Source organism: Myxine glutinosa, chromosome 1 (genome assembly GCF_964187855.1).
Source record: "Myxine glutinosa chromosome 1, kmMyxGlut1.1, whole genome shotgun sequence".
Taxonomy (NCBI): Eukaryota; Metazoa; Chordata; class Myxini; order Myxiniformes; family Myxinidae; genus Myxine; species Myxine glutinosa.
In genome coordinates this window covers 180174274-180246362 of record NC_136261.1, presented here as the reverse complement: position 1 = coordinate 180246362, position 72089 = coordinate 180174274, and the positions used below count along the sequence as shown (strand labels likewise).

Below are 72089 nucleotides of genomic sequence, written 5' to 3'. Positions count from 1 at the left end.
GAGGTGACAGGTACTCCACACCATGCCATGTTTTGATTATTTTTTATGATGCAAATGTTTGGATTGTGAGACGCATCATGACGTGGGTGTGACATTGTGCTTTGTTGTTCCATCTCTTCCTCCTTATGAGGATTGATGAGGAATTGGGTGATGGCAAATTTTGAAGTAGAGGGATTGTGGAGACGAATTTGGTATAGGGGAAATATGGGGAAGACGTGACAGTAGTGACGAATTTGTAAATGTGTAGATTTTTGTACATATGGGGTAAGGGCAAGGGTAGGGTAGGTGACAGGGGGGTGACGTACGGTAGGGACGAGCTTTCTCACTTCGCCCTCCGTACGCATTTTGCCTTGCATTGCCTTATTGATGTGTACCCTTGTGACCTTACCCCTCGCTCAATTGTCTTTCCCCTTTTGTCTCCCACATGACCTGTGCGCCATTGGGTGCCGAGGGGAGCGTGCGTGGGTCGGCCATTGTGCGCCCGAAATTCCCAGAACCAGCTGTCTGCATCAATGCATCACATTATGGACCACATGTCTGTGGCCGAGCACCACTTATGGACCCCATGGGTTGGGGCATGGCCCCTCTGCTGGAACCGGCCATGAGGGCCCGAAATCTTGCTGGCGGACCTTGGCCACAGGGCACCGATGCCCCACAGGTGAACCACACTAGTCGGCCCTGTGGGCCATAAATAAAATAAATAAAAAGGACACATTGGGTGCAAGTTTTAATACAAATAGGCCGCCAGTAAGCAAAGCAAAAGAATGACAACATCTGGAAGACCAAATAATAATAACCAGCAGAGGGAGCCGAAGAGCAAGAGACCACCTGCAGGGTTAGGGGTTGTTGAATTTATTTTTGTTGAACACTCTTGAACAATGGTGACTGCACCGATTGGTGCTTGGGTGCTTGTATTGGTGCGTTTTTGGGTGCGTTCATGGTGCGTCGATGCAGAGCAGACTGTCTCCCCCCCCCCCCAGAAAGAACAATCACAGGTCCTGGGTTAGTTTTGTAAATAAAAATAGCGTCATTGTAAATAATGCTTCCCACCGTCAGTGTATAGTTTGAAGACCATTCCGCAATTCGGTTAACTGTGGGCGTAAGTCTGTTAGGCAGGGTGCAATGGAGCAGCGGGACACATTTATTTATGTTTTAAAACTGTCGCACTCAGGGTCAGGTTAAAAATAGAGGGAACTACACCTACGTGTCACACTAAAAATAAAAGTTGTAGGCCCGGGCCGTGCCTAAGAGGAGGAGGGTGCAGTGTTGCGGAGATGAGGACTGTATTTTTTTGATTGTGTGCTGTATTATTATTATTGTTGTTTATTCTGCGCCCCCCTACCTCCGGAGCTGTGTAAAGGTGAAAGGGCATCCCATAATTAGTCCACAAGCATACACGTCAGCCAAAGAATAGAATATCCCTGTTTGATAGTTATCTCTTATTCTGTGTTTTAGGGTAAGGCTGTGTCTCCCATTAATTGAAGTACTCCATTGCACCAGTGAAAGAGAATAGATCCCCTTTCATTCCCATCCCCAAAACCTCCATTTCCTATCACATCCCCTTTCGTCATTGCTGAGCCCTCGATTCCCAATTACCTCCCCTCCAATAACCGCCATTGACCACGAGGCAGGGTCGGAGAAGAAAGGCGTGTCTCCACCTCGTCATAGAGGGGAGGAGGGGCGTACCCGCCCGTCGTCATCAAGGGCGGAGCCAGAGGGTCGCGCGACCAACCAGGGCCGAGGTGAGCACCCCGATGGGCGTGTCCTGAAGGCCGGCGGCTTAATCGCCGGAGGCGCTATAAAAGGCGCGCACGCGAGTCAGTAGTGAGTTGGTCTTGGTGAGAGAGAGCTGAGTTGGTCGTCAAGAAAGAGAGTCGTGAAGAGTCAGTCAGTCGAGTCAGTGGTCAGTTGGTTGCGTTGGTTGCGGTGAGGAGTCGGTGGTGGTGGTCAGTTGGTTGCGTTGGTTGCGGTGAGGAGTCGGTGGTAAAGAGTGAGTGGACCAAGAACGAGTTGAGGGTTTGGACCAGACGAGTCGGACAAGGCCTGGCAAAGCACGCGACGTCCACAGCAGCCACAACAGCAGCTTGGGGGCCTGAACGGCGGTTTGGAGCAGGGCCGTAAAGGAACGGCGGCTGCTAAACACGCCGGTTGAGCTGCAGGACCCCCTTGGACCTCCCTCTCCCTCCAGCCATCCACCTCCTGCCTTTCCACCCTTCTTGTGTACGTGAGTTTGTTCTGTTTGTTCTGTCCTGGGTTAATTAAGCTTGTGTAGGTAAGCTAAAGATTTCACTGTGTCACCTGCGTCTTATGTGCTTGTAAATAAACGTGACTGCTTTCTTTTTGCTTATGGGTGTAAATAGTCAATAAATTCAGTAGTATTTCCAAACCTTTCTTTGCCTTCGTTTTCCTCTTTGCATTCGTCGTTTTAGTCTTTTCCCTCATTGAGCAGCTGCGGTGCGATCCGGCCAACGTTTGGGTGGAATCGGGTGAGTCGGGGATCCTGTAACGGTCGCGGTCGGACCATCCGCTCGGCCCATCATAACATCTAAACCGCGATCAGTAACAATATATATATATATATATATATATATATATATATATATATATATATATATATATATATATATATATTGTTGGGGTTTTGAGAACCCTGCACTTAGTAAATTGTTGTAAATATACCCTTTGTAAATAATTCTCTGTGTAAATACATCCATTTCATTGTTAAGGTCAAAGGTCGTCCCCTAGTTAGTCCATGAGCAACACGTAGCGAACCATAGGCCATCTTCGTAGTTATTTCATTATTATGTGTTTCAGGTAAGGCTGAGTTTCCAATAGTTGAATCTACGTTGCATTAATCAAATAAGATAGGTCCCTTTCGTTCCCTTCAACACCAGTGCGAATTGTTTTCTACAACACCAGTGCGAATGGTTTTCTACAACACCAGTGCGAATGGTTTTCTATCCTCGATGGCAGTAAGTGTTCTTTTACCAGCAAGCCAGAACTCCATTACGCACTTGGCCAAGGACAGGAAAAAGGGGGCGGAACGCAGAGGAAGAGGCGTGGCCCTGTCATCAACCCGCCAGGGGCGTGGTCGGTAAGCTCTAACCAGCCAACCAGCACCGCGGTGAGCGAACCGGTAGGTGTGCCATCGGAGCCCGCGGCTTGATACGGCCTCGAGTAATAAAAGCAACTGCGAGGGACTGCTTACGCAGATGAGTGAGGGAGCACGAAGAGCAGATGAGAGAAGAGACTCGGTGGGAACAGATACGAGAGAGCAGATACGGCAGTGCAAAACGAGGACAAAGAGGGGAGTGATCCAGCCGAACCGAGAGAGAGGGACGTGAGGGGGTGTTCGCATTACGGCAATAGGCCGAGACCCTCTAGGCCCTATTGCCGGTCGGTGAGACGCGAAGCTGTTTGCCGGGTTTCGCCTCGAGCCCGGAGCGTGAACCGCGAGCGTGGACCTCAACGCCTGAACCATCTGCCCCGGACCTTCCTCCGGAACCATCTGCCTGGACTCTTCTCCTCCTGACATCTTTACCATTGCCATTTCTCCCATTTGTGTAAGTGTGTTCGTTCTGTCTGTATTGTCCTGGGGATAAGTTAAGCCTGTATAGTTAAGAATTGCCCTGTGTCCTGCTGCTTCTTCTTCTTCTGTATAATCTCGCCCTTTCGTTTTCCTCGTGTAGATAGAAATAAACCTGTGTTCCTGCTTTACCTTTGGTTTCTTTCTCATTCGATCGTTTTCGTCCCTTCTTTCATTTGAATATACGTGGCACGATTTGGTCAACCGCTTTATAATCGGGTTTAGTCTGCTGATAACGGCTCGAACCGCGGATTGCTAAACCGTTCGGCAAATACCATCTTGTCCGTGGTTCGAGCGTTACTTGTCTCCCTGTTTTGCGGAGGGATTGATAAAGGTATTCGGGATAACCCCTGGACCAATAACCCTGATCAATCCCACCCCGCAAAAGAGCGTTACAAGTACCAGGACCGGTCGGTCGGCCAGCTTAACAGGACAAGGGGATTAACCCCCTCTTGCTAACGGGAGTGCCGTCCCCCGGATCCGTAACAATATATATATATATATATATATATACATATATATATATATATATATATATATATATATATATATATATATATATATATTGTTGCGGATATGAGGACTGTATTTTTTTTGATTGTGTTGTATTGTGGTAAATTGGTGATGAATATTGCTTGAGTCTGCACCTCCTGCCTCCGGAGCTGTGTAAAGGTCAAAAGGGCGTCCCATAATTAGTCCACAAGCATACACGTCAGCCAATCATAGAATACCCCTGTTCGATAGTTATATCTTATTCTGTGTTTTAGGGTAAGGCTGTGTCTCCCATTAATAGAAGTACTCCATTGCACCAAGTGAAAGAGATAGATTCCCTTCATTCCCATTCCCAAAACCTCCATTCCCCCTTTTCGTCAATTGCCAACTGCATTTTGGGCGGTTTTCCCTTCATCCGCCATTGACCACGAGGCAGGGTTGGGGAAGAAAGGCGGGTCCCCACCTCGTCATAGAGGGGAGGAGTGAACCAGCCCTTGCCGACCAACCCAGAACGAGGGGTTGGCTTTAGAGGGCGGAGAGAGAACGTTTTGGGGAGGTTCACAAAAGGGTCAAGGGTGGGGCTTATATAACCCGAGGCAGAGGCCCCCAGAGAGAGTCGAGGAGGGAGGAGATCAGAAGACAGAAAGGCCTTGAGTTGGACTAAGCAAGAGAGGAAGTTGTTGGACTGGGTGGGACTAAGAAAGAGAGAGAAAGAGTCCTGAAGCTTGTGAGGGAAGGAGAGAGAACCCGTCACACCAACCCCCCACCAGCCGCGTTGGCTCCACCAAGCGTTCACCTCCACCAAGGCTCCACCAAGCTCCACGTTGGCTCCACCAAGCGTTCACCTCCACCAAGCTCCGCGTTGGCTCCACCAAGCGTTCACCTCCACCAAAGCTCCGCGTTGGCTCCACCAAGCGTTCACCTCCACCAAAGCTCCACCAAGCTCCGCGTTGGCTCCACCAAGCGTTCACCTCCAGCCATCCACCTCCTGCCATTCCTGTCATTCCCCGCGTGAGTCTGTCTTTTGTTTGTTCTGTCCTGGGTTAATTAAGACTGTAGGTAAGCTAGTATTTTCACTGTGTCACCTGCGTCTTATGTGCTGTAAATAAACGTGACTGCTTTCTATTTGCTTATGTGTGTAAATAGTAAATAAATTTAGTAGTATTTCCAAACCTTTCTTTGCCTTCGTCTTCCCCTTTGCATTCGTCGTTTTAGTCTTTTCCCTCATTGAGCAGCCGCGGTGCGATCCGGCCAACGTTTGGGTGGAATCGGGTTCTAATCGGGGAATAACTGTTCGGTCGCGGTAATACCAACCGCTCGGTAAAATAACATCTTTAACCGCGTCCGTAACAATATATATATATATATATATATATATATATATATATATATATATATATATATATATATATATATATATATATATATATACACACAGACGGCATTTAATATGGAATTTTTTTTGTTTCTTGACGGGTTTACTTTCTGAACTCAGAATATCAATCTGGTGAGTTTCTTTTACGCTTCGGTGATTTCTTTGTTAAAAGAACCATGTCACTGATTGTCTGTCGCAGCAAGAAGTCAATAATAGGATTATATCACAGGTGGCGTGGCAAAATGTACGGACAGGTACATTTGACGATTGGCTTCACAATCGGGTATATAAGGGTTGTTGCGTTCTGTATTAGTGGAAAACAACTGCTGCACATCTACAAAAGTTATTGCCGCTTCCTCTGGAGATGGTCCGTCAACTCGACAATGCTGTTTGTCATGGAGTGGTGGCTTTACGAAATTCCGGCATGAAACAGTGTGCTATTGCTCGGCAGTATGGCATCACTCAAGGTCAGGTGTCAAAGATCCCGAAATGAAATGCTCAGAGGGGTGTCCCTCCTCCAATATCGAGGCCAGGACGTCCCCGCAGAACCACAAGGAGGGATGATCGTCAGCTGCACCGGTTAGTCCGCAATGGCTGTACCAAGTCAGCTAATCGGCTTAGGGCTGAGTGGCAGCAACTGACAAATGTGCCTGTATCCAGAAGGCTAGTCAACCAACGACTGGTTCAAGCAGGCTATCGTGCCAGGCGTCCCCTGAGAAAGCGACGCCTGACAAGACAACACCGCCAGCGCCGATTGCAGTGGGCCAGAGAGCACCGTCAATGGCAGCCAGGACACTGGAATCACGTGATCTTCAGTGACGAGTCTTGATTTCTGGTCTATCGTCAAGATGGCCATGTCCGAGTGTGCAGACAAGTGCATGAAGCCTACAATGAAGATTGTATAGTGCCAAGAGTCCAAGCTGGAGGTGGTGGGGTTCATGCAGGGGGCAAAACTGACCTGGTTGTTCTGAATGGAAACCTGAACCAGTTCAAGTACAGGGCCATTCTGGAAGAAACATTGCTTCCATTTGCTCATGTAGCCTTTCGGGGAAACTTTGTCTTCCAAGATGACAATGCATGGCCTCATCGTGCTCGCATGATCCAACACTTTCTTGCTGACCGTGGTGTAGAGCATATGGAGTGGCCTGCCATGTCCCCGGATATGAATCCGATAGAGAACTTGTGGACAACTTGGACCAGCAGCCGACCTCTGTGCGTGAATTGCAGCAGGCTATTGTCACTGCATGGCAATCGATTCTTGTCCAAACTTTGGCAAATCTCGTGAACAGCATGCCTCGACGTGTACGTTCTCTCCTGAATGCTCGTGGGGGTTACACGAAGTAGTGAACTGTAATTTTACTGTCCGTAATCCCAGTTGTAATTTAACTTTTGTTTTTGTTTAAAAAAAATTTGGCTAATGTGCGAAATAAAGAAATACTTCTGGAAAACGTACAGAAGTTTAACACAGTACTGTCCGCGAATTGAGGTCAATATCAGTTTAAATCACTTTCAAGGATCAATTTATTTGCTTCGAAATGTCAAATGTGGTTTTTGTTTCTTTTAAAGGTCACATTAACAAAATCTAGAATAATTTCAACATAATTCCAATGAACTTTTGGTTCTAAGTCAACTTGAAAATTAAGTTCACCCCCACAAAAAAATATTCCATATTAAATGCCAAGTCTGTATATATATATATATATATACAGTCATCCCTCGTTTATCGTGGGGGTTACGTTCCAGAACCCCCCGTGATAGGTGAAAATCCGCGAAGTAGAAACCATATATTTATTTTATTATTTTTATATATTTTAAGCCTTTAAAAACCCTCCCCATACTCTTATAAACCTTTCCCACGCTCTTATAAACCCTTTCTACACTCTTAAACACACTTTTGAGACCCATCCTTACGTATTAGAAAAATATTTGTACGTGTATATATAGCTGTACAGTATATTTGAAAATACTGTAATAGATACTGGGTAAGTATATCAATAATAGTTTTTACTGTACTGCACAGCAAAGAAGACCATTACAGCTCTTCTGAAGGCGCCACTTCAGCAGGCGCCTCGTCAGGTGGTGCAGTATCTTCGTCGTCGTCCGGAACTTATTTTCGTGCTGAAGACGTAGGCGTGTCTTCTTTCGTTTTTTGGGTGAGGAACATAGTGATGGGCAGTTGCTGGCGCTGCCTTTTCTTCTGGGTGAGGAGGTTTTTATAGACTTCAATGCCTCCGTCGATTACATTTCTGAACTTCAACGAACGAATCATCTGGGGGTCCCATTCTTCAGCCCTTTTCTTAAGTTATTTTGCCATTCTCACTAGGGTTGCGAGGCGTTCCAGTGATGGGCCTTCTTCTTCTTCATCCCCTGGACCCTCTTCTTCCTCTTCTTCTTCCTCACTTGCTGACTTCGTCATCTCCGCCAGGTCTTCGTCCGTTAACGGATCTGAGTGGGTCTCGAGCAGCTCCTCAACGTCATCGGGAGTCATATCGTTGAAGCGATCTCCTAGTAATTTTGCCAGCTTCACTGCCTTATCTACTGCAGAGTGGTGGACTTCGTCAGGAGAGAAACCCTTGTACACGTAATCGTGGACTACTTCTGGCCACAATTTTTTCCAGCAGGCATTCAAAGTTTCTGTCTTCATCTCCTTTATGGCCATCTGAATATTTTGCAGACACGTTGCAATGGTGTACTCACGCCAGTACGCCTTCAGCGAGAAGTTTTCGTCCGAGTCCATAGCCTCGACCAGGTGCTGCAGGGTGTTTCGCATATAAAGTGCCTTAAATGCGCTAATGGCGCCTTGATCCATGGGCTGTATCAGCGATGTGGTGTTTGGCGGTAAGAACTCTATTTGTACGCCATCATACGACAGGTCGAGCGCGTGACCTCCTGCATTATCCATGAGCAACAGCACTTTGAACTCGAGTCCTTTTTCTGCGAGATAAAGCTTGACCTCGGGAATGAAGCACTGGTGGAACCAATCCGATGTGAGGAGTTTCGTAATCCAGGACTTCTGGTTGTGCATCCAATACACTGGCAGCAGGTTCTTATTTTTGTTTTTGAGGACCCTTGGGTTTTTGGACTTATAAATAAGACCAGGCTTTATCATAAAGCCCGCAGCATTCCCACACATTACTAAAGTCACCCGATCTTTGTGGGCCTTAAATCCAGGGGCTCTGGCTTCCTCGATCATGATGAAAGTGCGAGACGGCATCCGTTTCCAAAATAAGGCTGTCTCATCCATATTAAAAACTTGTTCAGGCTTATAACCCCCTATAACGAAATCATCTGGGCAAACTAGCGCAAGCAACCCAAGCTTGGTTTTCCATACGCATGGAAGTCTGATACCTTGTCCATTAGGCCACCAAGCCAGCACATTAAATTTGGGTAATAACATTTTGAAGAGTTATAAAGCATGTATATATTTTTTATATTTACGTATATATATTTATTTATATTTCATTTTAAAGCAAAAAATATAGCACTTAGGTGGAATTTGTTTCGAAAGCCATTAACTAGACCTATTGGCCGATGTATATGCCAAGTTTCAGCTATTTTCAATGGATTGTCCTTGATATGAGCGCCAACACATTTTGGACAGACGGATGGACGGACAGACACCAACGTGATTTTGAGGATTTTCTAAATAAAACCCAAGAATGTGGAAACTGACGTTGCTGAAATTTGGGACGTATTACCTCAACGTACAAAGCATTTACTTCTGAAATTTGCAGCCAATTTCGTCCCGTTGAAACCGAGAAACGTATTTTCAGTCCCCATGTTAAAGCTGCATACAGAGAAACGATCCCATATAAAGGGAGGGGCGCTTTGCGCCTCCCTTTGATTTCGATATATGCACATCATAACGTTGAGTGAGGATGTAATTTATTATTATTACACACCTTTATTTAACTTCATCTGAACTTTGTTTGTCCCGTTTCAAATCTTTGAGCCATTCGTTTTGTAGGTTCCATACGTCCTAGAGAGCTGAAATTTGGCCCACGGTCCACTTTTCTGGTACATTTTCATCGATCAAAATTGAAATTTTTTTTTTTTTTTTTTTACCGATTCAAAACTTTTTAAAAAAGTGTGTAGCCCTAAAACATGTTTTTTCGTTTACTTGTTTTTATTCTCACTCTCTCTCTTTCCCTCTCACTCTCTCTCTCTCTCTCACACCTTGCATATGTTCTTCTGCCCTAACGATACCCATAGCACCTTGTCGTTTGTCCATCCCAAGCGCCACTCAAACCCAAGTCCTGTTGTACTCCGAACCGAAGAGGAGACAGCTACTCTCATGCCTTCGCCATCAGCATCTGAGGTGTCTGGTTTCTCCAGCATTTTCTCACCCCACATGTACGGTGGACCTCCTCCTGTCAGGCCAGGCCAATCCAATGCCCTCACTCGTAACCCAATGCAGAATGATTAGCTTGATTTGAAGATTGCTTTTTTTCACTTACATACCCTCATTTTGTGTTTGAGTTGATACGTCTGTGTACAAGTTGTATATGTTCAAAGGGTGTCAAAAAGTTTTTTGCCCATTCCAAAAAATTACAGATCCTAATACAGGATATTAAACATAGACAGCATGGCATGTATAAACTAATGATGCATTACACGGTAAAGCATGGCATGTATAAACTAATGTCATTTGCTAAATGTTAACTGCTTCCTGGTCATTTAAAAATGACTGTCAAAATAAGTAAATCAATTGCCACTTAAAAGTGCAGGTGTCCTCCTCCAATTGTGATAAATAGGTTAATCACAAATAATTGTTTATCGTACGCAGTAAAAGTATTTTATCAGTACTACCATTTCTCTTCCACGTGTCATTTTATCATCATTCAATTTTGTTTGTTCTATGATTTATGCTTTTTGTTTGTTCTGTGCCTCTTTTACTATGCATAACCCATGACAGTGACTTCCCTTCCATCAATCTGTTTGTTGATGTTGCTTGCTTCTTCACCGTTATAATTCATTCATACCACGTTGGTCTTAAACTCTTTGCTAAACGAGGAAAGCAAATTACTCCGTTTCACATATCATTTACAACCTTGATTTTGGATTTGGTTGACAAGTACTGTGTTTCAGTTTATATCATGATCTTGAACATTTTTCATATTTTTCTGATCATATTCCCTTAATTTCAAGTGCAATGCCCTTTATGTGTCTAGCTGGTTAAAAAAAAAGTAATAAAATTTTTTCCTCGTCATGTTTTGTGTCTTCCATTGTGTCCATGCTACCATTCTTTTATTGTTCTTCAATCACAGCATGTGGTCTCATTCTCAACATATCTCATTCGACTAAAATTGTCATATGAGGACTAAAATAATGTCATATGAGGACTAAAATTCTGACATCTGAGGACTAAAATAGTCATCTGAGAACTAAAATTGACATTTGAGGACTAAAATAGTCATCTGAGAACTAAAATTATGTCATCTGAGGACTAAAATTATGACATCTGAGGACTACAATTATGACATCTGAGGACTAAAATAGTCATCTGAGAACTAAAATTGACATTTGAGGACTAAAATTATGACATCTGAGGACTAAAATGATGTCATCTGAGAACTAAAATTATGTCATTTGAGGACAAATTATGTCATCTGAGGACTAAAATGATGTCATCTGAGGACTAAAATTATGTCATTTGAGGACAAATTATGTCATCTGGGGACTAAAATTATGTTATTTGAGGACAATTTATGTCATCTGAGGACTAAAATTATGTCATTATTTGATGTCAAAATTTGTAATTATATGGAAGAAACATAGCATTAGCATGGCAAGGCTATTCCTAACTATTCCAGTGCAGAAACATGTGGTTCATCAACAAGTGTGTATTAAGCATACCTGCAGCAAAACAACACACATTACACAAGTAACCTTATTTTGTGCACATTTTTTGTTGAAAGTCACAACTCTAGTGCAGAAATCTGTGTTTCATTAAATGGAGTGTACTATAGCTTGTATACAGCAAAACAACACATATTCCACAAGAAACATTATTCGTGCAAAAACATCCAGTTTGCTGCCCAGAAGCGTTTTTGATGCAAAAGCTTCTTGTGCATCAAAAAGTTACGAATCACTTACAAAAGTTACAAAAGGTTACTCAATCACGTTCCAATACAGAAACGTATGGTTCATCAAATACAGTGGAACCTTGACTTACGAGTGCCCCAACTTACGAGTTTTTTGAGATACGAGCCGTCGCTCGGGCGGTTTATTGCTTTGAGATGCGAGCCGAGATCTGAGTTACGAGCTTTCGCCACCCGGTCACGTGGTTATCTTGCCGTGCAAGTACAGTATCTCTGCCGTATAGCGCTGCATTTTTGTTTTCGCATGTTGGTTATTTTGAGTTTATGCCGCCAGGTGGGTTCCGGTCACGTGGTTATCTTGCCGTGCACGTACAGTATCTCTGTCGTATAGCGCTGCATTTTTGTTTTCGCATGTTGGTTATTTTGAGTTTACGCCGCCAGGTGGGTTCCGGTCACGTGGTTATCTTGCCGTGCACGTACAGTATCTCTGTCGTATAGCGCTGCATTTTTGTTTTCGCATTTTGGTTATTTTGGAAAATTTCATGTTCATGTCGAACATTTCATGTTCATGTTCATGTTTTCATGTTCATGCCATGCCAGGCCACAACTTGTTCAGAGTGCCGGCGATAGCTCGCCTTCTCTTTGTGGAAAACACGGTGAGATCCTTAACATCCAACAACTAATGGGACGCAAACGGGGCGCCCAGTTTAGCGGTACACACATTGATGAATCACCCTGCCTGTGATTCACCCATGACAGGTTATAGCTGGGTCGGGATTCAAACCCAGGCTGGACAGTTTAGAGTCAAGTGTGCGTACCTCCAGTCCAGGCCATCCTGCCAACTTGTATGCTGCATACAGGTGAAATATAAAGCGCGAGATATTTTTATATATACTGTATATTTAAAAAAAAATTGGTGTGGTTTTTGGCGGGCTGGAACGGATTAATAGCATTTCAATGCATTTTAATGGGGAAATTTGATTTGAGAAACGAGCAATTTGAGTTACGAGCTCGGTCACAGAACGAATTAAACTCGTAAGTCAAGGTTCCACTGTAGTGTGTATTAAGTGAATACACAGTAAAACAACACATATTACACAAGAAACCTTATTCTTGCTAAAACAGACTTGTTTTCCCCTAGGATGCATGGCCCAAAAGACCCTCAACCCTAGGATGTATGGCCCGAGGGCATTCTATGAGCAGCTGGGTCCATTGGACCTGAGCCAGGTATCCTAGGGTATTAGAAGCGTTTTGACACAAAAGCTTGTTGTTTGTGCACGTTTTCTGTTGCAAGTCACTCTTGTGCAGAAAAGTGTGTCTCATCAAATATTGTGTATTTAGCATATACACAGAAAAACAACACATATTGGTATAGTATTGGTATAGTATTAATGGTATAGTATTGTCGTGCGGCCGCCTTTGATTAAAATCAGACGGTCACGGAAGCCGATTGCGAAAGCCTTAGCCCCTGAGGCGAAAACTCAATGGCGGACTCCGGAAACAAAAAGCTACACCAAAGTGCGCAGGATGGAGGGGGGCGGCGCAAGAGCCCTGCAGTCGTACCTATTAAATCAACCACACGGAAACTGCGTTCAGATATATACAGTCACGTGAAAAAGTAAGTACACCCCATGTAAAATTTTGACTTTTTCAACATATTTCAACATACACCTATTTGATCTTCATTTCAACAATATTGATAGATAAAGATGATATATTACAACAAATATCATGAAACATTTACATTTTGTAGTCCATTGTATAATTTAAATAAACATAAATGCAAATTTCGCATGTGGAAAAAGTAAGTACACCCTTGGCTCTAATAGGTGGTATTGCCCCCTTTGGCAGAAACAACCTCAAGTAGGCGTTTCTTATAACTGTCTACCAGTCTCTGACATCGACTGGGAGAAATTTTTGCCCACTCCTCCATGCATAATTATTTCAGCTGTGCGATGTTTGAGGGGTTTCTTGCATGCACAGCTCGTTTCAAATCCCCCCACAACATCTCGATGGGATTTCAATCCGGGCTTTGACTTGGCCATTCTAGAACCCTCCATTTCTTTCTTTTCAGCCATTCCTTGGTGGATTTACTGGTATGTTTAGGGTCATTATCATGTTGCAAGGTCCACCTTCGGTTGAGCTTCAACTCTCCGACAGATGGCCACACGTTATCCTCAAGCACCCTCTGGTACAATGAAGAATTCATAGTGGATTATATGATGGTGAGCTGCCCATGCCCTGATGCAGCAAAGCTGCCCCAAACCATATTTCCACCACCATGCTTTACAGTTGGTATCAGGTTCTGTGGTTAAATGCTGTCTTTGGTTTTCGCCAAACATGTCTTCTGGTACTGTGGCCAAATAGCTCTACCTTTGACTCATCTGTCCAGAGCACATTGTTCCAGAAGTGCTGGTCTTTACCAAGGTGTTAATTGGCAAACTTTAGTCTTGCCCTGATGTTCTTTCTGGACAGCGAAGGTTTCCTCCTGGCACACCTCCCATGTAGATCAAATTTGTGCAGCCTCTTTCTAATGGTAGACTCGTGCACTTTGACATCAACAGTGGCAAGAGCTACCTGTAGGTCCCATGATGACATTCTGGGGTTCTTAGAGACTTCTTTCAGTATCTTGCGGTCTGCTCTCGGGCTGAACTTGCTGGGGCAGCCTGGCCTGAACTTGCTGGGGCAGCCTGGCCTGAACAAGTTGGCAGTTGTTGAAATCTTCTCCACTTGTAGATGATCTTCTGGAGAGTCGAATGATTGATTTCAAATTGTTTGGAGATCTTTTTAAATCCTTTCCCAGACTCGTAGGCATCCAAAACCTTCTTTCTGAAGGCCTCAGAGAGCTCTTTTGATATAGGCATGGTGATGCCGCACACTTCAACAACAAAGAGCAAACCAAACTAAATGTCTGAGGTTTAAATAAGACAGGTTCCTCCAAGATCCTCTCTAATGATGTTCTAATCATTTGCACCTGAGCTGGTGCACCTGAGCTGGTGCACCTGATTCAAATTTTAGGTATTTGAAGTAGTGATAAATGTAGGGGTGTACTTACTTTTTCCACATGTGAAATTTGCATTTTTGTCTATTTAAATTATACAATGGACTACAAAATGTAAATGTTTCATGATATTTGTTATATTATATCACCTTTATCTATCAATATTGTTGAAATGAAGATCAAATAGCTGTATGTTGAAATATATTGGAAAAAGTCAAACCTTTACATGGGGTGTACTTACTTTTTCACTTGACTGTATATACAGAAAATAATATAAAGGTTTATTCGCAAGGATGGTGGGACAGGAAAAGCACGCGCCGGTAATAAATATCCTAATCGGGACCTCCCCACACACACATTTCAGATACGAGACGAGGGAATACGAATTAAGGAAAAGAAAACGTTCGTTATGGTGTGTAAGTGGTGTGCGGTCTTATCTGTCCGTCGTCTTGTCCCCACGCGGCTCCATGCTCCGATGCACCCACGCTCTGCTAGGCCCGAGCCAACGCCCTCTCCGTTCGCACACGAGGTCCCGCCAGTTCACAGCACCGAAAGCACCAAGCACCGCTCCAAGCACCACACAGATGGTGAACCAACAACCACCAGGACCTCTCAAGACCAAGAAGGGAAGCGCAGAGAGCACAAGACGTTGTGCAGCATCAAGACAGCCAGGGAGGGACGTGCAGCACAAGAGGCAGCGAAGAACCCAAAAAACTAGGGCTGCTGAAGATGTCGTGCAGCCCCTTTTATCACCTTACGTCCACTCTCCTCCAATGTTCCCTCTTGCTGGTGCCCTCTCATTGGCCGAGTCCCTCCCACCTGGTATTGCTCGCCCTGATTGGCTGGAGGTTTGCGCCTTCCGCACCAACCAATCACTCTTTCTCTGTAGCGTGGTGATAGCTCATGTCACTCTATGTTGCTAGGCCTGCCGGAGGTGTAGCTGGCTGTGGCCCATGCGGCGGTGCCCCAAACTGACCTCTTGTCTGTTTTCTTCCGAAGTCATTGTCAGGGAAGGGAATTTAATTACTGTGTGCACTACAGGGCCTGTCTAAGTGTCTATATGGGTATGCATTGCCATACGGGACAAAGGTTTGATTACCAGGTGTGACACACAGGAACTGTTATCTTTAATCCCTAACTATCTAACACTCGAACATCCTGGTATGTTCACAGGTATACTCTTACCCGACAAACCGGACTACACACACAAAACTTATTACAGGTAGATTCCCTATCACGACAGACGAAGCATGTTACCTATTCAGATCTACCAGACTAGATACCAGTTCACTGGTAATTCCCTGTGTGTCGCAAGAGGCGACTAACAGGGTTGGCGGCAGGAAGGGCATCCGGCCGTAAAACATTGCTTCAAAAAGAGGACCATGGTGCCCGAAAAAGGCCAACCCCTGCTCTGCGGGGAAAAATGGCCTCCAAAGGTGGTTCTACCGACATAACAGTGTTCATTTTTTGATTGGAATGATGCTGTTTGGAATTAAAATATAGAGAGATTGAGATTGTGACAAAACTTGGTGGAGGAGTTGAGTTGGTGACAAGAACAAGCCAATTCGATTTTCGTTAAGGTCCGGATGCAGATCCAGCCCATCAGTGGGATACAAAACGTAAACTGTTCATATTTCCTGTTTTTACTTTCATAACCTCTTGGTTTTTTTGATGCCTCGGCCGATTAAGTCACCGGAGGCATTATGTTTTCAGGTTGTTCTTCCGGCTGTCTGTCCATAATAGGTTTTCGTTACCACGACAACTTAAGAATGGCTGAAGGGATCTAAGTCAATATTTGTACATGTATATATAATAATGCAAGGATTATGGGGTAAAGGGGTCAGAGGTTCTGTGAGGTCAAAATTATGTTACCGAGCTAAGTTGGGGGTGAACAAGATGGATACAGTCGCAAATTCTCAATCACAGAAGTGGAAGAAAAAACTGGAACCCCGGAAAAGATGGGGCTTGGGGAGGTATAATGGGGGTAGAAAATGGTTCTTAAAGCTCCAGAGTCTAGAGGGAATAATGACATTGCTACTGTCCAGGATCACTATAATTTGTTAAATTTAATAGTGTAATGAATTTAATTGTATCAAATTCATTGTGTATCGTGATTTTATCGCCAGAAGAATTGTCTGTGTACCTAATGTATTTAATTGTGTAATATATTTATGTAATAAATTTCCATTTTACTTAAATAAGGAAGAATAGAAACTACAAAAAAAAAATACGAGGCACTACAGCAGGTGGAACAAAGGGAGAACAATTGTATGAAAGTCAAAAAGGAGACATAGTGGGGGGGCCAATGTAGCAGATTGAAATGCCCGGTGAAATTGCTTGTTAATTTTTGGACACTGGTTGGGCTGTCTTTAGGGATGATATAAGTTCTAGAAAAAATATGTCTCCAATTGTTTCAAGTTCTTTATGGCGGCCATTTTGGATTTTCAAAATGGCGGATGTCGAAAACGTAAAATTCCATTATCTTGGCTTCTAAATGACCTAGAGTTTCGATTCTGGTGTCCAGTTGTACATTTTTGGGGATAGAGAATTGAATGAAACCTTCTTTAATAACCTACAAGGGATAAAAATAGGTTTTTATGGCACAGCCGAACCAGTGTCCAAAATCTAACTTAATGCACATCTATCTTAATTGTTATTTGTTATTTGTATGTTCCAGATTCGTGACCCTGAGCTATGATGGAGCCAAAAAGCAAGAAAACCAAGAAAGAAACTGATTTCACACTTTGCATTCAGTGCCAGGATCCCCAAGGTGCACTAGTGACTGAGCCAGCACTGGGCTCATATGCAAAGTTTCTCCAGTTCATCCAGGAGAGGGCACGATATGGTGATGCCGACTTCAAACAGATCAGCGAACGATTAAGCTGTTTCACTGCCACTGACTTGAGGAACAATAAAGCAAAGTGGCACCGGGCATGTTATGGATCTACATGCAACACTGCTCACCTGGAGCGTGCTAGAGTTCGCCACCAGAAAGCCTGCGAACATGGCGACACCCAGCATCTTCATAAGAGGTGTGGACGTCCTTCTTCTGCACCTGCCGCTGCAAGTACCTCAGGTTCTACGCAAGACGAGACTCTTCGCTTCACACGTTCATCATCAACTCCATTCAACAGAGACCTTTGTTTCTTCTGTCAAGAGGTCACTAAGGAAAGTGTACATGTTGTATGCACGTTCAACGCAGGTAAACAGCTGAAGAAAGCTGTTGAAGAAGGCAGCAACCACAAGTGGAAAGTTCAGCTGAGTGCTGCCATCAGTGCACATGATCCTCATGCGATCGACGTCAAGTATCATCTCCCATGCTGGGTGCAGAATGTCCAACGTGCTCCCAAGAGTGGGACATCAAGTGATGACAAAGAACACATACTGCAAGAAACTAATGTTATCAAAATAGCCGCAGACATTGAGTTTGTCAGCCTTGTTCGCTCTCTACTCCAAGCTGGTGAAATTCTCAACATGTCTGACCTGAAGTCGGTTTACTCCAGGATTCTTGACAATAATGGTGTGCACAATGTCCCATCACCTACTACCCAAGGCATGAAGGAGAAAATCAACTCTCACATTGATGACGTTCACTTCATGAAACCAAAACGTCGAAACGAGTCAGACTGTGTATTCTCCACTGCCGTGCGTGATGCAGCTGTCGAAGATGCAATGACGAAGACAAATGAAAAAAACATCGAACAACTGTTTGAGAGTGCCTCTGTTCTCCGCAGTGCCATTGCTTGTCAGAACAAGCACCCATGGCAATTTGAAGGAGAAATGAACACTGATGATGCTGAAAAGCATGTACCCAAAGTACTCTATGGTTTCCTCCGCTGGCTACTGGAAGGACCAGCCACGAGCATTGAGCCAGAGACTATGCGCTCAGCCACTATTCATCGAGATGTTATAACCATCAGTCAGAACATCATGTATGGCTACAAGTCAAAACGCCAAGTCACGTACAAGCCCAAAGAGCCAGATGCACCATTCCGCCATCGCTTAGAATGGCCACAGCAGCTTGCCGTTGCCATTGTAGTCCATCAGTCCACCAGAAACAAGAAGCTTCTGGATTTCCTGCATGGGTTCGGTCTGTCTGTTGATTATAGTCGGATCTTGCGGTTGGAGACACAGCTGGCCAACTCAGTCATAGAGTCTACGACAGAACAGGGTGTATACTTTCCAAGAACCATGCGCATAGGGACGTTTGTCTTCTTTGCAGTGGACAACAGTGACTTCAATGAAGACACACCTGATGGGAAGCGGACACTCCATGCTACAGCCTGGGCACTCTACCAACGACGGGAACATGCACCCTCCACAGATGAACATAGAACACTGACACTACATGACCGAAAGGCCAGACACCGCTCACTCAAGGTTCTGACTGCTCCAGACTTTGTTCCTTGCCAAGCACCAAACAAACAATCTGCCACAGGTACCACGTATAGCTTCAAGACACGGTCAAACCCAGATGTCACCAAGCCGTACTCTGCGACGGACACAGTGTGGCTACTTTCACGCACAATCATGCGAACAGCTGAAGCTGAGGACGTACAAGACGACATCATCCCACCAGATGACCAGCTGCAAGCTGCAGAACCCCAGCATGCTGACCCTGTTGGGTCACTCGTCCACGATCCAAAACAACCACCTGGCAGTAGGATCAAGCATCACGATATCCCAACTTGGACAGCCTACAACTCACTGCTCTCCTCTTCGAAGCCTCTGACAGAGGTCAACGCCCTGCCATTGGTAGCAGCACCAGCCCATGAATGGCAAACACTGATAACAGTCTTGAAACAGACACAGCAAATCAACTGCATGGTCATGGGTCCCGATAGGAAGACAGTGATCACCTTAGACATGGCCCTGTATGAGCGAGCCAAACAGCTGGAGATGACCAGAGATGACTGCAAAGGCAAGTGGGTACTGCGACTAGGGGAGATGCACACTGTGATGGCTGCACTGAGGGCTGCTGGGAATGCCATAGAGGACAGTGGTCTTGACGAGGCTTGGTCTGAGGCTGATATCTATGGCCCAACAACGACCAGACAAATACTGGAAGCCAAGCACATGAAGAGGGCTTTGGAGGCCCACATCACCACTGTCCAAGCCCTCTTCGACCTCTATGTGGACGAATTCTTCCAAGAGCATCCCCATCTGAGGGGCCCATGTACCCAGTCAGCACAACAGGTTGCCCAGAGCTGTCATCTACACAACCGAGAGGAGATGACAAGCGCGCAGAACAACATGCTAGCTGTCCTCGAGTCAAACGAAGTCCTGGAGGCCATGGCAAAGTTTGATGAGAGGAAAGAAGCCAAGAGTCCACTGTTCAAGTTTGTGCGACGCTACATGCGGATGATAATGCTGATATACACATTCATCCGTGCCACCCGTGATGGACAATTTGAGCTTCACCTGTCTTCACTGGATGAGATGTGCATATACTTCTTTGCACATGACAAACAGAAATATGCCAGGCTGACTCCCCAGTACCTTGCAGAGATGAAGGCCCTGAAGATGACAGATCCAGGGATCTACCAAGAGTTCATGGATGGGAACTTCAGTGTCCATAAGAATGAAATCCCCTTCTGTGCTGTAGGTGTGGACCATGCACTGGAGCACATCAACAGGATCATGAAGGTGACAGGGGGTATTGTGGGCATTACCCAGAATGCCAGTGCCCGCGAAAGGTTCTTTCTGACAGCACCAGAGCTGAGTAGGCTTGCTGAAGAAGTCCGTCAGATGGCTGGCTCACAATCAGCTACACGCAAGGAGCACCACGACCTATCAACCACAGTCTGGGCTCGGCAGGAAGACAGCATTCGTCGACTGAAGAATGTGATCAGAGAGTCCATGAATCCCATGACGCATGAGGGTGAAGACCTGACGACTATCATCACCAAGGTGGTGATGCCAGCTGAAGTACAGAAGGATGTCTGCAACCAAGATGAGATTGGTCAGAAAGTGTATAACACGTTTGTTGCAGAGCGCATCAACACAAATGAAATCAACCTTTGGGCCAGAATGGGAAAGGTCAAACTGAAGATGTGGAAGAGTGCCAGGAAAGCTGTGAAGCACAAACTGGCAGACAAGGTTGTAGAGCTGAAAGACGACAGGTCACTGTTTGCGCGCATGCTGATCGTGGCCCGCTCACGACCAGAGATCAACTTGAAGGATGCCATAGGTCAATATGAATTCACCGCGCTTCCACGAACCCTCTTTGCAATGGCTGGGACACTACTACCATGCACAGACAAAAGCAAGCTCATGGGCATCCTAGAAGATCTACCCAAGAAGTCAACTGGCACTGGTCAGCAGCCAGACGACGACAATCCTGAACATACTCCACCCCCTCCCAAGAAGGTGACTGTCATAGACGGCATGGCATTAGTGCAAGCAATGGGTAAGCCACAATGGGTCAAAACATGTGCCCAGTGGGCTGGCCATTTCAATGCAACACTGGACTGCAAGACCAACGGGTATGATGAAGTCCACCTCGTGTTTGACCGATATGATCTGCCAAATTCACTGAAAGAGGCCACACGGGAGAGGCGCCAAGGTGGCAAGCCGCCCACTGCTTACCACGTTCAAGACAGCACCCCGATTGGGAAACTGACAGCAAAACAGTTCCTGTCGCACACCAACACCAAAGATGAGCTAACTGTCTATCTGGCAAAGAAAGCTCTGTGTCACTTTGAGGGGACTACCAAGGTCTTCATCGTCACTTCAAGGCAGGATGTCTTCTCCAACTGCATGGATGTACAGCATCTCCGTAGCTCCCAGGAGGAGGCTGATACGAGGATCTTTCTTCACAGTCTAGATGCCGTCCGAAGAGGTGCAACACAGCTGTACATTCAGTCACCTGATACTGATGTATTCATCCTAGCACTCCACCGGTACCATGAACTATGCAAAGACACATACTTCATCACGGGTGTGGGGAACAAGAAGAGGCAAATCTCACTGGAACCAATAGTACATGAACTTGGTGTCAGGAAGGCTGCAGCCCTACCAGGATTCCATGCATTCACGGGAGCAGACCAGACTGGTCGGTTTGCTGGCAAGGGAAAGCTCACATGTTGGCAAGCCCTCAATAGGTGCTCTGTTGAGGTGGTATCTGCGTTTCATGACCTTGGGGCCTCTGAGGAGCTGAGAGCTGACACAGAAAGTGACATTGAGGCATTTGTATGCCAGCTGTATGAGCCTCGTACTACAGTTGTGGATGTGGGCAAGCTGAGGTGGAGACTGTTTACCAAGAAACAGCTAGAGGCACAGAAGCTGCCACCAACACGGGGAGCTTTACATGAAGCCATTGCTCGTGCACATTTCCAGGCCATGGTGTGGCATCAGGCTGATGTACCGGACCCCCAGCTTCCACAACCAACAGAACATGGATGGAGAGCAGAAGGAGATCAGCTGGTGCCCATCACAACCAAGGACCCTCCAGCCCCAGCTGCCATCACACATCTAATCAAATGTAACTGCAAGAAGACCCAATGCATGTCTCACTGCTCATGCAGGTCTCAGCATCTCAACTGTTCTGAGATGTGTATGGGTGGGGCAGATGAAGAGGTGTGTGGTAACACGGGTCAGGAGCGCCCCATGGGAATCGATAACACTGATGATGAGGAGGATGGAGATCCTTCAATGTAACAATGAACACTGCCAACTAAAAATATTGCACAAAGACATTATAAGTGTACATTTGAACACTAAAGTCCAGCCTTTATGTGATTTAGAAGTGAAAATGATGGAAAAAAAAATATATATGTGTTGGCATAAGTGCGTGAAAATCCAAGATGGCTGCCATAAGAACCCTTTTGATCATATGTAGGTGTATAAATGTGTGTTTATTGGATTAAGTATCCGCAAATATGTACATTTGGACACCAAAATTAACACTCTAGGTCATTTAGAAGCCAAGATAATGACAATTTCGGTTTTCAACAAACGCCATTTTGATAATCCAAAATGGCCGCTATAAAGAACTTGAAAAAAATGGAGACATATTTTTTCTACAACTTCTATCATCCCTAAAGACAACCCAACCAGTGTCCACAAATTAACATTTGAATTCAACGGGAAAACATTGGCCCCCCCACTAACAGAACAACAAAAGGAGAGTCTTAGGAGGATCATTGAAGAAAATGTCACCCAGAAGAAAGGACTTCTGGAATGATGTATGAATGCTAAATGAGGCCTTTTGTGCATTTTGACGTTTTCCATCTCAATACCACAACAAATAAAATGCACAATTACCATAACTCGCACAACAAATCTACAACTCCTTCATTCCTCTTTTCTCCCACCTCTGGAACAAACTCCCTCACTCTCTTCAATCCCACTCCACCCTCCAGGTCTTTAAAACAGCTGTTCACCACCATCTCTTATCTTCCCCCATCCAAAACCTTAATCTTTTCTACCCCCACTAATTTCGGTCCCCTTGTGTTTTATACCTCTCCCCCCCCCCCCCCCCCCCACCCCCTTCCCACGCCTCCTCCCCCCAAGCCCTCTCCCTCCCACACTTCTCCCTGCTCTCAAATGTTGTGTTTGTGTGCTTCCCCTTCTCTCCCCATCTTGTCTTCCGCTCCCTCTTTTTATATAATTTGTTTGTCTGGTTGATTTGTTTGTGAAATAAATGTTAGCTTTTACGAGCCTCGATTCAGTATACAAAAAAAACAAAAAAACTACCTCTAACATAGATATCTTTATACAATTGTTGCCTGCCCTGACATTGTGTTGTCATTCCTGCCATGGTGCTATGGCAATGTGTAAAGGGATTGCGGTGTTGTATTGTGGTACCTTTCAAGTCATTCCTTCCTACTGTTTATTTTTTTTATTCCATCCTGAAATGTTTTTTTTCACCCCTCTACACTGTCTGTGCGCAGGATATCTCCAAAGGTTATGGACAGATTTGGGTGAAATGTGGTGGACAGGTTGTGTGTGTGACAAGGACATCCACCATTCCACTGTTTGCTCCACTCCCCCACCTACCCTCGTGTGAGCCCTTATTATGATTATAGTTTCCCCACCCTCACAGCTGCTCTCAGCCATTATAAGCCCATCCTATGAAACATTCCACTACACAAGTTGGCACAGATTGATGAATTAGGTGAGCTGTGTTGTCTGTTTCCTTTTCAGGTAAGTTGTGTGTTTTGTTTTCTTATGAGCCTATCTTTTTACATTGTGTTATAAGATCATGTTTATGATAAGATAATAATTGAGATTCTACCATCAAGAGGTGTGTGCACTCAGATGGGAACATTCATATTTTTTATTTACACTGGCAATACAATATGTATTTGTAAAGTAATGGTGCAAAACGAAATTGATATAACTTTCCAACAAAATGAGTTAGTGGGATAGCCTAGACTCTAGAGGGTTGTGCACTCAACTTGAGACATGTACACTTGCGTTTGAGCTGTCCAGACTGGGTTCGAATTCTGAGCCAGGTATATAAATTATCATCCTGGTGTTTTGCATGCTGATGGTGGAATATCAATTGGAATGATGTTAAGCAGAAGGACTCGTCGGCTAGCAGATCCCAGGGTGTCTTTTAGAAAGATTAGGCAAGTTATCACAAGCACCCTGACCAAAGTACAAAGTCCTTCCATGTTCAGTTGAACGTAAGGCATGGCCAGCCTGTTCGTGAAAGATTTGGGCTGTTAAAGAAGTATATGTCGAGATGTTACTAACGAAATGACGTTTTTCCGTAGGACATATTTACCATTACCATTGCAGGTAAGATTTCAAGATATTCTGGCAAGATTTCAAACAGCACCCGCTATAGAGACCACCCCAGCAGTAGGCAACAACGATTCGCTTTTCAACTATGAGCGGTGGTGGTGGAGGAATACTGGCCGCAACTAAAGTGGTTGGTGGCCCAATAACACCACGCAAGGGGCCATGCAAGTTCAAGCAGCGACAGACACGTCAATTCAAGAGCAAGCCCCCTAAAAAGGGAATCCAAGGGTATGTTATCAGCACCGAGACACGGTCAAATTAAGATGCAGATAAATGATCTCTCTGACCTTGTTTTCTCTGCACTGGAATGACTGCGGTGACCGAATAAACCTCCAATCGAAAAGAACCAAATGAATGGCAAACCATCCATTTTATGAACCTGATTAGATACACTTGGTTAACCTGCTCTATCAGCCGAGCCAGGTTAAGCCAGGTGTTGGCGTAATGGTTAAGGTGGTTGTCTTAAGACCTTAGGGTCATTAGTTTGAACCCACGTCTTACCGTTGAATTAACACCAGGTAGGATGACTCAGCCTATCATCCTTCCGAGGCCGGCAAAATGAGAACCAGCTCACTGGTAATGGGGGGCACTGCATCAGCGGCACAACCGTGCTTCCAGAAAATGATCATCAATTGTTACCTCCACTACTGAAGTTGGACTGAGGTTGTGCATTCACCCCTGTTTGTCTATCTATGAGCACGGTATCTCAAAAAGTTATGGACCGATTTGGCTGAAACTTGGTGCAGAGTTTGGGTGTCTGACAAGAACGATCGATTCAATTTTGGTGAAAATCAAGACTCTCTGCTCACCTTCACTCTTTCATTCCCCTTTTCTCCCACCTCTGGAACAAACTCCCTCACTCTATTCAATCCCACTCCTCCCTCCATGTCTTTAAAACAGCTGTTCACCACCATCTCTTATCTTCCCCCATCCAAAACCTTGATCTTTTCTACACCTGCTAATTCTCCCCTGATCCACTTTTTTGAAATACCGACTTCTTTCCTGGAAGTCCTAGCAGTGTCCATGTGTTTATACCTCTCCCACCCTCCTCCCTCCCATTCCCATGCCTCTTCCGCCAAAGCCCTCTCCCTCCCACAGATCTCCCGATGTCCCTGTTCTCTACTGTTGTACTTGTGTGCTTGCCTCTCTCTCTCTCTCCCCATCTTGTCTCCCACTCCCTTTATTGTATGTTTTATGTGTCCGTTTATTTTCTGGGTTTTTTTGTGATTAATGTCAGCTCTTACACGAGCCTCGATCTTGTATACAAAAAAATAAAAATTCAAAAGAAGATAGGGATCTGGATCCAGATGTGAGAAATTTTACATTTTTAAAGTGATTGTTCACTATTGAGTGATATAGCGAAAAACTATATTTAACACGATATCTCAAATAGTTATGGACGGAATCGGACAAATGCTGGTGGATAGGTTGGGTGTATGACAAGGACGAATTGATTAGATTTTAGTGAAGATCCAGATGTAGATCTGGCCTTTCAGTAGGATTCAAAACATAAACTGTTCAGTCTGGCGAAGGTATGCGATCTATCAAGTGCAGTTATCCTTTTTTTTCTCTTTGGTTTCCACGACCTGACTTTTATCAAATCGCCTAACATAAGCAATATCTCAAATATACAGTACCTGTATAAAGTCTGCACCCCCTTTCAAAAAAATTACCTTTTGTTGCCTTATAGCCTGGAATTAAAGTGCATTAAATCAGACTTTTTCCACCTTTTTTTACACATCGTAACCCACAATTTCCAAGTGAAAAGCAAATTCTACAAATTTCAGAAACTTAATTAAAAATGCAAAACTAGAATATATCGGTTGGATAAGTGTCCACCCCTATTATAATAGCAATTGTAAATTAGCTCAGGTGCAACCAATCACTTTCAAAATCGCACACCAAGTTAATTGGTCTCCACCTGTGTTAAATTGTAGTGATTCTAATTATTTCAGCATAAAATCAGCTGTTCCTGTAGGTTTCCTCTGCTGGGTAGTGCATTTCACAGCAATTTTCACAGCACAGCAAAGTCACAGCAACCTTGAGAGCATCAAGGAGCTTACAAAAGACCTCCGGGATAAAGTTGTGCAAAGGCAAGATCAGGGGCTGGGTATAAAAATACAGTATTTCAAAGGCCTTGAATATCCCTTGGAGCACAGTCAAGACATTCATTAAGAAGTGGAAGGCAAATGGTACCACCAAGACTCTGTTGGGATCAGGCTGTTCCCCCCAAACTGGATGACCAAGCAAAGAGGAGATTGGTCAGAGAGGCCACCAAGAGGCCAATGGCAACTTTGAAAGAGCTACAGGCCTTTATGGCAAAGACTGGTTACTGTGTGCATGTGACAACAATATCCCAAGCACTCCTCAAGTCTGGCCTGTACTGCAGGGCGGCAAGAAGGAAGCCATTACTCAAAAAAGCCCACCTTGAGTCCCTTTTGAGGTATGCAAAAAACCACTCCGGAGATTCTGAAGCCATGTGGCAAAAAGTTTTTTGGCCTAAATGCAAAACGGTACGGTTGTTGCAAACCCAACACAGCACATCACCCAAAGAACACCATCCCTACTGTGAAGCATGGTGGTGGCAGCATCATGTTATGGGGATGTTTCTCATCAGCAGGGACTGGGGCACTTGTCAGGATAGAAGGGAAAATGGATGGAGCAAAATACAGAAACATCCGAGAGGAAAACCTGTTGCCCTCCGCAAGAAAGCTGAAATTGGGATGGATATTCACATTTTAGCATGACAATAACCCAAAGCACAAAGCCAAAGCTCCACTTGAGTGGCTAAGGAACAAAAAGATAAATGTCCTTGAGTGGCCCAGTCAGAGCCCCGACCGATATCCAATCGGAAATCTGTGGCATGATTTGAAGATTGCTGTCAATCAACGCTCCGCACTGTGCTTGAACAGTAACTTGACTGTGCTTGAACAGTTTTGTACAGAAGAATGGGCAAATATTGCCCAATCAAGGTGTGCAAAGTTGGTAGAGACCTATCCCAACAGACTCACAGCTGTAATTGCTGTCAAAGGTGCTTCCACCAAGTATTAACTCAGGGGGGTGGACACTTATCCAACCAAGATATTATAGTTTTGTATTTTTAATTAATTTTCTGAAATTTGTAGAATTTGTTTTTTACTTGAAAGTTGTGGGTTACGATGTGTAAATAAAGGTGGGAAGAGTCTGATTTAATGCAATTTCATTCCAGGCTATAAGGTTAACAAAAGGAGAAAATTTTGAAAGGGGGTGTAGACTTTCTATTGGCACTGTACATACTCACTGTCATAAAAAACGAACAAGGAATTATTTATGTGACATCATAGGACACTGATGAGGGGCAAACCTCTGACAGATAAATGCTGAATAAATACATGAACATTTCCTGGTGACATAATCACATGATGCTGCATTGTGGGGAATTTTTCACACATGGATCCAACGTGGAAGTAGCAATCTCAATATAAGGTATGTCCAACTCTGGGAGCAATCGCTCCATTGGACAGTCATCGCATTGACCACATGGACACTCAAATCTGAGACTGGGGAATGGCATTCCATGCCCAAATCAGCTCCGGCTCCTCGAGGGTCCGTGGCTGTCAAGATTGAATGTGACGATCAATGAAAATCTGGAGATGTTCAATTGTATTCAAATCTGGCGAAATGGCAGGCAAGGGTGCCTTGACATTAACGTTGGTATTGATAAGAACGTTCCTCATTTGAATGGCCCTGTGATCAGCATTATCATGCATAAATATGACTCCTGGACCATGTTGTTGAAGGGTAGGTAACACATGTTGCTGCAAGATCTAATTAATGTATCGATCTGCCCATATATTGCCAGGGATATGGACCAAGTTGGCGCAAAAGGTTTTAGCAATAGCCTACTGCCCACCCCACATCATAGCACTTCCATGTCCAAATTTTTTAGCTTCCTGGACACGGAGTGGGACATATCACTCATTCTATCTTTTTACTGGACTTGGATTCGTCACTGAGTCCATTCCTTCTGTGTTCATCAGACATGCTGACTTTGTTGATTCATATGTTTTGTTGACCTCAGAACATGTTCTGATGTTATAAATAGTAATAGTATACCTCTCCATGTTAAAGGGTAGGGTTAGGTTGCAACATATTGTTGCGGTTTTGAGAACCCCCACCTTTGTAAATAATACTTGTAAATATTCCCTTTGTAAAGGTAATCAGAGCACCCGTAGTTAGGCCACAACAACACGTTGATTCTTTAGGACACCATAGGACTTGTAGTTATTTCCTTAGTATGTGTATCAGATAAGGCTGTGTTCCCAATAGTTGAATCTGCGTTGCATTAATCAAATAACATAGGTCCTTTTCAATTCCATTCAATTCCATTCATTTTGCGGCTTGACTCTCTCCAAATTGTGGTGCGCGCCTCTGCTCGCCCAGCAGCGTTCGCTGCCTGGCTCAAAACGCCATTACGCACGCGGTCAAGCTGGAGAAGTAGGGCGGGGCGCCGGGAGGAGGCGTGGCCCCCTGTCAACTCGTCATCAAAGGTGGAGCCAGCGAGCCCTCGCCAACCAACAAGGGCTGAGGTGAGCTTGCTGCTGGGCGTAGCCCTATGAAGCGTGGCTTAATTGACGCCCGCATTATATAACGGCGAGCGGAAAGCCCTTTCACGGACTGCGGATGGGGACTGAAGCTGCGCCACGCTCTCGTACGAACTGCATGCTGGGACTCACATGGACTTCTTGGGATTCGGATTCGCACGGCCTTGGTGAAAGAGCGCAATGAGTAACATCTGCGCGAGGGTACCCTCTGAGATACGAACAGTACGAAAGAGAGAGAGTTGAGAGTACAAGTATTACGTACGCATCCCAGTTTCCCCCGCTATATTCTTAAGGCCCGGTCGCGCGCAAACGACACGAAGGCGCCTACCATTCTTCTCCGCGGACCTGGAGCTTGGGCCGAGGCCGGATCTCGTCGCCTGGAACCATCTACTTGGACCTTCCTCCCCTACCCATCACTCCCCGTGTAAGTCTGTTTGTTTGTTTGTCCTGGGGTTTGTAAGTTAAGATTGTATAGATAAGTTTGCCCTGTGTCCTGCTTCTTCTTCTTCCTTTGTACATTCTTCCCTGTCATTGCCTCTTTGATTGTTGTAATAAATCCTGTGTTCTTCCTTACCCTTTTGGTTTCTTCTCCATTCAATCGCTTTAGTCTTTTCTCTCCATTGGGTACCTGCGGCACGATTTGGCCAACCGCTCAGGATCGGGTTTAGTTCCTTTGTTAATGGCTCAGGCTTCGGATTGCTAAACCGCTCGGCAATTTCCATCTTGTCTGCGGTCCGAGCGGGAGTTATCTCCCTGCTTTGCGGTTGGATTGGCACTCAGGTATTTGGGACTCCATTGACCAATCACCCTGGCCAATCTCGACCGCGGAGGAGCATTATAATTTCCAGGATCGGGGGACGGCCAGCTTAAAAGACAAGGGGATTAACCGCCCCCCCTTGGTAAGGGGAGCGCCGACCCCCGAATCCGCAACAATTGGTGTCAGGAGTGGGATTGGACCCGAACCAAATTTATTATATCTGGAAAAAAAAATTGGTCAAAAATTACGAGCGGCCAAAATTTTTATTACAATCCAAATTATAGTCGTGCCATGGATACCCAAGGCGATCGAATGCTGGTGGGGGGAAATGAGGAGATAGAGGAGGAGTTAGGGTCGACCCAGGACCCCAGGGAAGAAGTGGGAGAGTTGGAGGAGGAGAAGAATGAAGGTGTGGTAGAGGAGGTCGCAGGCGCACAAAATGGCGGCGCCTTGCACGTGGCGGCGAGTGCCGAGCCCACGGGGCTAGGGGATTTCCAATTATTTATGATGCAAATGAGAGCCTATATGATCAAGGCGGAGCATAAAATGGATGAAATGGGTGAGCGATTGGAAAATAAATTGGACACCCAAGAGGAAGAGACGAGGGCTCAGGGTGAGCAATTGGGAAGTCAAATTGGGGGGTTAGAAGCCAAATTTGGGGGGTTAGGAAGCAAATTGGAGGGATTCGGAAGCAGATTAGGGGGCAAATTGGAGGACATAAATGGCCAAGCCAAAGAAATTAATGAGGGGTTAGCGAGGGACAAAGCCATGTATGAGACAATGGAAGTTGAGAGGGAGGTTAACCGCAGGTTGAGCGAGGAGGTCGCAATTGTACTCGACGAGGTAGCACGGTGTGAGGAGCGCGGGTTGAGCGACGTTGAGCAAGGCATGGTCACGTGGATGGGTATAGAAATCGCGACCCAGGGTATAGAAAAGCCAACGGCTGCAGAATTAAAAGAAATTTTTTTGAGCGCGCCGGCGGTCGTTGGGCTAAGAAATCAAACCGAAGCAATAGTGGAAATTGGGGCGGAAGAGATGGACTCGCGGGAGAAAGAAATGGAATATGTGCAAAGTCCGTGCTCACATCGTGATGCCGTGCTTAACCCGAATAAAGATTTGCAGGTGGTGGAGCGAGGAAGAAGAAGCACCAAGGTGAGCAGGAGTGTATATAACAGAAATGTATATGGTGCAAAAAGAATTTTTGCGCGTTTGGGATCGAGACGGCATTCGGGCGCTTGTGGAAGGTCCGTAGTGAGATGTATGAGTAGAAATGGCGCGCGTGTGCGAATGGCGCCGGAGCGCGAGTGCATTACAGAGAGTGAGGATGAATGCACATCGGAGTGTATGTGTCATGAATGTGATACAGAGAGTGAGTTGGTTGTGGCGAGTGTGCGAGGATGCACACCTGAGTTGGTTGTGGAGCGCGTGATTGGGTGTGCGACAGGGGATTGCACACCCATGGGTAGGTGTGCACTGAGTGGGTATGTGCAAGAGTGCACACCCACGAGTGGTACGGAGTCCGTACCGGGAGAGAGTACGCCAAGGTGTGCGCGAGAAAGGTGTGGAACAGAGGAGTGTGTGATAATGGGGTGTGCGAGAGAAGAGAGTGCACGGAGAGAGAGTGCGGTAAAAGAGTGCGAGGAATGCATGGAGTGCATGGAGATGTCTGGTTGTGTGAGTAGGAAACGGAACGCGTGGTGTGAGCATGCGAGTAAAGCATCGACGTTGACCATGGCAGCGGTTAGGCCGACGTTTAGCCGACGCGAGCTCTCGGTCCGTGACGGGCTTTGTGTGCTGCGAGGACCAGCGGAGGTCGTAGTCGCGGCGGTTTCTCAAGAACCGCCGTGTGCGATCCGCGCCGGGCTCCGCCCTGCATGGTCGATTCCGCACTTTGCCAGGCAAGGCGACCGGTCCGGTTCGAGGGGAGGTGGGAGGGGTCGGAGCAGCGCCCCCTTGTGGTGGCGGCGCTCCGGCCGGGCAAGGCTGGGCAACTGCGCTTGGGAGCGCAAGGCCTTGCGCAGGGATGGTGCTTGGAGCCTTGGCCCGACAAAACCTCCTCCCCTGAATCCGAATGCCGGACGGACCCAACCTGTAGGAGACAACCACTGGAATGCATCGCTCGGCTTTGCGAAGCCGAGCTTTGATAATGTAACGACGTACCGAGAGGCTCAGAGTAGTGGACTGATGGTAGTAGTGATAGTGATGGATGGTAGTTTTACCATTCACTACCACTATTTGGGCACATGAGCTATAGTTTATGGGGTGTGGCGGTGCAAACTAGCCCGGGAGGGTTAGCTTAATGTATAGGGATTTAGAAATGACTTTAGGAGACACGAGATTTAAGTAGCGACATTATACCTGTAGTGGGGACATAGAGTAGGATAGTTGGTTGATAACGACGAGGGATGTGCAGTAGTATAAGGGATGACAGGGAAGCACTAAGTTAGAGGGAAAACCAGGAAGATTAGATGATGCAGTGTGTTTGTAGTGAGGGTGATGAAGTGAGGCAATGCTTGTGAGAATGATGTGTGTGTGTAGAAAGTGCATGAGCAGAGTATTGCGAAAGGTGTGATTGTGCACTGGGTGATTGACTTGCATGGTGGCAAGGGAGAATGGTTGGATGGAACAAATGGAGTAGGGAATGAATGGTGTGGAGTGGAAGTGTGGAATACGTGGAGTGGAGTGTATGGTGTGAAGGTGTGAATAGGGGAAGGATGGACCCCTTCACAAGTACCCGGGGAGGGTAGTTTAAAAGTAGGTAGAGGGAGTAGGTAAATTGTGGTTGGATATTGAGATCTGTGGTGCGGGAGTAGTACCGAAGTGTTTGATTTGGTGCGTAAGTGAAATGGAATGGCTGGGCGTGTGGCCTGTTAGTAAGAATGATTAAATGGGCACTCCGCCACTGTTAGTCTGTCGGCCAGGTGAGGCCGCAGGTACGCTCTGGGAGCCAGTTAGTGTTCAATGGGGCCCGAGGATCCAGAGGAGGATCCGGGTAGCCCAACGCCAGAGATGGCAGTAGTGGGGTAAGGGAGCCAGGGAGAGCCTTCCCCAGGTAGGTTAGGGTGAGGAGCAGGTAAGCTCGGGTGGCGACGTACAGTGGCGGAGGTGTGCAGGTGAGCGGACCTGCTGGTGAGCCACACGACCCAGCCCTGAAATTGTGCGAGGGCACAGGGGGAAAGAATCGGGGGAGTGAGACCCCAAATTTGGTGAGCGCCACAGTATGTTCAATGGGAATTGGTTTTTAGAACCGCATAGAGTAAAGATGGCCAATGGATTGGCAGGGAAAGACCCCGGGTAGAGTAACGTGTGTTAATGTCATTTAGAAGTATAGCTAGGATAAAAGTCTCTTCGCACCATCCGCATCCACTCACCTAAGGTGACAATACTCCACGCCATGTTTTGGCAGATGTTTGGGAATGGTAAGATGCATCATGACGTGGGGGTGACATTGTGTTTGTGATTCCATCTCTTCCTCCTTAGGGGGGATTGATGATGAATTTGGATCGAGAGGGAGATATGGGGGACGGGACATAGTGACGGATTTGATAAATGTGTAGATTGTGTAAATACGGGGTAGGGGCAAGGGTAGATTAGGTGACGGGGGGGGGGGGGGGGCATGGTTTGGGACGAGCTTTCTCGGCTTGCTTTACAGCACACCTCACCTTGCATTATCTTGTATTAATGTGTACCCTTGCGATCTTGCCCGCTGCCTTGCTTGTCCTCCTTCCCCCGCTCATGGACTTGTTTTTTTGGGGGGGCCCGGGGGGAGTGTGCAGGTGACTGCAATTGTGTGTCCGCACCTCCGCTGCCTCCGGCCTGCACTAGTACACCACTTATGGACCACACGTTCTGTGGCATAGCACCACATATGGACCCCACGTTTTGGGGCCTGGCACCCCTGCTGGGGACCGGCCACTGTGGCCAACGGTATCTGGTTGCGGGCCACTGTTCTCAAAGTGGCATCCATGCCATGCAGGTGGACCACCGGAGTTGGGCCTGCTGGCCATAAATAAAAAAGCGGACGCGGGTTGTGCCCCTTTTTATTTATTAAATAGGCAGAAAGCCGGAACATCAAGACGCCCAGAAACATTGGCCCAGCAGCCAGCGGCCCAGCGCAGAAGACGCCATTTGATTATTTGAAATGTATTTGACTGTGCATTCTTTTTGTGCATTTTCTTTGTGATGGTGCTTTATGGTGCTTCATGGTGCTTGTGGTGCATTTTGTTAATTGGTGCATATGGTATGGTGTATCAGTGCAGTGCAGTGCAGTATTTTCCTTCTTTTCAAAAACCATCTGCTTTTGTTTCCCAAAAAGACAGGTCCTGTGTGTAGTTTGTAAATAATCAAAATAAGTAGTCTTTGTAAATAATGCTCCCCACCGGTTACATGTGTAGTTTTCAAGACCATTCCGTAATTCGGTTAGTCTGTGGGAATGAGTCTGTTAGGTAGAATGAAACGCAGCAGGCGGGACATACTTAATTGTTAAAACTGTCGCACTCAGGGTGAGGTTAAAAGTAGAGGGTTACCACACCTAAGTGTCGCACTGAGTTAAAGTTTTTTTGGCCCGGGACGTGACTGGAGGAAAGGAGGGTGCAGTGTTGCGGTTTTGAGAACCCCCCACTTTGTAAATAATACTTGTAAATATTCCCTTTGCAAAGGTAATCGGAGCACCCGTAGTTAGGCCACAACAACACGTAGGACACCATAGGACTTGTAGTTATTTCCTTAGTATGCGTATCAGATAAGGCTGTGTTCCCAATAGTTGAATCTGCGTTGCATTAATCAAATAACATAGGTCCTTTTCAATTCCATTCAATTCCATTTATTTTGCGGCTCGACTCTCTCCAAATTGTGGTGCGCACCTCTGCTCGCCCAGCAGCGTTCGCTGCCTGGCTCAAAACGCCATTACACACGCGGTCAAGCTGGAGAAGAAGGGCGGAGCGCCGAGAGGAGGCGTGGCCCCCTGTCAACTCGTCATCAAAGGTGGAGCCAGCGAGCCCTCGCCAACCAACCAGGGCTGAGGTGAGCTCGCTGGTGGGCGTAGCCCTATGAAGCGCGGCTTAATCGACGCCCGCGTTATATAACGGCGAGCGGAAAGCCCTTTCACGGACTGCGGATGGGGACTGAAGCTGCGCCACGCTCTCGTACGAACTGCGTGCTGGGACTCGCATGGACTTCTTTGGATTCGGATTCGCACGGCCTTGGTGAAAGAGCGCACTGAGTAACATCTGCGCGAGGGTACCCTCTGAGATACGAACAGTACGAAAGAGAGAGAGAGTTGAGAGTACAAGTATTATGTACGCATCCCAGTTTCCCCCGCTATATTCTTAAGGCCCGGTCACGCGCAAATGACACGAAGGCGCCGACCATTCTTCGCCGCGGTCCTGGAGCTTGGACCGAGGCCGGATGTCGTCGCCTGGAACCATCTACTTGGACCTTCCTCCCCGACCCATCACTCCCCGTGTAAGTCTGTTTGTTTGTCCTGGGGTTTGTAAGTTAAGATTGTCTAGATAAGTTTGCCCTGTGTCCTGCTTCTTCTTCTTCCATTGTACATTCTTCCCTTTCGTTTCCTCTTTGATTGTTGCAATAAATCCTGTGTTCTTCCTTACCCTTTTGGTTTCTTCTCCATTCGATCGCTTTAGTCTTTTCTCTCCATTGGGTACCTGCGGCACGATTCGGCCAACCGTTCAGGATCGGATTTAGTTCCTTTATTAATGGCTCGGGCTTCGGATTGCTAAACCGCTCGGCAATTTCCATCTTGTCCGCGGTCCAAGCCGGAGTTATCTCCCTGCTTTGCGGTCAGATTGGCACTCAGGTATTTGGGACTCCATTGACCAATCACCCTGGCCAATCTCGACCGCGGAGGAGGGTTATAATTTCCAGGATCGGGGGACGGCCAGCTTAAAAGGCAAGGGGATTACCCCCCCCCCCCCTTGGTAAGGGGAGCGCCGACCCCCGAATCCGCAACAATATTAAAGGTTGCAACATGGCTAATGGAAGACCCTGCTTGAGGGTGGTCATTGAATTGATTTCTCTCATTTTATGACAGAAGTGCTTTGATTGTGCAAAAATGGAACCAGTGAGTGTTTTTGGATGATCCATATGCTGGTGTCTCAGGTAGACTTTTAAATTTGCTCAGAATGTCTTGCGTCACCTCTAAAAACCGAAGAGTGCTCAAGTGACACGTGTTGAACAGATTATCACATGAGGCAATTATGTTACTTGGAAACTTGCAACCAGGTGTTCTGCACATCCCTCGTGTCCAAAAGCACTTGGAATGAATGCTGGAACGGTACTTCAACAACTACATTATTAATTCCACATGTTCCATTTTGTATATCAGAGTATATATATCCTTGTCTCCATATTTACTCCAAAGTTTCCATTATTCACAGTCTTCATCTTCATTTCAATACACAATTTCTGTGACTTTGATGTTTATACATAAATATATATGTATGTGTGTACTGTATATATATATATATATATATATATATATCTATATATATAGATATGTATATATATATATATATCTATCTATATATATATATATATATATCTATATATATATATATATATATATATATATATATATATATCTATCTATATATATATATCTATCTATCTATCTATATATATATATATATATATCTATATATATATATATATATATATATACATATATATATACATATATATATACATATATATATACATATATATATATATATATATATATATATATATATACATATATATATATATATATATATATATATATATACATATATATATATATATATATATATATATATATATACATATATATACATATATATATATATATATATATATATACACAGTGCATTCAGAAATGACCAGAAATGACCAGAAATGACCAAATGACCAATTTGAGGAACAGTTCACTGGTAATTCCCTGTTTGTCGTTAAAGGCGGCAAAAAGGGTTGGCGTCAGGAAGGGCATCCGGCCGTAAAACATTGCTTCAAAAAGGGGACCGAAAAACAACAACAACCACGGTTCCCGAAAAAGGCCAACCCCCGCTTGCGGGGAAAAATGGCCTCTAAAGGTGGTTATTTATTCAGAAAGTATTTAGACCCCATCACTTTTTTCACATTTGTTATGTTGCAGCCTTATGCTGAAATCGTTTAAATTCCTTTTTTCCCTCATCAATCTGCACTCGATACCCCATAATGACAAAAAGAAAACAGGATTTTAGAAAGTTTTGCAAATTTATTCAAAAAAAACAACTGAAATATCACATTGACGTAAGTATTCATACCCTTTGCTATGACACTTCAAATTTAGCTCAGGTGCCTCCCATTTCTCTTGATCATCTTTGAGATGTTTCTATACCTTGATTGGAGTCCACCTGTGGTAAATTCAATTGATTGGACATGATTTGGAAAGGCACACACCTGTCTATATAAGGTCTCACAGCTGACAATGCATATCAGAGCAAAAACCAAGCCATGAGGTCGAAGGAACTGTCTGCAGAGCTCAGAGACAGGATTGTGTCGAGGCACAGATCTGGGGAAGCCTACAAAACAAATTTCTGCTGCATTGAAGGTTCCCAAGAGCACAGTGGCCTCCATAATTCTTAAATGGGAGAAGTTTGGAACAACCAGGACTCTTCCTAGAGCTGGCCGCATGACCAAACTGAGCAATCGGGGGAGAAAGGCCTTGGTAAGAGAGGTGACCAAGAACTCGATGGTCACTCTGGCTGAGCTCCAGAGATCCTGTGTGGCGATGGGAGAAACTTCCAGAAGAACAACCATCACTGCAACACCCACTGATCAGGGCTTTATGGCAGAGTGGCCAGACGGAAGCCTCTCCTCAGTGAAAGACACATGAAAGCCCGCTTGGAGTTTGCAGAAAAGCACTTAAAGGACTCTCAGACTGTTAGAAACAAGATTCTGTGGTCTGATGAAACCAAGATTGAACTGTTTGGCCTCAATTCTAAGCGTCATGTCTGGAGGAAACTTAGGCACCACTCATCACATGCCCAATACCATCCCAACGGTGAAGCATGGTGGTGGCAGCATCATGCTGTGGGGGTGTTTTTCAGCAGCAGGGACTGGGGGACTGGTCAGGGTTGAGGGAACAATGAACGGAGCAAAGTACAGAGATATCCTTAATGAAAACCTGAAACAGACCGCTCAGGACCTCAAACTGGGCTGAAGGTTCACCTTCCAACAGGACAATGACCCTAAGCACACAGCCAAGACAACGTAGGAGTGGCTTCGGGACAACTCTGTGAAGGTCCTTGAGTGGCCCAGCCAGAGCCCTGACTTGAACCCAATCGAACATCTCTGGAGAGACCTCTAAATGGCTGTCCACCGACGGTCCCCATCCAACCTGACAGAGCTTGAGAGGATCTGCAGAGAAGAATGGCAGAAAATCCCCAAATCCAGGTGTGGAAAGCTTGTCGCGTCATACCCAAGAAGTCTCGAGGCTGTAATCGCTGCCAAAGGTGCTTCAACTAAGTACAGGGTTAAGGGTCTGAATACTTATGTCAATGTGATATTTCATTTTTTTCGTTTTGATAAATTTGCAAAACTTTCTAAAATCCTGTTTTCTCTTTGTCATTATGGGGTATTGAGTGTAGATTGATGAGGGAAAAAATGAATTTAAACGATTTCAGCATAAGGCTGCAACATAACAAAATGTGAAAAAAGTGAAGGGGTCTGAATACTTTCTGAATGCACTGTATACTATATATATATATATATATATATATATATATATATATATATATATATATATATATATATATATATATATATATATATATATACATGTATATATATATTTTTTTTTCATATATGTATATATTTATATATTTATATATATTCACTTTTTCTATTCTCACATCTTTTCTGCTAGGTTTGGTGATGACATTCCTGGAATGGAAGGTCTTGGCACAGGTAAAATACAATGATAACAGTAATTATTAATACAAATGATTGATCATATCATATATTCTGATTCTGATGTGCTGTACCATATTGTGGTTCTGATGTTACAGGGTGTCAGTGCTGCTGAATACGTTTTTTGGCATGGGTTATACTGGGTGGTTTGGTATTGCCTTCCCAGCAGTAGTTCGTGTAGGAATTGGCAGATGTGCTGCCCAGCTTATCCGATGGACACACACATTGATGTATCACTGCCTGTGAAACACCACGATGACAGGTTATAGCTCGGTCATGATTCAAACTCAGGCTAGACAGCACAGAGGCGGCGAGTGTGCGCATCCCTCGGTGATCTTGTCAGCCCCAGATCATTATATACATATAGTTATCATTAAAATGATGATGTATAATTATCATGTCATATGTAGTTGTCATTAAAATGATTTTAAATGATCATAAAGATGGAGAATTTCTGCCTTATGGGAAAAGATGACATGCCAAACTCAAGCGTGCAGAGTAATGACTGGAGATGAAACAGCAATGGGACAAAAAAAGGAAACGTTGGCTGGAGGGATAGGGGGGGGGGGGGAGGGGGGAGGGGGGAATTAAGATAAACTGAAAAGAATGGGGGAGGACTTGAGAACGGTTTTTTTTTTGGTTTTTTTTGTATACTGAATCGAGGCTCGTGAAAGAGCTAACATTTACTTCACAAACAAATCGACCAGACAAACAAAATATATAAAAAGAGGGAGCGGAAGACAAGATGGGGAGAGAAGGGGAAGCACACAAACACAACATTTGAGAGCAGGGAGATGTGTGGGAAGGAGAGGGATTGGGGGGAGAAGGCGTGGGAAGGGGGTGGGGGGGGGGGGGGTGGGAGAAGTATAAAACACAAGGACACCAAGGACTTCCAGGACAGAAGTTGGTATTTCAAAAAAGTGGAATTGGGGTGAAATTAGTGGGGGTAGAAAAGATCAAGGTTTTGGATAGGCGAAGATAAGAGATGGTGGTGAACAGCTGTTTTAAAGACCTGGAGGGTGGAGTGGGATTGAAGAGAGTGAGGGAGTTTGTTCCAGAGGCGGGAGAAAAGAGGAATGAAGGAGTGAAGGTGAGCAGAGAGTCTTGATTTTGGCAGTTTAACCATAAGAGGGTTGCAGGCAGATCTTGTGCAACCTCTAGGAATATTGCCGGGACAGAGCCCAGAGAGAGCTGGGGGGGGGGGGGGGGCAAGGCCAGAGAGGAGTCGGTAGAAGACGGAAAGACCACCAACCTGCCTGCGGTGAGTGAGTGAGAGGCCCTTGGAGTTAGCTTCATCGCGGGAGATTCCAATGATTCTGAATGCTTTGGTTTCAACAGCGTGAAGACGAGCTAGGTGTGAGGCAGGAGCACCAGCCCAGAGGGGAGAGCAGTATTCCATTGAGCTGCGGATGAAAGCCTTGTATGTGGTGAGGAGCTCAGGTGTGCCAAGGAAGGACTTCGCACGACGGAGGATGCCCAGTCGGCGACTGGCTTTGGAGGCCAGATTTGAAATGTGGTTTTCCCAGGAAAGATCATGGCAGATAGTGAGACCCAAAAGCTTGAGTGACAGAACTTCTTGGAGAGGATTATTCAGAAAGTGGATGGGAGGGTTGTCCAGTCGGTCTTTTCGGAGAGACATCGTAAGAGTGTGAGATTTGTCAGGATTGAAAGACATGTTCCACTTGCTTGCCCAGTCTGTGATTTTGTCCAGGTCTGCAGAGAGTGAGGAGGCTGCAGACTGCCGATCTGAGGGATGAGGAATGGAGCGACAGAGAGTAGAGTCATCAGCAAAGAGATAGAGGGGATTTTCAAGAGAGTAAGAGAGATCATTGATGAAGACCAGAAAAAGCACAGGGCCCAGAACACTGCCTTGGGGAACTCCAGCCTGAACAGGAAGAGGAGATGAGAGAAACCCATTCAGGGCCACACGTTGACTACGACGAGAGAGGAAGTCCGCCTGCCATGCGTGGAGATTTCCCTGGATACCAAAAGAGGAGAGTTTGGTGAGCAGAGCGGGGTGCCAGACCGTATCTAAGGCACGTGATATGTCAAGGGAGACAGCTCTAATTTCCTGTTTGGCATTGAGGACCTCCATCCATTGTTGAGAAAGCAGAAGCAGCATGTCCAGAGTAGAGTGACCAGGTCTGAAACCAAATTGATGATCAGAGATCAAGCCATTGGAGAAGAGGAAAGATTTCATATCTGAAGCAATGATGGATTCCATGACTTTGCTGATAATTGGGAGAGGGCTGATTGGTCTGTAGTTGCTGGGATCTGTTTTTTCACCTTTTTTGTGCAAAGCGGTGATGTTGGCAGATTTCCAAGGAGATGGCAGATGACCTTGAGCAAAAGAGAGGGTGAAGATAACAGAGAGAGGGAGTGAAAGAGCGGAAGAACAGGATTTTAGGACCCGTGGGCTGATGCCGTCAGGTCCAGTTGCAGAATCAGTGTCGAGCGTTGACAGAAACTTTTCCACCTTGTCAGGAGGAATTGACACAGAGTCCAGGAGCAGCTGGGTACGGTGGGTACAGAGAGGGATGGGTTTGGGACACAAGATTTAGAGTCAAATCAGAGTTGAGGCATTCAGCTTTTTCACGTGCGGAGTCAGCCGTGTGGCCGTTTGAGGTGAGGGAGGGGATGGAGGGGGAACAAACACCAGAAACAGATTTGACCAGACGCCACCAGGATTTGGAAGAGGGAGACAGATAAGAGAGTTCGGTCCTGAGAACGGAGAATATTGTTTCCTGGCTCTCCTGAGGGTGGACACACACTTGTTTCGGGCTTTGTGAAAGGAAATAAGATTTCCTTCCGTTGGATTTGCTTTCCAGGAGACGAAAGCAAGTTGTTTCTGGGCAATAGCCTCACCACAAGATTCCGTGTACCATGGACGGGAGGAAGGATATGACAACTGAAGACGAGATGGGATAAATCTGTGCATGAGAGAGAGCAATTTACTTAGGAAGAATTCCCAGGATGAGTTGATGTCAGAGGCGGTAGAGATGATAAGTTAATACCATCGATGATGATAAGTTAATTAACCTGTTAGTTAATAAGGGTGGAAGAGATCATGAGTATTGATGGGCTGACCTGGGGAGGTGATTTAAAAATATAAAGAGTTGTCATGAGTCATTGCATTGAGTGGAAACAGATGTTTGTCCTGAGAGGGCAATAAATTTGTATGAGATGTATCCAAAAGTCGATAGATAGGTTGGAAATTAATATACAAGATTCAGCCAACTTTGATGAAATTAACTATGACAAACTTATGGAGAAATGCAATAACAATGCAGAACTAGAACTATGAGCAGTGATGATGGGCTTCCAGGCAAAATGGTCGCCATACCACGTGACTGATGACGTCATCATTTTCATTAAAGTTCCCTCATGGGTCGTCAATTATATTTGTACCTATTGGTTTGGAGCAGTTTAATGGTTCTGGAGATATAGATTTTCAATTTTTTCCCCTTAAATACAATATGGCCGCCATACCATGTGACTGATGACATGATAGTTTGCAAAAAATAAAAAAAACCTCGTGTAGTCAATCATACTTATGAAGTTTCGGATTGATCCTTTGAGTGGTCTAGAGATATAGGTTTTCAGAATTAGTGGCAGCGTAGGTGCAGCAGGAACTGTGGATAGGTTTGAACTGGAATTAGACAGGTACTTATAGAATCACAGGTAATAGAGAGGTGCAGGTATATTGGCAGAAATGCAGTGGGCCTGTTGGCCGGCCTCCTTCATTGAACTTCCTTGTATGTCTTTGCAATTTATCAATCTACAGCATGCTTAACTATAATTTCCAATGTTCGTTGTACATAATGTAATTTCTTCTTTGGATAATCTCAGACATGGAGGAAGGCTAACTGAATCACATTTCATTGTCCTTTCTACCTTCCCCTTGGCCTTCTTACTCCTTTACTGCAGACATCACGGTGATTTGCCCTTGGGAAGCTTTCAGCCATCTGGAACTCCACGAGCTTGCTCAGTTTGGAATTGTCTGATTCAACTTTAGTTACTCACTCTTTGCTTACTTACCTAATTTTGTTGTAGAGCCAAATTTATCCATCAACCAGACTAGGGTATCAGTTTTAGTCAAAGTTTTACAACCTCCTTTCCTAATACTGCACTTTGCTATATTATGATTTGTGTTACCTTGACAATGTTTATGACAAATATAACTTCTGCTGATGAGAAACTCATTGTTGAAGGACAATGTCTAACTTTTGGTTCGCAGATGTTGAATGTGTTTTAATGAATGTTTCCCCCTGTACTGTCTTTCCCTCGTGGTCCCCCTGTGCTGTGTTCCTGGATGTCTTTTTGTTGAATGTGTTTTAATGAATGTTTCCCCCTGTGCTGTCTTTCCCTCGTGGTTGTCAGCTCTTTCACGAGCCTCGATTCAGTATACAAAAAAAAAAAAAGATGTAAACTAGAACGACACTCTGTAGAGCGCATACCTCCGCCGAGTGAACAGTTTGTTTTGTATCCCACTGATAGATCGGATCTGGATTCGGACCTGAACCAAAATCTAATCAGCTTGTTCTTGTCACCTAACCAACTCGTCCACCACGTTTTGTCATGTCATGCTGTACATAAATAAATAAATATATATATATATATAGTCTTTGGCCCCATCACTCATCATCATCATCATCATCGTTTTACGGTCCTTTCCATACTTGCATGTGTAAGCCATGATTCACCTAATGGCTGCTTTGCCAAAAGGCATATTTGAGGCATGTTTTTTTGTGGCTGGATGCCCTTCCTGACACCAACACAGAATCAGTTGTGGACAGAGCGTTTGTCTAAAGAGACATACTCTGCAAAGTAGCAGGGTATTTGCAATCAGAGCTTCCTTCTCCTAGGTGGACTACCTACCAAGGCTAAGCTCCACCTACCCTGGTTGGATTGGTGAGTGTCACAGCAAGGCCATGCACATTATACTTCTCGGGTACCAACCTACTCCAAGATCCTCCAGACATTTAGCCAGTGCCCTCAAGAGCACTGTTACCATGGTTCACCACTAGGAGGTAGTCTGAAAGTCTTGGAAAGGGTAGAGGCTATGTACCGGAAGGAAGGGCTTACACACTCGGCCTTCTTTTCGCTCGCAGAGCTATCCGGCGGCTGTAGCTAAAAGCAACGAGTGGTAAACCAGATCGCACCCTACTACAGCACTAGACATGTACACCTGTCCTGTGAAAGAAAGAAAAAAATACAAGTACCACAAAAAACAAAAAGCACTCAATGAAGAAACATTCAAAAAATTATAGTATCCAGATGCGATTCAGATCTTCGTCAAAATTGAATCAAGTCCTCCTTGTCATACACCCAAACCCATCCAGTCCAAGTTTCAGCCGAATCCATCCATAACTTTTTGAGATATCCTGACACAGACAAACAAACAGAGAAACAAACAGCCAGACAAACAAACAGGGGTGAAAACATTGAGATGGAGTTGAGAAAATGAAGAAAAAGGACATAAAGGAAAAAAAAAATGGAAAGCAGGAGCATGTGGTGAGTGTGGACATCGGAGGAAAAGGTTTGGAGATTGTCACTCAGAATAAGGAAAGGAGGAGGGAATGGGAATGTGTTTGGCCAAACAATTTGGGGGATGGTGGAAGGTGATGCGGAGATATGGGGAAGTGTCACCCAAGGTGCAAAACTGTCACCATCTCCTGCCGTATTCCTAATAAATGTATTGCCCTTTTTGGCATTTTTGATCAATATACATATACCAACCACCCAGCCAATTAATCACACGATGACATTTTTGGCAATTTTTATACCGTGACCGGTTTAAAAAGAATAAAGCATGAAACATAACACAATGGCATCTTCTTTCATCCAGACACAGCATGAGGGATGTACCACTTCCTCGTGGCTTCCACAGATGGAAAACAACAGTGCGTACATCTTTGGATGCCCAAGTATAATGTACACTATATTTCCAGGGGTGTGAGGACAGCAAGGAAATATGTGGGCTTACTAATCCATAAGCATTCATTTGATTTCTTATGGTATTATTAGCCAAATATTTGTACCAAATTATTTTTGTGTACAATCTTGAGACTCGTGGAGGAGCTAGAATATTGAAAGGATCATGACGTAACAGAACAAAGGGAACAGCAGAAAGAGAAGGAAAGGGGATACACCAACAGCAGGTTACAGACCGAAATGGAGGGAGGCTCGGAGAAATAAGGGGTGTGGGGAAGAATGATGGCGAGGAGAGGACACGGGAGCCGAACATGATGGATGTAGCCACAAACTGTCAGGAAGGAGAAACTGGAAAGAGGTGGGCTTGGGAAGGGTTAATGGGGATAGAAAAGATCAGGGTTGTGGATGGGGATGATCTGGGAAAGGGGTGAACAGCTGGCCTGAAAGAAGCCTTGGAGTGAGGAATGAGAATGAAGAGACTGAGGAAGCACGTTCCACAAGTGGGGAAAAAGGGGAATGAATGAGTGGAGGTGAGAAGTGATTCTGGATCTTGGGAGTTTCATCAGAAGGGGGTTAACTGACCAGAAGCGGCAGACCGCTTTGGCAGCTATCAGGTGTAATATTATGGAATTCCTACTTCATTGTACAAGGGTGGGCCCTTTATGTCCCTGGTTATGAACCACTGGAATTCTGTTGCTAAGGAACGAAATTGAAAAACACATTTACAGGATCCAGGTACATATTTCAAGTTTTTGCTGTAAAAAATTATTTGAATTCAGAAGTTTACAAAATTAGTTCTGAATGTCGACGTGATTTCCATCATCTTCAAGCAGTGTGCAGCCTTTTGCGATACTCCAAGACCATTTTCTGACCAGGTTTTTCTGAACAAGACCAAACTATTCCTTCCTGACAGTTTGCGGCTTTATCCATCATGTACATAGGCCTCCCCTTGCCCTCTTTCTTCCCAACATCCATTATTTATAGGTCGGCGAATGGCTCAATGAGACTTTTCCCAACCAGTGGATGGGTCGTGGTTCGCCCAATATGCCCTTGCCCTCTCATTCGCCAGACCTCACCACGTGCAATTTCTTCTTAAGGGGTTTTCTTAAGGGCAGAGTTTATGCAACTCGACCAGCGAACATGCAAGACCCCTACCCTGTAATAGATAAATGGAAATAGATTGGAAAAACTGCAAATAGATAAACGGCCCACCCTGTAATTACAAGTCGAGTACAGTAATTAATAGTCATGCTCATGGTAGTGTTGCATCAGTAGGAAAATGTTCAATGTCGAGGGAAAAAATTTTTTTTTAAATGTTCAAAAACATCAATGTTCAGGGACATTTTTTATCTTAATTTTTATTTACACAAAATCTTGGCTCATGGAAGAACAATATGGCAGATGGTAAACAAACTGGCAGTGGGACAAGTGGTTCCATAAGTGGACACAACAAGCAAGGAAATGAACAAACAGGAAAAGAGGGGGAGAGGTAACACACAAGGAGAAAGTGATTAATGAAGTGGCTTGAATGAGGTATGGTAAATGGAGGTAGAAAAGTGCAGTTAGGGATGGAGGGTGCCATGATATGTTTGTGTACCGAGCTATTTGAAGATTGGAGGGAAGAGTGTGATTGATCCATCTCCAGAAGCTCCACAAACTGGGAACAAAGGAACATAAGAGTGGAGGTGGATGCAAGGACTGGATTTTTTAGATATTAACCAAGAGGGGGTTTCTGGAACTCTGGAAGAATGAGTGCATCCTGGAGGAGCTTGGGAGAGTCATGGGAGTGAGAGAGCAAAGGAAGCAGAGAAGCGGTAAAAACAGTGAGGCCACCAACCTGTTTGCGATGTGAGAGCACAGGATCTGCCTCATCGCACAAGAGTACAATAATGTCAGCTTTAGATTCCACATATTCCAGGACTGACATGTGATGATGGGATACCATTAGATAGGGGGCAGCAGTACTCCATTTAGCTATGAACTAAGGCCTTGTAGGCTGTCTGAGTAGTTCTATTTTTTCAAGGAAAGACATGGAACGATGGAGGATGCCCAGTCTGCGGTTGACCTAGGAAGCCAGCTTCGCCAGAGCGTCAGCTCAGAAAAGGTCATAGCTGATGAAGCTGATGATGAGGCCTAGCTGTTCAATAACATGGAACAACTTCCAGTAGCATGTTCCATTGGCTGTTCAAAATGCAACGAATAAGACATTTTCATGAAGCATATGCTGCTTTCCAGGGTGAGAAAAAGACACATGCAGGGTGTGTGAGGTCATTCCAAATTTGGTTTATACTACAATGGTTGTCCAGGACTCGCACATGCATGTTTTACTGTAACTAATCATGCATTCCCTTTCTTCAATGCACGCATTTTTTTTTGCTCCAGTGACCTTTATGAAAGTTGAATTGGTAGAGAGAATCCTCATTCCGACATGACATGGAATTAGGAATAGGCAGGCCTTGGACTAAGCACTATTGGCAAGGGCACAGCGCATTATCATTCACCTTGTCCCCAGAATTAGGAAAAGGGATCATGCCAATCTCCTGAAATGAGGTTCACACCTGCCTAATGGAATGCAGAGGCAGCAGTTTGAGAATCTGACAATTGGGAGGTTGTGAGAAATATACAAAACTGTAAGAGGCCATCTATTGATTACCTACACATTTAAAACCATTTATAGCACGATATCTCAAAAAGTTATGGACGAATTCCGACGAAGCGTGATGGACAGGTTTGGGGTGTGACAAGGAAGAATCAATCCAATTTTGGTGAAGATTCAGATCCGGGAAAAATATATATATATATTATATAATTTACTAGTACCCGACTGCAAAGCCGCAATGAGCCGGCGAAGCCAAAGCCTCTTGCCACTATTTTACCCATCACGAAGGCATCAGTAGGTTAGGTAGTTGGTAGTAGGTAGGTGTAGTAGGTACCGTACCTCGTTCAAAATGACACCATTTGCATTCTGGATGAGATTAAAATTTATAAAATTTCCTTCTTGATTAATTCGGTGAATTCCGTCTCAACTTCGGATATTTCCGGCCGTGAAAAACTATCCCCTCCAGCCACGATATTTCTAAAAAATAATTCTTCGTCAATTTTAGAATATTTGACGCTGTTTTCAGCCTCCGAAATGTGGTAAAAAGCTTTTTTGAAATATTTTTTCAAATGCTCGAATCTCATTGGTTCCGGTAATTGGTGACGATTTTCGTTGAAGATAACCAGGGCCCGTGTGGGCCCGGGGAACGAGGTTGGTCTTAAAGTATTTTAATTACAAATTAGAGTTGCATGAGATTGTGAATCAAAAAAAGACGGGTGAAACAAACTCCTATTGAACTTTTTTCAATTTGTTATGCATACTTCCGCATCCGCAAGATGGCGGCCTCCATTGAGCGATTTGGTGCGTCAAAGCTTCGAAATTCTCAAGGGATCCAGCAAAATCTGGCTTTTCAACATAATACGTACGTGTTCATTCACAACACCGGCTTCGCCGGCTATAATTAAAAAAATATATTTTTAAAGTGATTCTTCACCATTGAGTTATAGGGCCAAAACCGATATATAGCATGATATTTCAAAAAGTTGTTGACGACTTATGGCAAAACTTGGTGGATGAGTTGGTTAGGTGACAAGAACAAGCCGATTATATTTTGGTCCAGGTCCGAATCCAGATCCGACCTTTCGGTGTCCCAACCTCAGCATACGTTTAGATGGTCTGTTTGGTGGTTTCATCTGAAAAAAATAATTCGTTCTTATTTCCATTTTGATTTTTAACTGTTTTTTCCATTTTGATTCTTTCCATACCTTTCCCTAATCTTTCTCTTTTCTCTCTGCAAAATGTATGCATATACCTCTCTCTTTTCCTCCTTTTATTCATTCTCCCCTCTGGATGGCGACACAACAAGAGGTCACAATGCAGGAGATGCCACAGTTGTTCCTATGTGGATTATTTATGATCTTCTGCCTGCGTTGTGGTTGTGACCAGGTAATTGATGGATGTTCATTCCACAACTTACACATGCGTGCCCTTTGTGAAAGACCAGTGCCTGCCAAGGGACACTTTCGACCACCAGTTATTCCACCACCTGTCCTATTTTTGGATCGGCCATCAGACCAGTCCTCCAAGCACTGGATAAACCACGTTGGAGGAGCACTTTTCCCACTTGATCATTAAGGCGTAATTGCTTGCAGCTGAATAATATTGTGTTTGACTTATATTTGCATTTCTCTTTCTGGGTCGTATTTCGATTCCTGTTCAGTATTTGTGCGGTCACTTTCAATGTGTATTGATATTGTATCAGACAACTGAACGTTTCAAAGTTTGGGGTTTTTTTTGTTAAAATAAAAGTGTAAGAAAATACCATTCAGAAAAATATAGGGATGGATCTGCAATGATCAGAAAATCTCCACAATGATCTTTTGATTTTGTAAAAAGTGGATTTTCATACAAATGAAGCAAATCTCACAACATTAAACACATTTCCGCAAATCCAAAGGCTTCGAGATCCTTCCCAACAAGTCTGGTGTTCATGTAATTTCCTGCAAATATACATGATGCCTTCCCATCTTTTTGCTGCCCAAATGAAGTGGATTTTCACAAAAATGAAGCAAATCGCACAACATTAAACACATTTCCGCAAATCCACATGACTTTGCGGGGCCTGTCCTTCCCCAACGTTGATTTTGAAGTCGCTAATCTAGAGAGGATTTGCAACAGTCCAACTATTTCATCACGTCGTAAACAGTGAGATGTCCCTTTTGTGTTATTAGGAAGGATCCTGCTGTCTTTCTCCTCCGTAATGCCTTTTGATTGGCACACTTTCCAATTTTTCAAGCCTCGCCCTACAAGATAAGTGGAGGCTTATACCTGTTATTTGGTTTGTTTCTACAACTAGTGCCCCAATTTTTTATGATTTCTTAAAGTTTCTTCGACCTCCTAAGAGTATTGCATCACCATTTAGGTTTTCTTCTTCCTTTGCTGTCAATTTCCGAGCTGTTTCTCAAAGCCAGCTGGGACTTTCGTAATGAAATTTTGCATCAAAAATATGAATAAAAATGTGGTGTTGACAATGTTTTTGACCTTGACCTATTTTAAGGCCATGACAATTATGGACATTTTAACATTTTTCATCATAACTTGATAAGTCCCTCTAGACAGCCTTTATCAAGTCAAATTTACACGTAAATTATTATATTTACATCATCATCGTATATTTACACCATACCCCTTCAGGTTAAAGGTCAAGGTTTTACACCTCTTGGAATATTAAACGGCCATTTAGGTTTTCTCTAATTTTTTCTACAAAACATCCGAGGACTTTCGGAATGAAATTTTGCATCAATAATGGGACAAAAAAATATGCGGGATTGATATATTACTTTTGACCTTGTCTTAAGGTCATGACCTAATTATAGACATTTTAACATGTTTCACCATAACTCGACTATGGTTTGCCTGATCGGAACGAAATTGCCCTCTCTAGATAGCCGAGAGAAAGGCGCATTTACACATTATTTATATCATACCCCTCTGAATTAAAGGTCAAGGTCAAATGGTGGCCTGAAAAAAAAAACGCATTTTTTGTCATCGCTCAATTTTGCAAATGTGGAATCTCAAAGACCGCTTAGCCTTCCAATATGTTCATGCATCATAAATAGTGGACCTGCACTGCATTTGTGCACCTGATATTTGATGTGTTCTTGACCTACTTTTTCAGATTGTGACAGAATTAACAAAAAAAAAACGTTTTTGATCATAACTTAAATAATTTTCCTCCGATTTTTATGATATTGGGTTTTATGGATAGTTTTATGGATTTTTATTTATTATTTTAAACTTACCCTAAATGTTGAAGGTCAAGGTGATATGACAGTCCGAAAATAATATGCCCATCATTGGATTGTAGATGCCGGAGGACCCTTGGATGCTTTGTGATCGCAGACATCTAGTTTTTATTGCTTTTGCTCTTTTGGATCCTTCCTGATCCATTACTGCTGGGGCAAGCATATGAAACTCCATAAACATTATTCCCAACAAGAGGTCAGAATAGATCGTATCATTATTTTGTTTTGCATAGCTATTCCAGCATGGTGACAAATGCCAAGACATATATAACAGCCTTAGTAAAACAGAATTTTACGTCTGTACATCATTGTCATAAAAATACCAGCTGCATCACATGTTTCTTTCTAATACTAGATAAACACACATGGTCCAAAGAGATGACTTTGGCACAATGAGGAACATCAAACAGGTTGATAATATAAACATTATGTGACGTCCAAATGCCATTTGGGGTGAATCACAGCTCGTACAGTCTCACTAAAAATGGTAGAGTTGCTGGGAACAAGAATATCACTGTTTCTCATGGAGCAGATTTTTTTTTCCATTTTGAAGATGGCAAGGAAAGCTGTTCAGGAGTCGTTTAATGTAAATGGTCAATTAAAATGTATTATTAATAATTGACTGTGCACACATGCAGAATTATTTAATTACCATCCATCTTAATTCACTTAATTTGCAATCACTGGAATGTCTTTCAAATATTTACTGATGAGCTGTAATCATAAGTAGAGCAAACCCCAGTAGATTTCTGTCCAGGCCTTAACTATGGCAGGAATGTGGGATGTTGCCACAAAATAGGTGTGCAACAGCCTCATCGATGTTGAAAGGTATTAAGGAAGTTTTAGTGTATCCCCAAGTATATAGTGCTAGCAGATGGGATTGCAGGCTATAAAGACAGACCATGCGGATCCACCATCTTGCCTGCTCATCACTCGGATGGCCGTTTGTATTCGAATCCATTGTATCCTTATTCAGGGATCAAACCCAGGTAGACAGTTCAGGGGCAAGGACACTACTTTTGATCTGTCCTTTCCCGAGATCGATTCCTGCCCTGGAATTATTCTGGAAAGGCAATGGCAGACAAGCTATTTTCAATTTATTGCCCAACACAGTACTTCAGATGCATATACAGTCACGTGAAAAAGTAAGTACACCCCATGTAAAGTTTTGACTTTTTCAACATATTTCAACATACAGCTATTTGATCTTCATTTCAACAATATTGATAGATAAAGGTGATATAATATAACAAATATCATGAAACATTTACATTTTGTCGTCCATTGTATAATTTAAATAAACATAAATGCAAATTTCGCATGTGGAAAAAGAAAGTACACCCCTACATTTATCACTACTTCAAATACCTAAAATTAGAATCAGGTGCACCAGCTCAGGGGCAAATGATTAGAACATAGTTAGAGAGGATCTTGGAGGAACCTGTCTTATTTAAACCTCAGACATTTCGTTTGGTTTTCTCTTTGTTGTTGAAATGTGCAGCGTCACCATGCCTAGATCAAAAGAGCTCTCTGAGGCCTTCGGAAAGAAGGTAAAAGATGCCTACGAGTCTGGGAAGGGATTTAAAAAGATCTCCAAACAATTTGAAATCAATCATTCGACGGTCCGGAAGATCATCTACAAGTGGAGAAGATTCCAAACAACTGCCAACTTGTTCAGGCCAGGCCGCCCCAGCATGTTCAGCCCGAGAGCAGACCGCAAGATGCTGGAAGAAGTCTCTAAGAACCCCAGAATGTCATCACGGGACCTACAGGTAGCTCTTGCCACTGTTGATGTCAAAGTGCACGAGTCTACCATTAGAAAGACGCTGCACAAATTTGATCTACATGGGAGGTGTGCCCGGTGGAAACCTTTGCTGTCCAGAAAGAACATCAGGGCAAGACTAAAGTTTGCTAATGAACACTGAGGCAAAGACCAGCACTTCTGGAACAATGTGCTCTGGACAGATGAGTCAAAGGTAGAGCTATTTGGCCACAGTACCAGAAGACATGTTTGGCGAAAACCAAAGACAGCATTTGACCACAAGAACCTGATACCAACTGTAAAGCATGGTGGTGGAAATATTATGGTTTGGGGCAGCTTTGCTGCATCAGGGCCTGGGCAGCTCACCATCATATAATCCACGATTAATTATTCATTGTACCAGAGGGTGCTTGAGGATAATGTGAGGTCATCTGTCGGAAAATTGAAGCTTAACTGAAGGTGGACCTTGCAACATGACAATGACCCTAAACATACCAGTAAATCCACCAAGGAATGGCTGAAAAGAAAGAAATGGAGGGTTCTGGAATGGCCAAGTCAAAGCCCGGATCTAAATCCCATCGAGATGTTGTGGGAGGATTTGAAACGAGCTGTGCATGCAAGAAACCCCTCAAACATCGCACAGCAGAAAGAATTCTGCATGGAGGAGTGGGCAAAAATTTCTCCCAGGCAATGTCAGAGACTGGTAGACAGTTATAAGAAACGCCTACTTGAGGTTGTTTCTGCCAAAGGGTGCAATACCACCCATTAGAGCCAAGGGTGTACTTACTTTTTCCACATGCGAAATTTGCATTTATGTTTATTTAAATTATACAATGGACTACAAAATGTAAATGTTTCATGATATTTGTTATATTATATCACCTTTATCTATCAATATTGTTGAAATGAAGATCAAATAGCTGTATGTTGAAATATTTTGAAAAAGTCAAAACTTTACATGGGGTGTACAACTGTACATACTTTTTCACATGACTGTACTTGTAGGAGCTTTGGTATCAATGTTTATATCTGTGAGTGTGAGATCCAAAGAAAAACTGTAAGATAATTCAAATAATAAACACACCTCATACAAGGAATGCTTAATTAACTTTTGGAAGGTATTGTTGCAGATATGAGGATTGTGTTTTTTTATTGTGTTGTATTGTATAGTAAATTGTTGTGAAATATTGCTTTATTCTGGACCCTCCTTACTCCAGTTATGTATAAAGGTCAAAGGGCGTCCCATAATTAGGTCATAAACAATCACGTCAGCCAATCATAGATTTCCCCCTGGTTGATAGTTATATCTTTATTATGTGTATTAGGGTAAGGCCTTGTCTTCCATTAAGATGACACTCCATTGCACCAAGTGAAATAGAGTAGATTCCCTTCATTCTTCATTCCCATTCCCAAAACCTCCATTTCCCCTTTCGTCATTGCCAAGCCTCAATTGCCAATTACATCCCCTCCAAAACCACCATTGAACATGTGCTCGGGTCGGGGAAGAAGGGCGTACCCGCCCGTCGTCATCAAGGGCGGAGCCAGAGGGTCGCGCGACCAACCAGGGCCGAGGTGAGCACACCGATGGGCGTGTCCAAAAGGCCGGCGGCTTGATCGCCTGAGGCACTATAAAGGCGCGCGCAAGGTACTGCCGAAGGATATCCAGGGAAGCACAAAGCCTGCTATTCGTCGCCTTGCTCGCCAAAGTTGGACCAAAAAAAGGAGTTAACAGCAAGAAGCCTGGAGAAAGCACGCGACGTCCACGCAGCAACACAGCAGCTTCAACAACAGCAGCTTCAGTAACCGCAGCTTGGGGCCTGGACGGCAGTTTTGAGCGGGGCCGCGAAGGAACGGCGGCTGCCAAACACGCCGATCGTGCTGCAGCATCCTTGGACCTTCCTTTCCCTCCAGCCATCCACCTCCTGCCTTTCCATCCTTCTTGTGTACGTGAGTTTGTTTTGTTTGTTCTGTCCTTGGGTTAATTAAGTTTGTATAAGCTAGCGTTGCACTGTGTCTAAAATCTTCTGTAAATTATTTTCTTATCTTTCCTTCTTCCTTGGTTACTTTGAGCGTGTATATAATAGGAATAAATTTAGTAGTATTGCCAACCTTTTTGTCTTCTTCTTCTTCTTCACATCCGTGTCGCCTTTGTCTTTTCCCTATTGAATATCTGTGGCGCGATCCGGCCAACGTTCGGGAATCGGGTTAGTCGAGGTAACTGTACGGCCGCGGTGCCATCCGCTCGGCAAACCAACATCCTTATCCACGGTCCGTAACAGTATTTTCAAGTTTCTTTCAAATATTGGAGAGAACTAGATATTTTTGCAATTAAACAAAGAAGTTGGGGCCAGTAGATAAATGAGAATGGGAGGAATGAAGGATCAAAGGAGCAAGAATATGCAGTGTCTTCAGAAAGCATTCACACCCCTTGACTTTTTCACATTTTTGTTTTACAGCCTGAATGTAAAATGGGTTCAATTGAGATTTTTTGTCACTGATCTACATATAATACCCCATAATGCCAAAGTCTAATTTTGTTGAGTTTTTTTTTTTACAAAATAGTTAAAAATGAAAAGTTTAAATGTCTTTAATCAATATGTATTCAGCCCCTTTACTATGAACCACCTTTGGAGGCCATTTTTCCCCACAGAGCAGGGGTTGGTCTTTTTCGAGCACCATGGTCCCCTTTTTGAAGCAATCTTTTATGGCTGGATGCCCTTCCTGCTGCCAACCCTGTTGGTTGCCTCTTGCGACGCACAGGGAATTACCATTGAGCTGGTGCTCAATTTCCCGACCTCAGGGGGATGACAGGCTGAGTCAACCCCCATGGCGTTAATTCAGTGATCGACAGGGATTCGAGCCCAGGATCCTAGGATCCCAAGCCAGCACCCTAACCGCTAAGCCAACACCAGGCTCAACCCCTTTACAATGACGCTCCAAATTGGGCTCAGATGCATCCAATTTCCAATTTCCTTTGATCATCCTCGCGACGTCTCTACAACTTGATTGGAGTCCACCTGTGGCCAATTCAATTGATTGGACATGATTTAGACGCACATTTCTATATAAGGTCCCACATGTCAGACCATGTCAGGTCCCACATGGTCCCACATGTCAATACACAGTGCATGTCAGAGCAGAAACTCTACCATGAAGTCCAAGGAACTGTCCGTAGAACTCTGAGATAAAATTGTGAGGAGGCATAGATCTGGGGAAGGGTATAAAACAATTTCTAGAGTGTTGAAAGTTCCCAAGAGCACAGTGAGCTCCATCATTAGGAAATGGAAAGAATATGAAACTACCAAGACTGTTCTTAGCGCTGGCCGTCCGACCAAATTGAGCAACCAGGCAAGATGGACCTTTGTCAGGGAGGTAACCAAGAACCCAATGACCACTCTGACAGAACTACAGAGTTCCTGGGATGAGATGGGAGAAACTGCCGGAAGGACAACAGTGTCTGCAGCGCTTCACAAATTTAGGCTTTATGGGATAGTGGCCAGATGGAAGCCACTCCTGAGAAAAAGGCACATGACAGCACACCTGGAGTTTGCAAAAAGGAAGTGAAAGACGGAGAGTATGCGACTAAAGATTCTATGGTCTGATGAGATGAAAATTGAACTCTTTGGCCTGAATGCAAAGCGCTATGTCTGGCGGAAATCGAGCACAGATCAACCATCTAACACCATCCCTACCATGAAGCATGGTGGTGGCAGTATCATGCTATGGTGATGCTTTTCAGCAGCAGGGTCTGTGAGACTTGTAAGGATCGAGGGAACAATGAGTGGAGCCAAATAAAGGCAAATCCTTGAGGAGAACCTGCTTCAGAGTGCAAAAAACCTTAGAATGTGATGAAGATTTATGTTCCAACAGGACAATGACCCCAAGCATACAGCCAAAGCAACACTAGGATGCCTTCAGAACAAGAACGTGAAAGTCCTTGAGTGGCCCAGCCAAAGCGCAGACTTGAATCCCATTGAGAATATGTGGAAGACTTGAAGATTGCTGTTCACTGACGCTCTGCATCCAACTTGACAGAACTTGAGAAAATCTGCAATGAAGAATTGGAGAAACTCCCCAATTCCAGATTTGCAAAGCTGATAGAGATACCCAAGAAGACTCGATGCCAAAGGCGCTTCTACGAAGTATTGACTCAGGGTGCTGAATACTTATGTAAAGTAGATATTTCTGTATTTGATTTTTAATTATTTTGTAAAAATTTCTAAAAATAAAATATCACTTTACCTTTATGGACAAAATCAGTAGATTATGAAGATCAGTGACAACATTTTTTTAAATTTTAATCCTTTTTTTATTCCAGATTTAACACAACAAAATATGAAAAAGTCAATGTGTGTGAATGAATGAATGAATGAATGAATGATCGTTTTAAGGCCATTTTTCCCACTAGAGCAGGGGTTAGCCTTGCGGGCCCCATGACAATCATGGTTCCCTGGTTGAGGCAATGTTTTTATGGCCAGATGCCCTTCCTGGTGCCAACCCTTAGTTGCCTCTTACAATGCGCAGGGATACAGTGTGCCTATTCTAAACCAGGGTCCACACCAGGATCATTCATCCCAGCAAGCTGGTACTCAATTTGCCGACCTCGGAAGGATGACAGGCTGAGTCAACCCCCCTGGTGTTAATTTAGTGATCGACTGGGATTCGAACCCAGGATCCTCGGATCCCAAGCCAGCACCCAAACCGCTAAGCCAACACCAGGCTTATGTTATGAATTTTTGGGTGGGGGCACATATAGATTTAGGTAGATCTGCATAGGTCGGTGCTCCGATGATCGTGGGTAGCAAGAACCATCTCGATGTAAATAAGTAGAGGACCTGTCTAGCCCGGATGTTGGATAAGTTGGATATGTGTCCCGGCCACAAGGGGGCCGGGCATGTTAAGTAGTTGTAGGGATTATGCCAATTCCCCTGTGTGTCGTTCCCTCTGTGATCATACCTGTGTCCCGTATGGCAACACACCAGAGACATTAGTTAGGCCCACTAGTTGCACCACACAAACACTAATTAATTCCCCCCTTATTATAAAACTCACCGGAAGCCAGTTCGGAGCACTGCCGATGGGATACCACCAGTTACATCACCACAAAGCACACATCGTGCAGGCAGGCTGAGGCCACGCCCACCTTGTGAAGGACTGATCGGGAGGGAGGATCAATGACGTAGACGACAAGCCACACCACGGACCGCAAGCCGACATTTTCCTTCTTCTCGTGCTGGATCCCATAACGAGCAGTCACATTTTGGCTGTCAGATCGATCTCCCCTTTTTGCTCTCGTTTGGACTGCCATCTTGCGCTTGGACCTTCTGCTTGCCCTGGATTCTCTTCTCTTCCTCGTGCGACGCTCTTCCCACCTCCTCTTGCTACCTTCCTGATGCTGCCCTCTGCCCTCGGCTCATGTCCCTCGTTCCGGACCTCGCAACAAAACAATACCAGGATAGCGGGCTCCAGGCAGCGATCAGAGACGCCACCGGAAGATGTGCCGAGCTTTTGCAAATGGAGAGCGGCAGTTTTGCCAGGCAGAGACGATGCGTGGACGAGCACTGCTTTCCGCTGGAGCGTGGCGAGGCCGGGTGGACGAGACGCCGGTGAGGCCTAGCGGCGCGTGGAACCAAGTGGACTGCAGTCTTCTCCCCGCGTGGGAACGGGGGGCCTGGACGATTGCAGGCAATGCACCGAGCTGGTTGAGGTAAGTGCAATAAATAATCACCATTCCTTTCCAACGTTATTTTTATCCCTCCGTCTGTGTTCAGCTCTGGTGTGGGGACGTACCGATTTAGGACATTTATGTACCGGCGCGTTTTATTTTGTATTATCGGCATCCGGGGCAATAAAGCCTTGTTTATTTTTGTACATAATTCCGTTTTCGTTGAGTTCATTTCCTACAGGATCGAAGACTGCTCGGGACCACAGGTAAAAGCTTTCCGCTTCTTCTTCCTCCCCCTTCCATCCACGCATATATAGTGAAATCCGTATTTGAACAACGCCTCATTAACGCTCGTATCCACCCGTGATTTCCCGGTGTTCACTGAGGGGAATCACACGACAATACTTTCTGAAGGCACTGTAAACCTGTTTTAAAGAAGCCGAGGCATGATGCACCTTCCTTCAAGCTATTATGGGTGTACCGGTAGGGGAGAGTGGGGTAAGATGAGCCATTTTTCAGTAATGCCCTTCTGGACATCAAATAGAAAGTACTGTGCATCAGAGGCATAGTGATTATGATGGTGTAAATACTTGCTTCTCCCCTCATACACATGTTACCATTTCATTTTCATGTAATTAATTAGCAGAGGCCTTCAAAAAAAAGCTGTCTAATGGCTCATTTTGCCCCAATGATGGGGCAAGTTGATCACGGGTTCGGGGTAACTTGAGCCAGTGGGTAAGTTGAGCCACAAGAAAAAACCAGCATGAAACATTTTGTGTCCCATCAAATTCACCGGCTCAATACAGGACAGAACAGCAATAAAACAAGTTTGAGACAAAAAGTTTAAGTCCAGATCCACTGGAAAAGCTTATTAATTGATAAAACACTGAGAAAACCCATTGAAACTGGGAATGCATGAAGTATTAATGAATACGCATTTTTTTTAACAATCACGCAAAAGCTGTTGCTTATAGCTTTAACAATGCAAAACAAGACAAAGTAGTTTCCTGTAAATGTTCACGTTTTTCAGATCAGATTTTTCAGTTCAATAATTGAAACTTGATAAATGCTCCTTTCCCTTGTGTGAAATTTACGCACATGTAAGAAGCACCTCGTGTCTATTACAAAGTAACATGATGTAATTGATCTAATGAAATTTAACAGTTTGAACTGAAATAATTATACATGTATTGTGTTCTGATTATTAGTAAGACACATGAATTATCAGTAAACTTTGGCTGAATGTTCATACATATGTAATCGTCAAGATTTATCAGTCAGATATGCTGATTAACTGGTTTGTATTTCAAATAATTATGAAGAACAACCACGTGCTGTCTTCCTTTTATAGTCCCAAGGCATTTTTCCATTTACCTGTGATTAATGCAAATTATTTACATAAATCATTCTTAGGAATAGGACTTAGATCTATACACAAGTATCAGTGTTACAAGAACTACAGTTTTCAACTCCAACTTGCGTATAAAGCAATTACTTTATCTTGCACACATGTTCATGGGGTAAGATGAGCCATGGCTCAACTTGACCCGACCCAATTGATCATCTTACCCCACGGGCGCCGTTTTGAATATAAACATGCTCATTTCACGTATTGATTCAATTTACAATTCATACTCTCAGGTAAATAATCTACACCATTCATGTTCACATTACTACATAAACAATTCATTAAGCTTCCATTAATTATATTGTTATCACCCTCAAAACACCATAACTCAAAGTTTGGGAAATTCTGAAAAAAATACAAATTTCATTAGATCTTACTTACCCCTGCTTCATATTCCTCTGCATGCGTACTCAGGAAGAAAGACTGTTGCTATGAAAGTATAGATGGCGCTCACACCTTCAAATATTTCACTCTCTAAGAAACATGGGGTGGCTCAACTTAACCCACTCTCCCCTACAGTACTAACTTTCTCTGTCGACCAATATTCCTCTTCCTTTGATGGTATGAAAACTTGTCCTTTCAAGTTAGGAGCCAGAAAAGGTTCACACAACACCAAACATGGCTTTAAGCAAATGCACTGTAGTTAATATGGGTTTTTCCGAGCATCTTATAAGAGTTCCGCATCACTTTTTTTTTTTAAGGATTTGTCATAGAGTGCAAAGAATTGGTTACATGAATGAATGAATGAATGATCGTTTTAAGGCCATTTTCCCCACTAGAGCGGGGGTTAGCTCTATGACAATCATGGTTCCCTGTTTGAGGCAATGTTTTTATGGCCGGATGCCCGTCCTGACGCTCAACCCTTGGTCACGCCCTTACGATGCGCAGGGATATGGTGTACCTATTCCGAATCCCGGTACACACTGGGATCATTCATCCCAGCACGCTGGTACTCAATTTGCCGACCTCGGAAGGATGACAGGCTGAGTCAACCCTCCTGGCGTTAATTCAGCGATCAACCGGGATTGCGAACCCAGGATCCTAGGATCCCAAGCCGGCACCCTAACCGCTAAGCCAACACCAGGCTACATGTTACCAGGCCAGGTTACATGATCACAATTATTATCAGCCTATGATTATTTGATAAAGCAATCTCTCAGCATGCATATAATGTGTTTAATGCAGTATTATTATAAATACAGTGAATTGTTCTGGGGTTTTTTGTATAGGCCTACATATAGTTAATAGAGCGATGGCCCTATAGCCAAATATCTTTCTTAGGACATACTCTGACTGTGTGCCAAATGCCATGCTTGTATCATCAAAGGCACAATTCCTGCACCTATCCGCCATACTATAGCTACCGGTAATCGTGGAATTTTCCCAAGGCCGCTTCTAATAACAAAAGTAACTAGAACGGCACTCAGTAGAGAGCACACATCCACCTGGTTGGCCATATCATTCAATGGTGAAGAATCACTTGAAAAATTCTACTAGCTGGATCCAGATCTTCACCAAAATCTAACCATTTCGTCCTTGTCACATACACGACGTCTCTGCCAAATTTCGTCCGAATCCGTCCACAACTTTTTGAGATATTTTGTTCACAAACAAACGGACAGACGGGGGAAAACATAACCTCCAACCACCTTTGGTGGCGGAGGTAATAACAACACCAATGGCAATAGTTATTACAAAACAATATTAATACTAATAACACCCCCCTCCCCATGGGGTTTTTCCTCCTTGAACAGACTCCATGTTAAGGTGCATAAATAGCTTATAGTGGCGTTTCGTGGGGCACCTCAAAAATCTTAACCACCAACACATGATTTATGATTACATTTTGAAACAGTCACTCCTGCTGTTTAACACGAAACTGAAGGGGGGTGGGAGGAATCCAGCGTATGTTCAGTTACCAAGAAGCTAGCTAGTGCTCGCCATGCCAGCCGTTACCTATTAACGGATTTGAATGGAGTGCTTGCTCGAATGTTTAAGTCACTTGGTAAGAACACACCCAGGCCAGAGCCTAGATCTACTGTAATCTACATACCCCAGAGAGGATAATAACATGATCCTTCCTGCCGCTCCCATACAGAGTTGGTGTACTAGTTCAGATAAATACACTAGACAACACCGGGCGACTTCAGACAAACACAGCAACTGTGCTCGGGGAAGTGACAACACTGGGATTATTTTTTTGCTCTCTTAGTACCCACGGCTCTCTCGGCACCAATGACGCCATCTTTTTAAACTATGCAATTTTTATCTCTGCCTTCAGCGGAGCAATTAAAGAGGAATTTTGCCTGCCATAGATGATAGCTTGTAGGGTTTGCAATGAGGGCATATTGCGTCATCGAATAGATTTTCCGTTTTCAGTGTTGTTAAGTCTGTTGTCCCATACACGAGCACTTTGTGAGTGTTAATGACTCTGTGGGGTCTCTGGAAAATAGTAGCCAGTTGTGTGCTGATATTCTGGGGGTTTCTAAGTCCTTGCTCTAATCAATATGCAAGGGAGCTATGGGATGCTTTATTAGCCCCCGTTGAACTTAGTCCAAAATTGGGGCTTATGAATTGGGTCTCTTCTGTGTGTGTGTGTGTGTGTGTGTGTGTGTGTCCGCAACCATATCTCAGAGATATATGGACCGATTTTGTTCATACCTGGCACAAAGACAATGCCTGATGGTGTACATATGCACATCATTTTGTTTCACGATGCGATCAAAGATGGCCGACTGGCAGCCATTTTAGTTGTAAAAAATGCGATGTTGAACACGTCCTCAACCATTTCTCGGACATGCATTTACTGATGTTGTTCAAACTCGGCACACAGATAACGAATGATAGCTTACATATGCACGTTATTTTCTTTCGAGATCAGAGCCAAGATGGCCGACTGGCAGCCATTTTGTTACTTAAACATGTCCCCAACCATTTCTTGAACATGTATGGTCCGATTTTGTTCAAACTTGGCAAAAGCGCAGTAAATGATGGCATACACGTGCACCTCACTTTATTTTACAATGTGATCAAAGAGGGCTGGAAGATTGAAAGAGGGCTGTGATCGACTGGTAGACTGGGGGGCCATTTTAGTTGTAAACAAGACCGAAAATCTAACATTGGCATACCCCGGGCTAGTTTGATACTTTAGTTGAAGAGGATAGATAGTATGACTTGGGTGGGTATACCAGTTAGCAAATAATTTAAGGGTTAATTTTTTTTTGCATTGAGACCATGGTTTATTCTATGTTTCAAGTCAACAATTAACCAACCATACACCGCTTCAGTCTAGAAACTTTGCAAAAACGACAAAGGGATTGCAGTGTTACGATTATATTTACTATATTATTAGTATTAACACTATTATTATTATTATTATTATTACAAAAACAATATGACTGTATTAGTTTATTCTATGTTTCGAGTCAACAATGAACCAACCATACACTGCTTCAATCGAGAAACTTTGCAAAAACGACAAAGGGATTGCAGTGTTACGATTATATTTACTCTATTATTAGTATTAACACCATTATTTATTATTACGAAAACAATACTACTGTATGAAGAAACCTGGGCTAATTTGTCCGGAGCGGCCTGAAGGTGAAGCATGAAGCCTAAGGCCTATAAATACTGTGTCGTTGGAAGAGACGTAACGCCTATGCTTTTGATATTTTATGGTCATTTTAACAATCGGTTTGTTTGTGTCTCACACTGAATGAAAAACGTAGAGGTAGGGCATGGCGATTGTGATATATGGCAGGTTCGACGATATGTTCGGCATGAACGAAATTGGAATCAAAATGGCGGTGTGTGGATTCAGCTGCCGTACCTCAGTAATGACATCAGACGTAATCACATCACCCTGTCATGTGACAAGATCCTCAGCTCTGATTGGTATACGTTTGAGGGGACATACATACATACATATATACATACATACATACATACATACATACGGACGGACAAACACTGTTCCAGATGGCTTTGCCCTATGGGCTACGCTGTAAAAACCCAATATTGAACACGTCCCCATCCATCTCTCAGATATGCATTTACTAATCTTGTTCAAACTTGGCATACGGTACAGAAAATAAATGATGGGTTACAAAAGCACATCATTTTATTTTCGAAATCAGGTCGAAGATGGCCGACTGGCTGCCATTTTGTTACTTAAACGTGTCCCTAACCATTTCTCGACATGTATGGACAGATTTTGTTCAAACTTGGTGCAAAGACAATACACGAGTGTATACATATGCAGAAGATACCTGGTGTTGGCTTAGCGGTTAGGGTGCCAGCTTGGGATCCTCGGATCCTGGGTTCGAATCCCAGTCGATCGCTAAATTAACACCAGGGGAGTTGACTCAGCCTGTCATCCTTCCGAGGTCGGCAAATTGAGTACCAGCTTGCTGGGATGAATGATCCCGGTGTGTAACCCGGTTTAGAATAGGTACACCGTATCCCTGCGCATCGTAAGAGGCGACTAAGGGTTGGCGTCAGGAAGGGCATCCCGCCATAAAAAAAACATTGCCTCAAACAGGGAACCATGATTATCATGTGGCCCCGCAAGGCTAACCCCTGCTCCAGCGGGGAAAATGGCCTCAAAACGATCATTCATTCATTCATACATATGCAGAAGATTTTGTTTTTTAATCCGACCAAACATGACCGACTGATGGCCTTGAACTCCGTACAGCAAAATTACTAAAACCACGGGGGCTATGACATTTTATGTCTTTTTCTTCTTGTTAACAATGCAAACAGCATAATAATTTTGTGATTCAATCTGAAATACACACACTCGGTCGATTGATTTATTATGAGCTATGTTTCAAACTAAATGTTGAAGAAATAATAATTGTATTTGTATGTTCTGGCATATATAAACTGTTTGTGAAAGTTAACATTGCCATTTAACAAAAAAAAACAAACAAGGTATGAAGAACAGAAGAGCCCTCGCACCACTATACCCCCGAGTCAGACACGGAGCTTCATTACTTTGTCTTTTCCTAACACCTGCGTCATTCCTGGCAATGATGTGTTATGTTAAAATGCTGAAGTGGGGTGAGACATAGGCATGATGGGATAAGTGACCATTTTTTGCTAAATCTGGATTTTCATGCATTCCATTTTAAGCATAATTTGCCGTGAGAACAAGCAAGTCTTGGATGAATGCCAGGCTGCACCTGCACTGAACTTCAAAGAATCCGCAATGAGACCTTTTATCCATTCAAGGATCAAATTTGAAAATAAACAAAGACCAGGTAAAGAAAGGAGCACCTGTGGTGCGGTCAGCCTCGGCAAATGAATTTGTACATGTAGATTTTGCTTGTCCAATTAGATATTTGGGTTATAGACATTTATACCTGAAAAATGAACATTAAAAGTACTGCATATGAAAACAGTACGATTTTAAAGTATCATTAAATAAAATAAAATTTCAATTTGAACGAAGTAACAGTCATATCATAGTAAAAATATATGGGTAGTTCAAATTGAATCTGGATTTTAATTTAAATTAATAACTAAACTTGTATGTATATTACAAAAACGATACTTAGATGACGTTTCAAGGTGTCCTCCAGATTTGGGCATACTGATGTCCCATTGGTTGTTATGTCCATTTGCAGGTTTCAGAAGGTGGGAGGAAGTTCTCCCAGAACTCAAAATCTCCACCTTCTTTTACGGTAAAGGATCACTATTCATGAACCAAATTGTGAACTCTTTGTTCATTTCAAATGGTCCATGAATCTTTCTCCTTTACTGTTAGTCCCCCATGCTTCATGGACAGAATACACATTGTAGTGGAGGATGATTTACCTCTCCTCTAAGCTCCAGCTCTGTTCATTTAATATTCTCCGATTCGTGTCTGGAACCTTTTAGTTGGTGGCTGTACAACAGGCGACACCTTTTTAAGCTTTCAGCTTTGGTATAGAGCTCTGTCCGATCGTGAGGCATGGATCCCTTTTTTCACTGGAGAATGTGCCGTCACTATCTTTTTCAGCACACATTCCAGCTGATCGGTGGGGCCGCACAGACTTAGGCCTCAGTCTACAAGGGCTCAGTGTCCCTTTAGTCATTTTCTCTGATTGCCATTGTTTGGCATATTTTTGTTACAGCCAGCTATTTTGCTTTCATCCAAGAGGCCGTACGGCCTCGGCTGCACTGTGCGGGTCATCTACGGCACTCAGAAGAGTCGTGCCAATTAGGTACTATATATGCCAGGTTTGTACGTCTGCCTGCTCGGTTTGTCCTCACTGGTTTGCGTATTAGCTTTTTGTTACTCGGGATTGTTCACAGGGAAAGTATCCACAACCAACCCTCCTGATCAACCAAAGGTATGTCCCTTAGTGTGGAAGCTTTTGTGTGCTTTCAATATATATATCTATACAATAATACACAAGCACCTGTGGTGCGCCACATATCACGAGATGACGGAATCCAGTGAGATTGTGAATTTAACATTTTTCCTTGTTATTTAATTTCAACGTTGTACTCATGCATCAGGAACATGATTTAGGATCATTTGTTAACACAATTAGGCTACTCACAATCACTTGAGAGTGGCAATTCCACAGAATTTCCATGGGACATGTATCTTACGAGATTGTGAATGGGAACCTGTAGGTAGTTTGGATAAATATTCTCGGGAGACATATCTTAGTGCTACTGAGATTGTGAATAGGGTGAAAGGAGAAATTGGGGATGAAGGCAGATTATGAATGGGTTGGAGTAGGTGAAGTTGGTAATGGTGGACAGGGGAGAGGAAAGAGAGTTAAATATGCCACTATCTCAATGAGGTAATGAATAAATAATGTGATTATGTAGCAATGCCTTCTAGTTCTAGGAGGACAAGAAGAAATGGGGAGGGTAGAACAGCGAGTCTGGGTAGAGGGTGTTACGACCTAGCCCTCGCAAGGCTGAGCCTATTGCTCCGGAGGTCCTAATTGACGTACTCGTGAGCTCAATACGCTCCCCGTTAGTGGGTCGCGCCATTTAAGCAGCCAGATAACACAGAGCGAGATTATCCGAGTGCTTACGCAACATTACACCCCCCACTCAGTGATACACAGTATGCAAATGTTTGCCAATCCACCAATGTAATGCAAGTTGAAAAATGAATGCAAATCCTTTACTCAGAATAAATAAAAACACAGGAGATCAGCCTTGCTCAGCAATACACAATATACAAATACAGTATATGCCGATCCGGCAATGCAATGAAGGTTCAAAAATCAATATAAACCCTTCACTCAGGATAAATAAAAACACAGGAAATCAGCCGTGCTCAGGAATACACAATATACAAATATATGCCGATCCAGCAATGCAATGCAAGTTCAAAAATAAAAATGAACAAGTCAGGAGACGACGATGGTTCACGAGCGAGCGGTATTCAATGACAAAGGACGGACTATAACCAAAACAGGCCCGGACAGGCCAGGCCCGGAAATGTCAAAACGAAGGTTACTGACCTTGAAACGATAGAAAATAATGTATAATCAGTTATGAGGTTCGTTAGCTACACAATACCGAAAATTTGGTGAAAAATGAAATGAAAAAAAAGGAAAAAAAAGGGAAAATGAAAAACCGAGCTCCGTGGAGCTCGACACATGACATTGGCCTAACCAAATACCGAAACCCCTGTCAGATTCCACCAAACCCCTCGGAGAAGATGTAGCTTGAACTCGATTACCCCCTAAAAATACATCTTTTTTGGGCGTAGCTCCGCCCACAATGGGTGCAATACGCCCACTCTAGGCAGGACACAACTAGATTATGACATCAACCTCCCACCCAGGTTTCATCAAGATCGGATGATATCATCGAGTACTTATGCTGCAGACAGACAGACAGACACACACACACAGACAGACGCACAGACAGACGCACACACATGACGAATATAGTGGTCACTTGATAACTCGTGAACCAATACAAATCCTTCACTCAGGATAAACCAAACAGAAGGATATACAACCAATCCATACAAGAAAAAAACAATCGGAAAATTCCACGGACATGTGGAGATAAATAAATAGTTAATTAAAGAAGGACAGACAGGCGCCGGGATAAGACAGACATCACAATCAAATACCCCAACAGATATCCCTATCTAATCCCAAGAGGAGGGAGAAGTAAGCAAAATAACAAAATAATATTTGCCTGGGTATAAAATAAAAGGAAAGAAAATAGTAATGGAAAGAGAATGAGGGGGAAGGGATTCAGGCATGTTTTAGATGACTTCCCGTGGTCCTGTCTCAGCTGCAGGCTCCAAAGATGGTGCCTTAACTTTCCTCTCCCCCCTCAGGTCGCGTCCCCACACTCCACGACCCAATCGGTCTGTGCAACTCCTCCAACTCTTCCAACACCAGGAAACGGCACCCTGCCTCAGGTTCACCAAGACAATTCTCACCGCGCAGTAAAGCTTCGGCTCCATCCCATTTTGCCATCCAATGCCATGTGCACCCGGCCACGACAGGCCTACTACACCTGTCCTTCCCACATAAACAGTGCCCCAAACTAGCACACCTCGGAAAAATCACGGAACATCTCCACAGGCCCTCACTGACCTCGTTCCCCGTTGAAAAATAGTGTGCTCGCCTTGCCTCTTCACTCCCGCATTTCACTCCATGCCAGCCGTATCTCCTTGCACACCAGTCCATCCGCCTCTTCTTCCTCACCAGCTGCGTGCTTCCTTTTCCTCACCCTCCACGAAACAATCAATCAGCGCAACTCTTCGAATTCTTCCAACAATAGAAAACAGTACCTTTCCTCTGGTTGGCAAAGACAATACTCGCCGAGCACTACACGCTTCTGCACCGGTCCCTCCTACACGAACTGTGCCTCCAACTAACAGCCCTCGAGAGGGATCACCGACCTTCTCCACAGATGGTTGAGATTCTCGCTGCAAAAAACCAGGCACTCGTCCCTTTCTTTGTTTCCGCCTTTCACTTTTCCCGCCGCCACTCTCCCAGGAAAACCTACACGCTACACCCCGGCAGCACGTGCTTCTTCTTCTTCTTCTTCTTCTCCGCTCTCCTCTCTCTATTTCCTTCTTCAGCCATGCACAAAGTTCTTCCCCATAGAATTATGTAGAGACCTCGGAGGGGAGAAAGAAGGTAAGGAAGAATTTTTAAAAGAAGAATCAAAACAAGTACAGATACATTCAAAGTACACCGCCCCCATGCCAAATAATTAAATATCCTCCAGCGCGGCATTGCCGGGGTGCCTCTGGCGCCCAGCAATACCGCCATGCAGCTCATAGAGACTGAATTGAATAGTTAATCAATTGCCTAATAGAATACATAAACCACCACCATTTCATCCGAATCTGTAACTTTAAAAAAAAAAATTAATTAAGTCATTCATCGAATAATTAAATAATTAATCGATGAATTAATTAATCAATAAATCAAAAATACCCTTTACAGCCAAATCACTTGGTCATTGTCATGTCCAAATATCAGCTTCCTAGCTCAAAAGGTGCCTGAGATATTGCCCAGATGAGAAATAAAATAAACAAATGATTAATAATTAAAATAAATGAATAATAATCATTAAAAAATGAAATAATTAATTAATTCGCTAATAGAACACATAAACTACCACCATTTCAACAGAATCTGTAACTGAAAAAAAAAATTAGTCATTAATCAAATAATTAAATAATGAATCGATTAATTGATTAATTGCTTAATCAATAAATCAAAAACAGCCTTGACAGCTTAATCACTCGGTCATTGTCATGTCCAAATATCAGCATCCTAACTAAAAAGGTGCTTGAGATAATGCCCAGAAGAGAAAGGAAATATATAAGTACTTAATTAATCGTTCATAATTAAATAACTCATCAATTAATTGATAAATCAAAAAACTAAAAATAGCTGTTTTTGACTAAGTACTTGGTCACTATTGTGCCGAAATTTCAGCTTCCTAGCTCAAAAGATGGCTGAGATATCGCCCGGACAAACAAACAAGCAAACAAACAAACAAACAAACAAACAACCAGAGTGAAAACTGAGTACTCCCTTTCAGCGTGCGTCATTGCCGAGCCCGCTTCGTTTCTCTGCAATGACGTTATGCAGCGCCTGGAGATGGCATAGGAAAGGAGCGGTGTACAATAAAACTGTAAGAGAATAAATAAAAAGGACCTCATGAATTCAGCATACTCTAATTATGTTAAAAAGTGAGGTTCCCAACTTTTACCCAAAAATGCACCAAACATTCACATTTCTCAGAAATCCGTCTAGTCTATGTCGTGCATAGCATGATATTTACGAAATCCAAACAACAGCTGCCATTTTCACCGACCATGTGTTTTACACGATTGAATGTTATGCAGAACAAATTTGGTTGATACATTTTCTAATTACGGCCTAATAGGTGTTTCCTATTTTTCAGATGGTCTTGACCTTTGACAAAGTTTGACCAAACCGTTTTTCTGTATACATAGTCGAGGCTCGTGGAAGGGCTAGTACACTAAGCATATCAGGACATAACATGATGCAAAAGAAACAGTGGAGACATGCAAAATAAACAGTAGAGGGAAGGAGGAAACGACAATAACAGAGTAGAAGGCTTGGACCTGGACAAAAATAAAGGAGACTTGGACAAACAAAGGGCGTGGGGAGGAATGGGGGGCAGAAGGGGATGCATGGGTGGACAAGATGATGCATGGAGTGGACAAGATGGATACAGAAGGAGACTCCAAGGACAGTAAACTGGAAATTTGGATGGAGGAGGGATTTGGGTAGGGTGGAGGTGGGAAGGGAGAGTTAACAAGGGTAGAAAACTTCATGGTTTTGGATTGGGGACAATCTGAGATGGTGGTGAGCAGCTGTCTTGAAGACCTGGAGGGAAGAATATGATTGAAGAGAATGTGGAACTTGGTTACACAGGCGGGAAAAAGAAGGAACGAATGATTGGAGGCGAGTAGTGATCCTGTATTTAGGTAGTTTTACCAGAAGGGGGTTGATGGTGGACCGTGTGTGCCCAGCAGAAACCTAGGGGAGTGGAGGGGGAAGACGCATACTAATTACAGAGAAAACGCATAATAATTTCATTTTCCTACTTAATCCCTATGTCAACTCTACAGCTCATCACGACATTCCAAAAACAGGACACCTTCACACTTAGTTACACTGAGTTACACTTAGTCCTTAGTTACAGAAAATGTTCTAACCTGCACGAACACAAGGACCAAGCTAACTTAACATCTGTGCTAGTATCTACCTGCTCCAACATAACAGCACCTTACCCACCTCCTTTGGACCATAGTGTCTCAACAAGTTCACCCGACAGGGTCAGCATCCAAGCTTTTATACTTCAACATTCAAACAAATGATTTTACCCATTAAATAAGGAGGGACTGTGGAAGACGAGGCTGTCTTCAAAACGTATACATCAGAAATTAAAAAGTTCCCCAAAATGCACATTTACAAAAAATGCATTTGTAGCGACCCATGGGTCCCCCAAGCGAGACCAGCAGCAGAATCTCCTTGCTCCAGCCGGTGACGTCACCGGCGGACAACCTTGGCGCCAGGGTGGCTGGTCACGTGACCACCAAAGCGTGCCGCGCGTGCGGTTATAATCCTTTGCACCTGTCGGTCACGTGACCACCGAAACACGCCTCGCCTGAGAGGCGTGGCTTTCGGTTTCGGTTATGCTTTCTGGTTTTGGATATATATGCAGCCCGATAAACGGGCTTTTCAGAGTTCCCGAGTTGGTTTTTACAATAAACATCTTCTCGGACGAGTTTGTGTCTTGCCCGTCACTTCGTCCGTCTCAAGCAAGAGCCCGGCTCTTCATTGGTGACCCCGAATTTACGACGCGCGATGGACACCGCAGTGTCCCTCAAACTGCCCACCTTCTGGGAAGCACATGCCACCGTCTGGTTCGCGCAGGCGGACTCCCAGTTCGTCCTGCGTGGCATAACAGAGGACGCCACTCAATACCATTAGGTGGTCGACGCGCTTGGCTCCGCGACCGCCGCCCGCTGCCTGAGCTTCCTCCAGAACCCGCCCGCTGACGGCAAGTACGACGCCATCAAGGCACTTCTGCTGGGCGCTTTCGCCCTCTCCCCGGCTGAGCGCGCACGACGCCTGCTCGACCTTCCTGAGCTTGGCAATACGTGCCCGTCCGAACGCATGGATTACATGCTCGCGTTGCTCGGCGAGCACCCCTCGGATTTCCTGTTTCAGGAGCTCTTTCTTCGCCAGCTCCCGGCCCAGGTACGGGTCGCCCTGGCAGGTACGACCATCGTGAACCCCCGCGACCTCGCCAAGGAGGCCGACAAGATCGCTTCGGCAAGCCAGCTCGCCAGAGCGGCGAGCCAGCTCATCGGGGTGGCGGCCGGGAGCCTTCCCGCCCACCCGCCCGACGCCCACGACGCAGTTTCCTTCCCGGAGGCCGCCGGGCCGGTGCGACTGGCAGCGGCGACGCCGCGTCGCCCGGGCCCGACGCGTCGACCGGAGCCCCCGCCGGACCCGGCCTGGTGTTATTTCCACACCAGGTTCGGGTGACAGGCCCGATCATGTCGGCCCCCGTGCACGTTCAGCAAGTCGGGAAACGGGCGAGCCGGCGTTCCCTACCAGCAATGAACGCCGGCCGTTCCGGAAACCTGCTGTTCATCGCCGACCGAGCGTCGGGACGGCGCTTCCTCTGCAACACCGGCGCTCAGCTGAGCGTCATTCCCGCTTCGGCGGAGGACAGGCGGGCCGCCGGTTGCGGCCCCCCCTTGGTCGCGGCCAACGGCTCCGCCATCCGCACCTTCGGCCCACGCACCGTCGCCCTCCGCTTCGGCAGCCAGCTCTTTCACTGGGAGTTCGTGACGGCGGACGTCCCCATGGCTTTGCTCGGGGCCGATTTCCTGTGCGCCCACGGGCTGCTGGTCGACGTGAAACGCCGGCGTCTCGTCAACGCCGAAACTTTCAGCTC

General features: G+C 44.4%; 1 protein-coding gene across 1 annotated transcript; it reads left to right on the top strand.

The window, feature by feature from the left end:
* Positions 1-24333: 24333 nt before the first annotated feature.
* LOC137432452 (retinal rod rhodopsin-sensitive cGMP 3',5'-cyclic phosphodiesterase subunit gamma-like) lies at positions 24334-42571 on the top strand. Its single transcript, XM_068124442.2, has 3 exons — positions 24334-24473; positions 38491-38531; positions 42462-42571. Exons 1-3 carry the CDS (start codon positions 24334-24336, stop codon positions 42536-42538), a joined length of 258 nt encoding a protein of 85 aa, XP_067980543.2. The 3' UTR covers positions 42539-42571.
* The last annotated feature ends 29518 nt before the right edge of the window (positions 42572-72089 follow it).

What these genes read in the sequence shown, in the direction of transcription:
- LOC137432452 (XM_068124442.2), top strand. Translation starts at nt 24,334, where the DNA reads ATGAGCGGTGGTGGTGGAGGAATACTGGCCGCAACTAAAGTGGTTGGT. An exon ending in CCTAAAAAGGGAATCCAAGG is followed by an intron (nt 24,474 to 38,490) that starts GTATGTTATCAG and finishes CTTTTCTGCTAG; the next exon opens with GTTTGGTGATGACATTCCTG. An exon ending in AATGGAAGGTCTTGGCACAG is followed by an intron (nt 38,532 to 42,461) that starts GTAAAATACAAT and finishes CCTTTACTGCAG; the next exon opens with ACATCACGGTGATTTGCCCT.